This window comes from Triturus cristatus, chromosome 11 (assembly GCF_964204655.1).
Source record: "Triturus cristatus chromosome 11, aTriCri1.1, whole genome shotgun sequence".
In the NCBI taxonomy this organism is placed as follows: domain Eukaryota; kingdom Metazoa; phylum Chordata; class Amphibia; order Caudata; family Salamandridae; genus Triturus; species Triturus cristatus.
The window spans coordinates 583,633,669-583,705,757 of NC_140594.1; positions in this window are offsets into that span (position 1 = coordinate 583,633,669).

Consider the following 72,089-nt stretch of genomic DNA (forward strand, 5'->3'; position numbering starts at 1 on the left):
TTGAAAATAGACAGACTCTCTTTATACCCCTGTGGGACTTGGCACCATGCCAAAACACAGTTGCTGAACAGAAATACAAAGAGAAACTGACTGTTCTCATGCAACGGTATAAAAAAGTAGGCTTGGCAAAGGTCGATGACCGTGAACCACTCAGCCACACATGGACCCTGAAATAGAATAACAGCTGGATTTGGTCCCATGGGACAACATGGAATTACAATTGTGTTATTCTTTCGAAGATCTTGGACAATGTAATACTTACCGCTAGGCTTCTGTAAGCCCATAGTGAGTGAGTTACATAGACTCCGCATAATTGCCTTGTTGGATCATTGATTCAATCACTGGAGTAATCCCAGCAACAGTTTCAGGGGTCAGATTATATTGTGGGGTTCTTGGGTACTCAACATTGGGCTTTATTTGTATACGGGCAGGCTCAACCCCTTTGATGAGTCTAATGTCCTTTCCTGAAAAATCCCAGACTTCCGGGTTCACTGTGTCTCTGAGATCTGGGGGCAACCCTTTACTTGCCGTCATAGGAAACAGTACATTTGTTAAGTACTGATTGGCTAATTTAAAGGCAATGTCCTCATCATGAGTCTGGAACTACATACCCTTTGGTGGGCAATATATGGTGCAATTCATCTTGCACAACAAATTAGGTACCAACAGACTCACAGGACTTGAATCACATACCACAAACTGATAATTCTCATCAAATGACCCTATTTTTACAGGTATTTCCTTCATTATGAAGCTTATCATTTGTGTATTTGCGACTCCTGCAACTTGGATTATTTTTCCCAAGAGGGGTAGGTTTAGAACTTACACTGTTCTCACAGTAGAGCGGGTAGCACCAGTGTCGATCAAAGATGAGATGGGGTGGTCATTTACCTCACCATCTACAAATTGACCACTCTCGTCTACCTCCAAGACTGCTCCAAACACGCAATCTTCCTCCCACCGCAGGCACCATCAGGTGGACTTATCAGAGCCATAGTTCTCAACTGTATCAAAAAGGGGAAACTGTTGGAACAAATTGTTCTGAAATGCATTCTGATTCACATTTGGAATTTGGTTAGTAATGAATCTGTGAACATCCGCATTCTGTTGTGGCATCGGGGTTGTGGAATTTGCATCACTGGAGCTTGAGGCACACTAACATTCTGTGCCCTCTTTCTCTGCATGTTCTGTGACTGCAAAGGGTTGTTATTCTAGGGATGTGCAAACCCTGAGTTTTGAGCCTGATTTGTAGGATTAGGGTGACCTTCCCACTTCCAGTGCCCCAACTTATTGCAATAGTGACAAGGGTTAGTCTTCTTCAAAGTAGCTACATCAATTCCAGAACTCTGATCTATCGGAATACCGCAACCTCTACCTTGTGGTTGGAATCCACTTCCAACTTGTATCACATGAGCTCCCTGCTGATACACTCCTTTCATAGGGGCAACATTTCCCCTAAAAGACTGATTCTGACTTCCTCTATGATCAGCTTTCATTTACGCAACCATCAATTTCTCTTTCAATTTCTTCTGGTTCATTTCTATTTCATCATTACAATTCTTTGCATTTCTCAAGATCTCACCAACTGACATATTCTTACAACAAATCAAATGCGGCTGAATCATCATGCTAATTTCAGGTCTCAAACCTGTCACAAACCTAGACACAAAATTTCCCATATCTTTGGGCTCCAGAGTCTCCATTCCTTAGTACTGTTTAAATGCCTACAACAATATCTCATAGTAGGAATGAATCGACTCTTTATGTTATTGGGGTCATCCAATCAATCTTGAATCAATGAATATCTTAGGGTGATATCTTTGATTTCAATAATGTCATCACCTGCTGATACTTTTTCATTACTAAGGAGGACGGACCTTTGGTCGCCAATTTCTCATTGGCTCATTCTCTGGCCATTCTGTACCTATTGTACATTCTGCCCACAAATCACTTGGGACCACAAATGTGAACAAAGTATTCAGATCAACCAAAAAAACCTTTGAGATTTTCACAAATCGCTCAAACTACTTATACCACTCCACTGGCTTTTCTCTTTATTTTGATCAATAGTAAATGACTCAAGATCACTCCTACTCTAAGGCACATGGACGTAACCTTCACTGGGTACTTCCAAGGCGAAATATGAGGCACGCTCTCCCTCTCCTATTAGAGGAGGTGGTTCTCCCATAGGTCTCTCTGGGTCTTTCTTTTTCAAACATTTATCCTCCCATTTATCTAGCTCACTCCATCTTTGAATTTTCTGAATCAGTTCTCTAATCTGTATTTTCATTCCTGATATTCTCATGCACAGCTGCGTCCACTTCACCTTCAAGAGAATGACGTCCCACCATCACCAGCAACAGACCGCCCGCAGAAGCTGGAACAAGATCACAGCAGACCAGCTCGCCACCTCCCTGAGCCAGCACCCTCCTGCCAGCTCAGCGAACCCCAGCCAGGCCGCCGACAACCTCACGAAGTGGATCAGCAACTGCGCGGACGAACTCGCCCCGCTGAGGACCCCGCCTAGCAGACCCGGCAGCAAGAAGGCCCCATGGTTCACCGACGAACTCAAGAGCTCCAAGAAGAACTGCCGAGCCCTCGAGAAAGTCTGGAAAAGGGAACCGACACCGGACAACAGGACCTCCTACAAACTTGCCACCCGGAAACACCACCAGCTGATCCGCGCCGCCAAGAAAACAGCATTCAAGGACCGGTTGGACAACAACGCACACAACTGCAAGGAACTCTTCAACATCGTGAAAGAGCTTTCCAACCCCAGCGCAGGAAACAACGACATCACCCCATCGCAAGACCTCTGCAACTCCCTCGCCTCATACTTCCACAACAAGATCACGGACATACACAGCAGTTTCAACAACCAACCAACGCACACCATGACCGACCAACCACCCCCCCCCCACCACCACCCTCCACGCCTGGACCCCGATCAGCACCGAAGACACCATCCGCACGATGAACTCCATCCACTCCGGATCACCGACCGACCCCTGCCCTCACCACGTCTTCAACAGGGCCGACGCTGTCATCGCACCCCACCTGCAAGACATCATCAACACCTCCTTCGACACCGCCATCTTCCCTGAGAGCTGGAAACATGCCGAACTCAGCGCTCTACTCAAGAAACCAACAGCGGACCCCACCGACCTCAAGAATTACCGCCCCATCTCGCTTCTCCCGTTTCCAGCCAAAGTCATCGAGAAGACCGTCAACAAGCAGATGGCCGCCTTCCTCGAGACGAACGGATCCCTCGACCCCTCACAGTCCGGCTTCCGAGCCAAACACAGCACCGAGACCGCCCTCATCGCCGCCACCGATGACATCCGAGCCCTGATGGACAATGGAGAAACAGCGGCCCTCATCCTCCTAGACCTCTCCGCGGCTTTCGACACGGTCTGCCACCGCACCCTAGTACGGCGCCTCAGCAACATCGGAATCCAGGACAAGGCGCTGGAATGGATCATCTCCTTCCTCGACGGAAGAACACAGAGAGTCCGCCTACCACCGTACAAGTCAGAGGCCTCCGAAGTCATCTGCGGCGTCCCCCAAGGATCATCCCTGAGCCCCACCCTCTTCAACGTCTACATGAGCCCCCTCGCGGCCATCGTACGCAAACACCACCTCAGCATAATCTCCTACGCCGACGACACCCAGCTGATCCTCTCCCTGACCAACGACCCCACCGCCGCCAGAGCCAACCTGCACGAAGGGATGAAAGAGGTAGCTGAGTGGATGACGACCAGCCGCCTGAAACTGAACTCGGACAAGACGGAGGTCCTCATCCTGGGCTCCTCACCCTCCGCCTGGGACGACTCCTGGTGGCCTCCCGCCCTGGGCACCGCACCCAAACCGACAGACCATGCACGAAACCTGGGCTTCATCCTGGACTCCTCCCTCTCCATGACCAGGCAAGTCAACACCGTCTCCTCGGCGTGCTTCAACATCCTACGCATGCTACGGAAGATCTTCTAGTGGATCCCCACAGAGACCAGGAAGACCGTCACCCAGGCCCTCGTCACCAGCCGACTGGACTACGGTAACGCCCTCTACGCCGGTACCACCGCCAAGCTCCAGAAGAGACTCCAGCGGATCCAAAACGCCTCAGCCAGACTCATCCTCGACATCCCACGATCCAGCCACATCTCCGGACATCTGAGAGACCTTCACTGGCTCCCCGTCAACAAGAGAATCACCTTCCGCCTCCTCACCCACGCACACAAAGCCCTGCACGACCAAGGCCCGAGCTACCTCAACAGCCGAGTCAACTTCTACGCTCCCAGACGCCACCTCCGATCAGCCAACCACGCCCTCGCCGCCGTCCCCCGCATCCGAAGAGCGACTACAGGAGGAAGGTCCTTCTCCTACCTGGCCGCCAAGACCTGGAACTCCCTCCCGTCCGACCTGCGCCTGACCCAAGACCACCTCTCCTTCAGAAAGAAGCTGAAGACCTGGCTGTTCGAGCAGTAGCGGCACCCCCCCCCCCCCCAGCGCCTTGAGACCCTACGGGTATGTAGCGCGCTTTATAAGTGTCACTGATTGATTGATTGATTGATGCAGGTAATGTCCTCTTCGCCAAAACATACACAATAACTCTTCTGTAAGGCTTTGGTCCTATTCTACTGCATATTGCTGGGCTAATTAAGATAACCAGTCATAAACTTGCCCTGCATGTCTGGTAATATCCTTACACATAAACACAATTTCACACTAATCATTACGTCCAATTCTAACTTTAATTTAGCCACATTCGCCAAATGTACTCTCCCTGGTGAATAAATCTTTCCTTGACTCAATTCTGATCTTCCACGCTCACTTGAAGGGGCATTGTGATTCTTCACCCATTCCTCTATTTCCTGAGCACTGAGACTATGTCGCGCTATAGGGGCCTTAGATATTATCCCTTCTCAAGGGGTGCTACGATTAGCTCTTGGAGGTGGGTCCCAAACAAGGATTGACAGTAGCTGGAATGACCATTGGGACCAAATCCTGCCTGAATCATCATCGAATCCGCACTCACACCACAAGGGAAACTCACATTGGTTGGGATCAGAGGTAACAATCCTCCCATTTTCTGACTTGTACGAGTATTACCTGGAACACTTCCTTCAGTAGGATCAGTCAAATGATGTGTTGTGTTTCCTGTGGAACCAGGCTTATATATAGGAACTACAAGACCAATAGTAACTGGGACAGTAAGAGCATTCAGAGCATTAAGGACTGCACTGTTAACCAGAGCACAAATCCCTGAATTTCCTCCAATCAAATTCTGATTCACATTCACTAAGGTGGTTCCCATCAAATTAGAATTTATACTTACTGGGGCGGTAACCACTCCAAGTTTTCCACTAGCATCAGTGCCACATCCTCCCTTCACTCGGGTCTCAGTATATAGACATGGGCGTTCTGACAAAAATACATCCAGGAAACTTTTGTTAGAGTCACTATCAGTGACCTCACTCATATCGTCTGGTTCCTTCAAGTTTCCCTCTTTCCCTTTCCTTCTCTTCTCCTTCCCTTTTTCAAATTCTTCACTGGTTAATGCAAGGTATAGTTTGACTCCATCTATCATATCAGGTCCCCTCTTCTTCTTTTCTGCATCCCACCTAGCATCAGTGTAAGTACGCACTGCTTTTCAAACTCTTCCCTGATACTTCTCCTTTTCCCTAGCATGAGCCGCACGCTCCCAAGCATTGAGCACATCAAACTGTGTGGGTCTAGGAGGCGGTTTAATCTCATATATTATTCTCCTCAAATTTTCAGTAATTCTCAAATTAAATGTGCCATAGCATGGAAACGCCAGTGCCCCTTCTTTCTCAGTGATCTTGTGCCATTGGTTAAGCCAAATATATGTGTGAAGCCCTACATTTATCATCATATAATGACCTGGGGTATCTTTGGCTGGCGCTTCTTCTCCTACTCTCCTCTACACAACCTTTGTAAGATTTTAAAGCATTTCATTTTTTTTAAATAATGTCAATAATAGCAACCAGAATCTTATTTTCACACCAGAAAATAACTTTTTACCCACAATTCTCGTTCGGCATCAACAACTAAGACAACTAAGTAATACCAGCCCCGTGACATACACAATCAATAACAATGCGGCTCCACACCAACCGACCAATCTCAGCGTAGCACACTGTGACGTCAGTCTCACTCCTCGCAGCAGTTTACCCCCCTTTACAATTTTCCATGAAGGCTCTCTTCTCAGCATTAAGCATGCAAAAAAAATGTAAAAGCAATTTCAACAAACAACTTTGTCTGTTCCACTAAAGAATCAGTAGTATTCAATCACACAAAAACTAAAGGCGGGCAGAGAACTCTGCTCCACCAGCGGAGTGTGCAGAGTTTTGTCTACTCCGCGCTCCACTGAGAACGCGGAGTGTAGGCAAGACTCCGCAGCGGAGTGGAGTTAGCCAGCCCCTCCCCCCCCCCCCCCCCGACAAAAAAAGGTTTCCCAGGGGTGGAGGCGGGGAGCGGAGTTCCACTGAGTTGTTTCTCAACTCCACCCGGTTAACAAAAACAACACATCTAAATCACACTTCGAATGAAACCTCGGCCTGCGGGATTTCACCTGGATTTGTTTAGCTTCACCCCTGCGCAAAAGAGTCCACTATACCAAGCATACCTTACTCTCACACAAAGAAAGATGTTCCTATCTCAATTTTTCCGTAGACAACATCTCATGACGAGCATCTCAAAACTCAGCAGAGAATTACAGTATAGTGTCTTCTACACTTTTTAATATCGTCCTGAGATCTTAAGCCACGTGGGACCCAATAACAACTTCAACTTCTTCACATTAAGTGCCACATTTATACAATATTTAAAACATCTCTGCAAAACACCACACAATCTCATCTCCACAAAACACCACAAGCTAAGCATAAGCCATTACAATGCGTGACCCTAATATTACTCTCTCCCCGGCTGTTACAACTCTCTCGAGAACCGCTAGAACTCCGCCAATCCTCCAAACTGAACCATGTGCTTTAGGGGATAGGGCTGCGTCTGGATGAATCGAGAATAATGCATTCTAACTCCAACTTCTTCAGGATCTAACCATCCACCGCTGCTACCACCAGCTGGAGCACCTGGCCAGTCTTCCCACTTACCCTGCGATGAACCTTTCTAGATGCCTGAGAGGTAAAGAGGAGTTAACAGCGATTCAGCAAATTCAATTTACAGTGCAGCCCATTGGCCACACATTAATGACCAGGAAGAGGTCAAAAAGGTAAATAAGGTTTGTTACAAATTAAGAGCCAAATTTATGTAAGAAGAACTGCCACACCCTCGAGAAAGCCTGGCGCAAAGACCCGACTACAGACAACATGACTGCCCTCAAGCACGCCACCCGTAAACACCACCAGCTGATCCACACCACCAAGAAGACAGCATTCAAGGAACGACTAGACAACAACTCACACAACAGCAAGGAACTCTTCAGCATCGTCAAAGAGCTCTCCAACCCTAGCGCCGAAACCAACGCCATCACCCCCTCGCAAGAACTCTGCGACTCACTCGCCTCGTTCTTCCACAGCAAGATCGCCGACATACACAACAGCTTCGGCACACAGCCAACGCACCCAACCACCGAACCGACGCACCCCACCACCACCCTCCGCGCCTGGAACCTGGTCAGCACCGAAGACACCATCCACACAATGAACACCATCCACGCCGGATCACCAACCGACCCATGCCCCCACCACGTCTTCAACAAGGCCGCCTCCGTCATCTGCACCCCAACTCCAAGACATCATCAACTGCTCCTTCAACACCGCCACCTTCCCGGAGAGCTGGAAGCATGCAGAACTCAGCGCCCTGCTGAAGAAACCTTCAGCAGACCCCACCGACCTCAAGAACTACCGCCCCATCTCGCTCCTCCCTTTTCCTGCCAAAGTCATCGAGAAGACCGTCAACCGACAGCTTGCCGCCTTCCTCGAGACGAACGGAGCCCTCGACCCCTCGCAGTCCGGCTTCTGTGCCAATCACAGCACCGAGACCACCCTCATCGCAGCCACTGACGACATCCGAGCCCTGCTCGACAACGGGAAAACAGCGGCCCTCATCCTCCTGGATCTCTCCGCAGCGTTCGACACTGTCTGCCACCGCACCCTAGTACAACGCCTCAGCAACGTCGGAATCCAAGAGAAGGCTCTGGAGTGGATCATCTCATTCCTCGCCGGAAGAACCCAGAGAGTCCGCCTCCCCCCGTTCAGATCCAAGGCCACCAAAGTCATCTGCGGCGCACCACAAGGATCTTCACTCAGCCCCACCCTCTTCAACATCTACATGAGCCCCCTCGCGGCCATCGCACGCCAACACAACCTCAATATCATCTCCTACGCCGACGACACCCAGCTGATCCTCTCCCTCACCAACGACCCAGCCACCGCCAGAACTAACCTACACGAAGGGATGAAAGACGTAGCCGAGTGGATGCAGAACAGCCGTCTGAAGCTGAACTCAGACAAGACGGAAGTCCTCATCCTGGGACCATCTTCCTCCGCCTGGGATGACTCCTGGTGGCCCCCTGCCCTGGGCAGCGCACCCAAACCATCAGACCACGCACGCAACCTGGGCTTCATCCTGGACTCCTCCCTCTCGATGACCAGACAAGTCAATGCCATCTCATCTTCATGCTTCAACATCCTACGCATGCTCCGTAAGATCTTCCGATGGATCCCCAACGAAACCAGGAAGACGGTCATCCAGGCACTCGTCACCAGCCGACTGGACTACGGAAACACCCTCCACACCGGAACCACAGCCAAACTACAGAAGAGACTCCAACGCATCCAGAACGCCTCCGCACGACTCATGCTGGACATCCCCCGTCACAGCCACATCTCCGGACACCTGAGAGACCTGCACTGGCTCCCCGTCGACAAGAGAATCACGTTCCGACTCCTCACCCACGCACACAAGGCTCTCCACGACCTGGGCACCAGGTACCTCAACAACCGCCTGACCTTCTACACTCCCACCCGCCAGCTTCGATCGACCAGCCACGCCCTCGCCGCCGTTCCACGCATCCGAAGAACCACCATGGGAGGAAGATCCTTCTCCTACCTGGCAGCCAAGACATGGAACTCCATCCCCATCCACCTCCGCCAGACCCAAGACCACCTCTCCTTCAGGAAGCAACTCAAGACCTGGTTGTTCGAGCAGTAGCAGACCCCCCACCCAAGCGCCTTGAGACCCTCCGGGTGAGTAGCGCGCTATATAAATTTCCTGATTGATTGATTGATTGATGTATATAAATCTCAAGAACATATTGTAAAAATTTTAAATCACCATAGGATATACAAAGCGTTTAATGAAATTAAGTCTGTACAGCACAAGACATTTATGAAACTCAGTTGCAGCAATACATAGAATAAGGAACAAAATCTGGTGATCAGTGTATAGGTTTCGATCTTCCAGTCTATGTATGACTACATGTAAAATCACCTAAACTAATCCGAAGCTTAAAGTTGGAAACTTGGAGACCTAGTTAAATCAGAGAAAACAGGAAGGTGTCAGTACTTCAGTAGAAATTCTTCAAATCAGGAACATTGCATAGCATGAAGCCACACAATGAGAACATCGCAGAGAGGTCTGTACCCGTCAGAGTCTTTAAGGAATCTGGTATCTAAAACTAAAGTGTGAACACCAGTTAGATCTACAGAACATTTGAGAGTTCGACATGATCAAATCCAGTAATTTTCCACCTATAAATAGTAGGAACTGGCATCCTCACTCGATCCTCCTTGTCTCACTGTTCAAACATCAGGATGTACTTGAATGTCTTCCGTCTCCAGATAGGACATTAATAGGTGTCCTACCTTATGGTTCGTTTGCGCCTCTCGTCCTTGAGAAAAGTTCTCCTCCTGAGCCTCAGTATCTCTAATACACAGTATGCCTTTCACTAATTATATGATCATGTGGGGGGGCGGAGCTTGCCGGGGATCATGGCGGACGCGTGAGCGCGTAGCTCCTGGCATCAACCCTCAAACGATCCTCCATTTATCCTTCACTCTGCATAGCCCGAGCGCCTACACGCGGGGAAACCCTCCCGCACCAGACTGCCTCGCCTGGGAACCCCGGAATACCCCTACAGCGCAGCGGGGAGTCGGAGCGGAGAGCGGGACTCAGTCGGGCGGACTGGGCCGTCATCCCCGACCTGCCCCGGTGTGCGTCGCTCGACGTGCGGACACTGGCGAGGGGGAGGACCCGTACCCCCGGGGGCGCCGACCGCGGAGGAGCTGGAGACGCCAGGACGCGGACGACACCCGGTGGGGCCCAGGAGATACGAGCACCAGTGGAGGACGGGGGCTGAGAACCGCCGGATCTGCCTCCCCCCCCCCCCCTCCCGAGTCAGAATAGCACAGATCGAGGAGGCGCAGACGGAATGGGACTCAGACCGCAAACACTTTCGTAAACTGCTCCAGGTCATACAGGACAAGTCAGAGGACTTGGAGGCCCGCTCGCGGAGGTCAAACGTCCGCATCACTGGAGTTGCTGAGACGACGCAAACGGGGCGGATGGAGCCCTTCGTTGAAAAACTGCTTCGCACTCTGCTGGGTGAGGACGTGTTCTCGCCCATGTTCGTCGTGGAGAGGGCCCATCGCTCGCTGGGACCTCGCCCCAGGCCGGGCGCTCCTGCGAGACCTATCATAGCAAAGCTGCTGAACTATAGGGACAGGGACACTGCCCTGCGGATTGCGAGAGAAAAAGGGAAGCTGCAATTCGAGGGAATGGCCATCTCCATCTACCTGGACTTCACGGCTAAGGTGCAGGAGGAACGGAGACAGTTCGCCCCCTACAAGAAACAATTGCGCGACCTGGGGCTGGACTACGCGATGCTGTATCCAGCGAGGCTGCGGATCAACAGGCAGGGCCAGTCGCACTTTTTCACGGACCCGAAAGAACTGCAACGATCCTTGAAGGACTGGTCCAGGGGTCAACGCAGTGGCTCGCGGGAACGTGCGGGCGCCTGTGCCGGGGCCTCTGGCTTGGAGGAGCAGGACTAGCCGTCGGGAGCTGCCCCCCCGGTGGATGGCCGCCCGGCGCGGATCTGTGGCCCCCGCCTCCCGGGGGCGTCTGGGTCCCCCGAGAGTGGCCTGCCTACTGGACCTGTGTGCGGATGGTGGTGATGGTGACGGCCCTCGACGAGGTCGCTGCTGGGTGAGATCTTTCTAAATTGTGGAGGGCGCCTTCCTATTGTAACACTGGACCTGGGGGGGGGGGTTTCGCTAGCAGTTGCGGACTACCGCCAGCGCGGTGCTTTGGGGTCTCATAGTTGCGGGGTTCTCCATAGGGGTGGTTCTATCCGGATGCGGAGATGACCTATTTCTGCCCCGGCCAGTGGCTGAACTAGATGCCCATGCATAGGCTCCCTGGGACGGCCGGGTTCGGCCTGCTGGCGTGGGTATTGCGCCCCCGAGGGGTCAACTCAAGGGCCTACTAGAACTATTGACTGGGGAACATCACCAGCTCGAGCCCAGCAGACAAGTGAGGGTAATGGTGCGGGGGGTGCGTCTGCACAGCGGTGTCCTGCCGGGTAGGGACGTTCGACCCCCGGTGGCCGCTGCCCCAGCGCTGTTAAGCACGGGTGGCCCTCTTGAGGGCCGATTTGGGGAAGTTATCTCATGTTTGTTGCTAATGGAGGTTGGGGGGTGGGGATGGGGTCCTGTCCGGCCAGGTTGGGGGTGGTCGGCTGTGGGAGGGGGGGCTGGGCGGTTGGGGAGTTGTTTTGGGGTTGGGGACTGGGAAACGCACGGTAAGTCGAGAAAAGGATCTTCTGCTATGTTCTTGCGTGCTCGAGATGTGCTGTCAGGCGGTAATAGTGGGGGGGGGTCCTTCGCTGACTCTCCCCCTATGGAAGCTATGAAGTATGACTGCAGGAATGCCTGAAAGTGGAGAGCTGACGGGGGATGGACGTGAGGTGACCCTCCGAGCGCTCACATGGAATGTGCGGGGATTGAACGACTTTCGCAAATTGCGCAAAGTACTGAACTACTTCAATAGGCACAACATAGACTTGGCACTCATGCAGGAGTCTCACCTCCCACTCACTAGCAAATTACTCACCCACAGAGGTCTGTCTGGTTGCAGCTTGGCGGCAGGCTTTACTTCACACTCTAGAGGGGTGGTCACATGGGTGAACCCGCGATCCAAACTGTTGCTGCAGAAGCTGGCCGCTGACCCGGACGGACGCTACTTGATCGCTAGGTGTATCGGCAAAGGTCATGACCTTATTGTGGTCAATGTTTATGGTCCCAACTACGATACCCCGGAGTTCTACGCCGCACTCGCAGTGCAGTGCAGGAGTCACGCCCAGGCGCGCATGGTGTGGGGGGGCGATTTCAACTTCATATTTGACCCGGCCTTGGACCGCTCCACGGGGCGGGCCCGCCGACCGGCGGCGGCTGCGGTGTATATGCAGGCGGAATTGACCAAACTGGACATGGTGGATGTCTGGCGGCATAGAAGCCCCGAAAAGGCAGGTTACACACATTACTCGGCATACCACGATGTGCATACCAGAATTGACTACTGGCTGGCGTCCCGGACGCTCCTAGCGGCTGTCAAGCGATGCGAGGTTCTACCTCGTACTCTGTCAGACCATTCCCCCCTTCTCCTGGTATTTGCTGCCCCGGGCACACGATTGCCGCCGTTCACATGGCGGATGCCGCCCTACTCCCTGCTGGACGAGGCATATAGGGGGGAACTGGCGGACGAGATTGACGCTTTCTTCGCGGCTAATCTGGGAACCGTGCAGAGCTTCCAAACGGTATGGGACTCGTTTAAGGCCTACATTCGCGGCGTGGCCATGGCCAAGCACTCCGGTGTTCTCAAATCCATACGGCAGCGTATGAAGACATTGGAGACGCAACTGGCTCAGCTGGAGGAGCGACACAGGAGGTCCACGGACCCCGAGGTGGCCGCCCAGATTCAGACGTTGGTTTCAGACTTCAACGCCGAGGCGGACAGGGAAGTGCAGCACATGGGCAAATACGCTACGGCTCGCACCTATGGGGAGAGCGAGCGCCCGGGCTCCCTGTTAGCGGGGATACTCCGTAGTACCAGGCGGCCCTTAGTCGTGGACGAGCTGGTGACTGCATCTGGGTCGGTGATTACCGACGAAACGGAGATAGTGGAAGAATTTCGGGGCTACTACGCGGGGCTGTACACAGCAAAATCCTCCCAAATGGAGGAGGAGATAGACGACTACCTCAGTTATATAAAAATGCCCTTCCTGTCGAATTCGCAGAGGGAATTCCTGGCGCTGCCGGTGCAAAAAGACGAAATCCTGGAAGCACTGGGGGGCATGCGGGCGGGTTCTGCCCCGGGTGCGGATGGGCTAACGGTGGCGTTCTACAAGGCCTTTCAGGATAAACTTCTACCACACATCATGACCCTTTTTGATGATATCTGCCAGGAGGGTAGCATGCCGGACTCGATGCGGGAGGCACTGCTCGTCACCATTCTGAAACCGGGGCGGCCCCCGAACCTGTGCGGCTCGTACAGGCCGCTTTCCCTGATAAATGTTGACGCCAAGCTGTACGCAAAGGTCCTTGCTACGCGTCTGGCGTTGCTGGTGCCGGAGCTGGTGGCCCCGGAGCAGGCGGGGTTCATCCCGTCCAGGAACCTCACTTATAACATTCGCACAGTCCTTGGAGCCATGCAGCATGTGCACCCAGGAGGTAAAGCCTTGGCGATTTTCCTTGACATGGAGAAGGCATTTGACTCTGTCGAGTGGCCCTTCATGGTGAGAGTCCTGAGGAAACTAGGGCTGGGAGAACCGTTCATGCAGATGGTGGGTGCACTATATTTTAGACCCACGGCCAGACTGCGCATAGGGGACCGAGTCACGGACGCCTTCGCTGTCTCCAGGGGTACTCGGCAGGGGTGCCCCCTTTCTCCCCTCTTATACGCTCTAGTGGCGGAGCCGCTGGGGTGCGCTATGCGGGAGTATCATCAATTTGAAGGTATCAACTTCCCCTCCTATCGGATTTGCATCTCTACCTACGCGGATGATACGTTGCTCTATGTCCGCAACCCGGAGGAGAATCTCTCCTCCGTGCTGAGAGGGGTAGTTCGGTTTGGGGCCCTCTCGGGCCTCCAGGTGAACTGGAATAAGTCGCTGGCATTCCCACTGACTCCGCTCACAGTGCCGTTCCCCATGGAATATCCTCTCCAGTGGACAACGGACTCCGTCCGATACCTGGGGATCCAGCTGCACAAGGACCCGGAGGTCCTGCTCCGGGAAAACTACGGGGTAGCCTACTCCAAACTTGTCGACGACGTAGAGGTGTGGATCAAACTCCCTCTGTCGCTGATGGGCAGAGTGGCCATCATGAAAATGGTGGTTCTGCCGAGATTTCTGTTCCTCTTCGCGAACATCCCCGTTGTACTCTCTAAGGCTTTCTTTGCGCAGCTGACCCAGACTCTGGTGCGGCTGGCCTGGGGCGGTAAGCAGCCCAGGGTGCAGTGGAAGGTTCTGACGCTCCCCTACGAGATGGGGGGGCTTGGGGCCCCTGACCTGGAAAGGTACTATAGGATAGCGCAGGCGGCCCACCTACATACATGGATCCACGCCACCACGGATATACCCCACGTGCTGATGGAGCGGCTATTTGCGGAACCGCTTCCCCTCCCGGCTACTGTCTTCCAGTCGGTGGACCGCAGGGTGGGAACATTGGACTCCCTAAGGGCCACGAATCATGCATGGCATGCGATTCGGAGGACGCAGGACTGCGATCTACTGTATTCCCTGCTGATGAGAGTGGAGTGGGCGATCTGGCTCCCCCCACTGAGGGACGCGGGGGTGAGGCGAGCACTGGGCGCCTTGGGCGTCGCCAAACTGGCGGACCTGTTCCAGGATGGGGTGGTTAAAACATGGGAACAGATTTGCTCGGCCCGGCCTGGGGCTACCCAGCTCCAGCGCTTCCAATTCCATAGGATCCGTGGTGCGCTCTCGGCCCTGCTGGGGCCGGGCCTGGAGGAGCCGCCGGAGGTCCCGGAACTCACATATGTCATCAAAACGGTTGCCCCAGCCAAGCTCGTTTCGGCTCTCAAAAAACTGGGGGACCAGCACCGGGCGCCTGAGTGCTCGGCGGCGCGACGGGGGTGGCAGGCCGACCTACAAATGGAAATAACTGACGAGATGTGGGCCTACTGCTGCTCTAGCACTAAAAGGGTGTCGCTAAACGGTAGGCACCGACTGATACACTTTAAGTTCCTGCAGCGGGTCTATTACACCCCAGAGAGACTACACAGGTATGGGCTTCGCCCATCGGCGGAGTGCGAACGCTGCCATGTCCCGGTAGCGGACTTCATACACATGGCCTGGCACTGTCCGGGTATAGCCCGGTTCTGGACAGCGGTGTTCCTGGAACTGAGCCAGATACTAGAAAAGGATATACAGCCTAACCCGGCGCTGGCGTTGCTGGGTTTCTCCAGGCCGCTCCCGCGGGCGCTCAGGCGCCTGACGGACATAGCGCTTCTAATGGCTCGGCGAGTTGTGGCGTCGTGCTGGATGAGGGGGCCGCTCCCCACCAAAAAACGTTGGGTCAGAGATATGCTGTACTGCTGCACGCAAGCGGAGACATACGGTGAATTGTTGCCCCCGAAAAGCCGGCCCAAGAACTTTTGGGGACTGTACAGAACATATCTGACGGCTGGGAACACCGAGGGGGCGAGCCGGGGAGCGTCACAGGACAACGGACATGATACACACGGCGAGGCGGAGGCAGGTGTGATGCTGGAGAGCACGCTGGCGGACGCTTGACTGGATGGAGGGTTGGCGTGACGCCTAGGAGGCGAGCCTGTGGGCTGAGTGTGCTGCGGGGCATTACCCGGAGGGACGTGGCATGCTTTGAGTGGAATTGCGGGGGAGATGGAGTGTGGATGCGAAGTGGACGGCGAACTGAGAGTGGAGCGCTGCTCTGCCCGCTTAAAGCTGGCAGCAGGGACGGCGGATAGGACAATACGCAGATGCGAGTGTGATGAGACGACGTGCGCGGGGTTGGTGGGATGGGAGGAGGGGAGTTGGGTCTTGTTTAACAGAAACTCAGGGACTGACTCAGGTTAGCTGGTGAAGGAGGTTGCTGGTGGAACCGCCCCACATACATGACAGTTTGTAGCGGGGTCTGAGGGCAGGCGTTGCCGCTAATATCCGCAGTATAGGCAATGGGATACCTGGTGGGTAGATCTCCCTGAAACGCCGCCGGTCCTCCGGGATGTCGGCTAAATGGCCGTGTACTTGTATACTGCACCTCCCTCTTTCCCCCCCCCCATCTCCTGTGGATCAGGGGGGGTAACACATTGCTATGTGACTTCCTGCTGTGCTGACCTGTCTGCTTACTTTTTGTTAAATAAAGGTTTTTTGAAACTTTAAAAAAAAAAATAATAATAATTATATGATCATGTGAATGCACCTGCAAAAGAAAGAACATTGCAAGTCAAGCAAACTTTCTTGTTGAAGATTAATCAATGAAAATCAATCGCTTAGGACCTTTGGTTACACTAATTTTATAAAGTAGTCAATGTGCACTTTAAATGCATGAAAATAGTCAATGTGCACTTCAAATGCATGACTACGTGTGCATGTTCGATTACAATAGAATGCAAGACGTTAATTAATACATTATTACACTGTAAGTGTACTTTAGGTAGATACAATATAACTCAAAATACACAGATGTAAATATGCATGAGAACTACAATCCTTAGCATGTAAATGAAACATTACTCATGTGAAGGTCTAAGTTTGTACAATGAATACAATTCAATCATATTTTTTGTGCTTCACTCCACGTTAATTAAGATTAAGACACACAGTAAATACATTATGTTAATGCACATATATATTGCTCTTCTGTGACATATAGCGTTGGAGCTTAAATTGTGCGTCTCCACTCACCATCACTTCAATAGTGCTATTAGTGTGCTCTTTGCTATGAATGTGGAGAGAATTTTCCAGGTGGCCTACTTTTACTGTTTGTGTGGTACATACGACCCTGTTGTGCTGTGTAAGGGAACAGGCATGTTTCCAAAATGCTAGACGGTCGTGGACAGTTCTGAACAGTTTCCAGAAGTTTGCAGTCTTGGCTGGGGTGGTAATCGTCAAATTGTTTGGCTTTGTTGTGGCTGGTTAAGTGAGATTTTTTGCTAATGATGCAATAGTCCTAGCTGGGATTATCTTGCTAGTGATGTGATATTATTGGCTGGTAATCCAGCAGTATTGAAGTATTGATTAATGGTGTTATTGTCTTGGTTGGTTGATGTGATGGTCCTTGATGATAATCCTGCCAGGGATAATCTTGGCCAGTGATGTGATATTCGTAACTGGTAATCCAGCAGTATTGATTGGTGGTGGTATTGTCTTGGTTGGTGATGTGATGGCCCTTGATGATAATCCCACCAGGGATAATCTTGGCTAGTGATGTGATATTATTGGCTGGTAATCCAGCAGTATTGAAGTATTGATTAATGGTGTTATTGTATTGGTTGGTGATGTGATGGCCCTTGATGATAATCCCACCAGGGATAATCTTGGCTAGTGATGTGATATTCGTAACTGGTAATCCAGCAGTATTGATTAATGGTGTTATTGTCTTGGTTGGTGATGTGATGGCCCTTGATGATAATCCTGCCAGGGATAATCTTGGCCAGTGATGTGATATTCGTAACTGGTAATCCAGCAGTATTGATTGGTGGTGGTATTGTCTTGGTTGGTGATGTGATAGTCCTCGTGATGAGACGGTCCTGACTCAGTTGCTGGTGGTGTGATTGTCCAGGCTGATGCAATTCTCACCCAGGCAGCGTTGCTCCTACCTCCCGGAAACCGTGCTAGTTGTTGTTATTCTTTGGCACTTGTATTTGGCAAAACCCGCCCTTTGCGTGGCAGCAGAGCCCGCTCGATAGTCCCGGACATGGTTTCTTACTCTTTCCATTGCAGACCGGAGTTTTTTGATAATTGTTTTTTGGATGAGTGGGGTTAGTAGATGGGATTGCCAGTTTTCATGAAGTGTGAGGTTTTGCGATGTGATTGTGTCTAGCTTGCAGATGACAGGTTGGTCTTCGTGAGGCCTAACTCTACCTTTCATCAATCCCAGGTCGAGAGAGTATCATGCGATTAGACATTGAAAACATTTTCTATTAAGCACCGTTTTTCGTTGGATAAGAATTATATAGGGTTTACAAAGTGAGCTTAATAGCGCCTGGCAAACGTAGTGCAGCTTCCATTATCTGTTTTGCATCCGAGCATTGCGCAGTTTAGCGGCTCTGCTTCGTGCTGTGTCATTTGCGAAAATGTTGACTGTGGTTCGTTATTTGTGTGTTTTTAAGGCCGCGACTTGACCCGCAGGCTACGTTTTGCCTCATTGGTTCTAGGGCGCGCGGGACGGGTCGTTAGACAGAAGCTGACCTTTTATCAGTTGGGGGTGAGATGACAGACCCCCTCCCCCCCAGGAGTCCTGTGTTTTCCTTGCTCTGATCCTCTGAGGCTTTCTGTCATCTCCGATGGAAGGGCGCCCCCAGCCCCCGCGGACTAGGAGATGACAGTCTGTTACTAATAGGTAGGAGGGGGGAGTTACCAAACACATGGCACCCAGACATGGCACCTGGCAGTCCCCGCTGTACTGTGACGCTTTGTGTGCGGAGGACAAGAGTGAGGGGCACCCTCACATGGGTGTCAGCTGTGGGTCAGGGGTCTCCAACCTGGTTTCCATTTGTACTATCCCCTACCTCACTTTCACACCCTGCTTGCACCCCTACACTGTTCGGACAGTAATGTGTCAAGGTAGGTCTACATACCTGTACTGTGAAAGGAACGTCCCTCCCCTTACTCCGCTATCTCATACGCCATCTTAAGACCGTGGTCTGATAAGTCCGGGAATGGCGTGTGTATGAGTAATATGATACTATGGACCACGTATTACACAGCATGCACACGAATGAGATGATGATGCTTAAAACTCAGGTTGAACTGGCTACGCCAGAGCCCTGCTCATCTCTACAGCATGGGCTCAGACCACTGAGATGCCGCGAAGATCAGTCGCTGATGGGCCCCGGTGTCAGTGCACCTTCTGCACCAATTGAAGGTACACCCGTGCAGTTCAACTCCGCAGCAGGCGCTATGCCCACCGAGATGCCGCGAAGGAGTCGCTGCCGACGGGCCTGCCCGCGTGCGGGGGTTGTGTATTTTGTACCTGCGCTGAAGGCTTCTCGGCATTCCTTGCGCCCTCCTCCCCCGACCTTTGACCCTCAGCTGGCATTCTTAAACGTGGCTCTTAGATGGTGGGCATCGAGTGGACCCCCGTAATGTCCAGGTTTTTCATCCAGCAGCTGCACCTCAAGGCCGCGCCTGAGCACAAAGAAGGCACTCACCCGGCGGTGCCAGCACCCCCTACACCTGCAGGCGGCGCCGCGCGCCCTCGCCAGTCCCCATCCACCCTGATAAGCCTTCTCTACAAGGCACGTGACGTCCCGGCAATTCTTTCCGGCTGCCCGTACCCCTGCTCTTTCCAGCTCAAAGCACGCTTCATTTTCTTATTCATTCTCTGGAGTGGGATGAGGTGGGGGTAGGAGCACCTCCAAATAACGACCCCACCATGCGTCTGCCTCAACCTGTATTTTGCTTTGGTTTTCTTAGATTATTACTATTAATAACAATTACATCTTAATAATGTTATAAGCACTAGCCGTGCGTTGTTTTATATACTGATTCATCACACACCCCTGCTGGTTCTAAGCCCTGCAACAATAGAGGGAATATCACCCGATTTAATGATGGGGAGAGGATCTGGTCCGTCGGCTTAAACTGCCGACTTTGGTGCTGGAAACCAGAGTTCGAGCCTCGAGGTCGCGTCCACATCCTGTGATTCTGGGCAAATTACTTAATTTCCCAGTGCCTGAATGTGTAATGTTAATACGATGCTCATGTAAAGCGCTCCAATACCTTCGGGTCGAGTTCGCGCTATATAAATTTGCAAACAATAAATGTGTTACCTTGCCAGCTATACCCTGTCACTTCTCTTAGAGTTAGAGCGGTATTGAAACACGTTTGTAGACATTCCAAGCAGGCCTCATGGGCAGAGTCTGACATGTTTTTAGGTCTGGCCAGCGTGAACGCATGTGCGCTAGCACATTCACTCTAGGGGGCAGATTTATGAGCCCCTTGCGCCACTTTTGCGTCACTTTTCCCATGTTAAAAGTGACGCAAAAGTGGCGCAAGGGGCTCATAAATCTGCCCCTAGGTTGGTAGAGATATTGTGTTGAATAAGGGACTCGGGACCTGCCCATTGCTCACTATTGGTGGGGTTCTTTGTCACTCTCATTTGCTGCCTTCTGCGCGCTGTCTTCTCTTCCTCTTCTTTCAGCAGGAGCCCCACGGAACAAGCACTGATTGCTTCAGGTGTTCCTTCAGCTGCTGGCACTGTGATTTAGGTAGTATTTTTTTTTGTTCCTTGCTTCTATCCCTCCCAACCCCGTTGACAGGGTTAATTCTTTGCCTGTCTGTGTTGCTTTATCACCCCCTGCCCTATGTCTCTGTTTCTTCTTCAACTCCCACCGACCCGCGTTCCTGTTGCTTCTTATATCTGTGTGGCTTCTTACTCTCCCACCCTCCACATGAGTTGCTACTTATCCCACCTCCTGACCCCATCCCTGTTTCTTCTCCCCATCCGTGTTTCTTCTCTCCCTCCCACTCCCGCATATTTCATCTCCCTCTGTCCAACCGACAGAAGAAAAAAAAACGATGACTGGCCGCTTCATAGCGCTTTTTTTTACAATCCTGTCCTTCACCCCCTCCCAAACTTCTGCTCTCCATTCCCACCTGCCCTCCTGTCCTGCCACCCACATCATCCCATTGTCCACCCCCACCCACCCTCCCATTCTTCACCCCCACCACACTCCCATCCTCAACTGGTGTGTCCTGTGCACATCAAAGGACAGAGTGAGAGCGAAGGGGAGAGAGAGGAAGAGAGGGGGAGAGCGAGAGAGAGAAGAAGAGAGGGTGAGAGAGAGAAGAGAGGGGGAGAGAGAGAAGAAGAGAGAGAGAAGAAGAGAGGGGGAGAGAGAGAGAGAGAGAAGAGAGGGGGAGAGAGAGAGAGAGAGAAGAGAGAGGGAGAGAGAGACAGTGCCGCCCCTGCGCACCCAGGCCACACTGCTCACCTGCTGCCACCGGTGTGTCTCCAACCACGTGCAGGTATGTTTCGCAGTTCACCTGGTCACACATCCGAGTCACAGCCGCTAGCTGAAACAGAGTCCAGATACATGACTGGAACAGTACACACACCTGCACAAGACAACAGCGCCGGCCCGCCCATGCACACTCAGGCAGAGGCACCCCAACCCCTCCTGCCGCCCATCAGAGCATGCCTGCCCATGCACACCCAGGCCTCACTGCTCACCTTCTGCCACCGACGCGTAGATGGGAGGTCCGACCACGTGCCGCTGCAAGCCACAAGCCCAGGGCCCGCGGACATGGCACCCTCCACACCATGCAGCCACGCTCCAGAGGCTAACAGGTCTCACGTTTGGTGCTGGGTTTTGATTACTCCATGGCAGAGGACATACCAGTGCACTCGGCACCATCGCAGGCTGCACACCTGCTCAGCCCAATGGGTGCCACTAACTCTGGGATCCCGGAAGCGACAGCAAGTGGCGGTAGGCCAGGGCTGCCCGCTGGCTCTGGCCTACACTGCGGTCCAGCAGGGCACACAAAACCTGAGCTGTCCGGACCGCCAGGACGGGGCATCATCGCAGGCTGCACACCCGCTCAGCAGCTTAAGGTGCCACTGACTCAGTGCACCCAAAGTCACCGTCCCGTGGCGGGGTGCCTGTGCCGGACGCAATGCTCCGAGTTGCACTAACCCTGTGCAACCCCAGTCAGCGCCACGTGGTGGCAGGCCCATGCCGACCGCAAGGCCTCGGGTGCCACTAACTCTGTACAACCCCAGTCAGCGCCACGTGGCGGTAGGCCTGTGTCGTGTGCCAGGCCTCAGATGCCACCAACCCTGTGCACAACAACTCATGGGCCCTTTATGAATAAGAAGCGTGGAGCATCCGCCATTAAGTCACCACCGGAAGAGGGGAATGTGACGTCTTCGGCCCCTTATGTTGGTGGAGTCACATGGCCAGTGACGCCTGTGCCGGATGGGTGTGGTGTGTGTGCAAACCTGCGCTCAGGGAGTGGCTGTGACATGCTGATGACTAGACCAGTGACCTGCACACCACCAGCGAGTATGCCTGCGACGGGTAGCAATGATGACCCCCCTCCGTGCGTCATCGGAGTGGTCTGGTCTGCCGTACGACGGACGAGCGCAGGGCTTACCACAATGACTCGTGGGCTCGGGGTGTGGTCCAGTCCATGTCCGGACAAGGAAGTGACTGATGTGTGTGTCCCTGTTGTAGTGTTCATGGGACCAGGTATACAAAATGCAGTGTCGCACCCTCTGACTTGCATCCCACAGGATGAACATCAATTACGCAAGGGAAGGCACTGTCCCCACATTCATCCACACACCCATTCCTGAATGATGTAAGACATGACACAGCAGTGTGTCACTGGATGTTTATTTGCACATCCTGTGCAGTTCTGCAGCTGGAGCGGTACAGGGCAATGCAGAGCACACTACACAATATGGGCCAGTGGAGGGCCAGCCAGAGTCCATCCGGGGATGACATGTACTGCGGAAGAGGAAGGGTACAGTCCGCAGTCTGTTCGCCATGTCATTGGTCGTCGAACAGGATGTGGCAGTCCATGTCGCTGTCCAAGGTGAGTGCATCGGAGTGTATCGGGGATCAGTGGAAGGTCATGAGGCCATGTGCGGCACCAAGCAGAAGCAGGCCAGGTGGCGGAAATGAATGCTAGTGCATCCCAATCACAAACCCATCCACGTCCTTGTCCCCGGATGTGTGCCACGCCGCCCCTTGTGGGTGTTGCAGTCCTGGCTGCGGTACTGTGTGCCACTGACACATCAGGGGCCTGGGTGGATACGTCTACCGCACTGTGAGGCACTGACACACCAGGGGGCGGGCATGTGAATGGTGTGGTGGAAGCAGCATTCATCAGTTCCATGCCTTGTGGCGGCAATGCCATGATGGAGGGCTGCAGGGCGTGATAGATCCCAGCTACATTCCGATGATGTGCAGCGGTGACTGCCTTTCTTTGCGCCTCCATATGCACCATGTCCTCCATGAGCCTCCGCATGTGTGCCAGCTCACGGCTGGTATCGCTGGAGCCACTCTGAGCGGACAGCTGTTCTACTCTCTGTGTCATGACTCCAGCGATGTCAGTCAGGGCTCGTTTGAGACCATGGGGCGGACATAGACACCCAAGGATGGCGTCCAGTTTGGCAGCCATGAGTTCGAACCCCACCCCCACCTGCTCAGCCGTCTCCCGCTGGCCCTCCAGCACACGGCGTTGGAAGGCCATTTGTTGTTCCTGGGGGACTTGGGAGGCTGTGAGTGCCTCCTGATGGGTGGTTTGGGTGGTGGGTGGGGTCTCCTCGATGTAGCTGGGCTGCCCTGATTCTGGAGGTGAGTGGCGGATGAGGTCAATGATGTCTAGGAGGGCATGTGCGTCGATGCTGGTGTTGTCCTCCTCGTCATCAGTGAAGAGTGGCTGGGACTGCTCTGCAGAAGGTGTTGACGATGCCCCTGCAATGTGAAGGGGAGATGGTGTATTACAATGTGTCCACATGTATGTAGCCGCACGGTGCAGGTTTACATTCTGACAGCATGGCATTGTACATTGTGACAGTCTGTGGGTGTGTTCAAGGAGCCAGGGTCATTGTGGGTGTGTACTGTGCCCTGCTTGATTGTGCATGTGTGCCATCGTGGCCATCTCCACCCGTCCCCCCAGTACCTGGTGGTCACTCACCCTGTTGCGGTTGTGTTGTGTCCTGTCGAGCAGTGTTCAGTCACCCGACTCCGGCCACAGTATCCACACTGATGACTGTCGACACCAGCTCGTCCATGTCATCCAGCTCCAGCTGTGGCGCTGGGCCCCCACCTCCGGTCTGCATTGCTGCCTTCTGGTTGGCGGAGAGTTTCTCCTTGGTCTTCCGCTTGATGTCATTCCATCGCCTCTTGACCTCATCCATTGTCCACTTGTGCTCTCCGACGGCATTCACCTTGTCGACGATGTCCCGCCATATACCAGTTTTGGTGCCTAATGACACGTTGGAGGTGATGAAGAGTTGTTGATGGTGTTCCATCACCTCCGTGACTATGATTCTGTTCGCCTGCGGACTGAAGTTTGTCTTCTTTGTCTTCTTGTCCTTGCCCTTCCCAGTCCCCGATGTCCCGGGCTGGTCGTCCGGGGTGCTTGTGGGGTTGCGCTCGTCCTCTGCGCCTGCTCCGGCTTCCTTCATGGTGCTTGGGTGTAGGTCAGTTGGGGTGTGGGTGTTTTTTCTACTTTTATGGTGATTTTTTCGGCCTGCCAGGTGTGTGTTGCAGGCCTGGCGGTGCTTATCGCTGATTTCCTCATCGCGCTTTGGCCCATCGCGTGTTTTTTGGTGTTGTGGTTTGTATTTTTATGTCCGTCGTGGTGGTTGTATCGCGGACATTGTCCGCGGTGTCGGCAGACTATCGCATGGTACCGCCTTGTTGTGAATTCCATGTTGACACGGGGTTATTTTCTTGCGATGGGCTGCGATATTGGAAGTTGCGTTACGCTACTCTTGCGGTAGTTATCACACGTTCTTGTGAATATCCCCCAAAAAGTATTAAATGCAAGGCAGCTGAGTGGATGTATAAAATTTGCTTTTCTGGCCAAGTATTATCTTTCTTGCCTGAATCATGGTAACATCATTGGGGCACAGACGTGTTCTTGAATATCTCTATGATTATGGTTAGAAGCTAATTATTTTATTAAATGTCACTCAATGCAAGATGGAGTCTAATATATTTAAAATGAAATATACAGATATTGAATACATAACTTCTTTTAAAGTTGAAACTGTTTTAAGCATATTTTTACATAACATTTGTTGCATTATTTACATGCCAACTCTTGTGAATGGCTTGCTTTCAGAGACGTTTTAAGGTATGGGCAAAGTGGGCAATTGCCTAGGGCCCCTCACCCTCCAAGGCCTCCCCTGGGAAAGTGAACTTTTTCTTTTGCTCAATAATACATATTTCTGTCTCTCTGCCTTTTATTGTAAAATTCAATTTTTTTTGGTAACATAAGACTTGAATTAGCAGACAATGGGAAATAAAATTCAAAGTTATTTCAAACAGGGCCCCCCAAAATATTGCTTACTCGGGCCCCCATAATACTTAATTTGACGCTGTTTCTTGCTTGGTCTTAAAAGAAATTAGAAGAGCCTTGTGATTGTAAACAGAGATATAACATAGTTGAGGCCGTGGCACCCCATTAAAAAAAAGTCACTTATTCTTAACAGCATGTGGGAACAGGAAGACCAAGCAAAAAGCGATGAACCACTTATGATTCGGTGTTTAGAAATCCTCAAATAATAATCACAATCCTTGTCAAGACAAACCACAAAAGTCACCAAATAAACCTGTGCTTAACCCTCTGGTAGTATGACACAAAGCAGTCTGGCGTAACTGAGGGCAATGTGTGAAGTATTTATGCCGTACTAAAACAGTAATAAAGTCGAAATGCAAAACAATAAAAATCCCCAAATGAATTAGAAAAATAAAGTACGATTTAAGAAACAAAATGACACAAGAATTACAAAAATCCTCTAAGAAGAACCAGAGTTATGAATTTTTAAAAGAGCTATTTTGATATCCTGTCCTCACCTGTTTGAAATGTGGCTCATGTGTTATTCTGGAGTAGCGTGCTACTCTCCGAAAAAAGCGCTTCAACACCCCATCAGGGGTAACAAGCGCTATATAAATGCAAACCTGTTTCCCTCTTCTATCCCTCCGCTATCCTTCTGAATCCAAATAACTGATTAACCTATCCACCACTTAAATTACTTACATTTTTCACTATACGAATTTTACACTAATCCTTTATTGGCTCCGGAGTGGCGTGCTACTGGCCGAAAAAGCGCTTCGATGCCTCGTCAGGGGTATTAAGCTCTATATAAAAGCAACTGCAATATAATAATAATAATAATAATAATCCACATTTGTAAAGCGCGAACAATCACCCGTAAGGGCCTCTAGGCGCTGGGGGCCATCGGGAAGATTAAGCAAGCTATTGCCCAGAGTCACATGGTGCTGGGCTAACCTGTCGCCGGCACCGGGGATCGAACTGTGATTCCCAGATTCCGGAATCAGTCACCCTGGTCGGGGCACCACACCTCTTCCCTCACACAATATGTAAACCTCCAGCAGACTTTTCACTAAAATGTCAAAACGCAGCCCACTGTGATCAGAGCCAGACTGGCTAGCTGGACAGAAGAGTGGGAAGGCCTAGGTCTTAGCTGCATCTGCCTTTAACAGGAGAGGCCGCTTTTGAAATGGGGCCAGTCCTGGTGCACAGCCTGCAGTCCATCCTGTCAAGGGAAAGCCAGTATATGCCAACATACAAGCTCTTTGTCCTCTGTCTGGGTGAAATACACATACTACTCAATGTGACACTGTACATTGGCAGTAAAGCCTTTCAAGTTTAGGCAGGAAAATGACAACTTTGTAAAAGTGTCATTTCCACAATGGCAATATAAAATCCGACTTCACCATTAAGTTGGATTTTAAATTACAAGAAAAGTGAGCCTTTGAAATATTTCTTTAGCTGCTCTGAAACTGAATTTAGCCCTTATTAAAAGTAATGGGTTAAACCAGTGTTAATCTATAGGAGACCATACTGGCCACAATGTAAAACGACTTTGGAGATTTTTCACTGCCAGAACATGTAAATCATTAAATGTACATGTCCTGCTTTTAAATACCATGCAGACTGCCCCATGGGCTTTAAAGGCCTACCATAGGGGTGATGTATAAGAATTTAAAAGGAAGATGTAAGTCTGCCAAAAGGTATATTTTGCCAGGTTGCAATTGCAGTTTTAAACTGCATACTTAGGCTGCAATGATAGGCATGAGACATGTTTTACAGTGTTACTTTAGTGGGTGGCACGAGTTCAGCAGCCCACTAGTAGCATTTAATTTACAGGGCCCGGATACCTGTTGTACCATATTCTAGGAAATGTAAAAGTACATTAGAGGTGCCAATCACATGAATGTCAATTTTACCATGTTTGAAAGGGAGAGCACAAGCACTTTATCACTGGTTGGCAGGGCTAAAGCGAACAGAGTACTATGGCCAACAAAAAACAGGTTCAGCAACAGAGGGCAAAAATCTGGGGTGACATTGTAGAAAGGGCGAATTTCCAACATGAGCCCTCCCCCCACACGCACAAAAGCTAGGGTAGACTAATCAATACCCTGATGAGCTTCAATGCTCGAGTGATAGGACATAGACAATTTGCCTCTTCTGCAGTGGCACTTGTCAGTTCTATTCTCATCTGAGCCTAGCTTTACCGCTCTGTCACTACCTCCCAAGTCACTGCATTGGCCAAATGGGAACGCATCTTCTCATCTGGGGACTCCATCTTTGAGCCAGGCTCTGGGCTTTAGCTTGCTCACAGAGGCAACCCAGTAGTTAGGCAGTATCACCATGGCCAATAAGGTGATATAGCCTCCTCCGCCCCTTACATCAGACTTCTGTCCCTAACCCCAGGAAAACTCTATTAGTTACAGAGCACAACCACAAGTCAGTCAAATGACCTTGTTGTCAGTTTATTTCAATAAATATCGCGCCATGCCATAGTAAAGAGTATGCAAACATATAAATAAAACAAAGCTTTGAGACAAATGGTCTTAATTGCATTGACACAAAGTCTACAGGGTTTTTGAAGACAGCTGACAAGTGTTTTGTCGTGTAGACGACTTTTTCAAGGCCGAATAGTATTGCCAGTTATTTCGAAGATAAAATCTTAAAAGTTTACGATTCATTTATTCCCATGGAGGCTACTGAGAAAGCTGATATATCACTAGATAGAGTGGAGGGCTCGCCACTCACTAATTTCACCCAGATCTCTCACCATGAGGCGTTAGTTGAAATACAAAAATGTCAGTCAGGTGCTCCAGATGATCCTTGCCCTCCTAAATTATGGAAAATGTTGGCCGCGTCTCTGACGGATGGCCATCGCCATACTTGGAACACCTCTCTAGACACGGGCATTTTTCCAGACAAATGGAAATATGCGACTCTTCTCCCTTTGAGGAAGAAACCAAATGGTGATCCAGGTGACCTTAGTAACCTGAGACCCATCTCCCTGCTTCCCGCACCAGGAAAAATGTTAGAGAAGCTGGTTCAGCGCCAACTGACCACTTTTGTTGAGCAGAACGGCTCTTTACACAATACTCAATCTGGTTTTCGAGCTGGTTTTAGTACGGAGACCGCTATCCTCGAGGTGGCAGAGTCTGTAATATGGGCACTGGACTCAGGAGCATCGGCACTGCTGGTGCTCCTGGATTTGTCCGCTGCTTTCGATACTGTCGGCCATACCATCCTGGTCCAGAGATTACAAGGTGTGGGCCTTGGTGGGAAAGTGCTAACATGGTTGTCATCCTATCTGAGTGGACACATGCAGAGAGTTGCTCTACAATCATTTGTATCCAAACCAAAGCAGCTTAGTTGTGGCGTCCCCCAGGGCTCAGCCTTAAGTCCACTACTGTTTAACTTCTACTTAGCCCCACTATTCTCCCTTATTGCCAACTGGGGTGTGAAAGCGATTTCTTACACTGATGACACCCAGTTGGTTTTTCCATTTAAGGAGCGGATGGCAGTTGCTTTTATGACTTTTAAGGGCTGTTTGCGGGATATAGCACGGTGGATGAATTCTAACAAATAAAAGCTCAATGCTGGGAAAACTGAAGTTTTGTTGTTCGGTAAGGGCTCAGCGCCAGATCCAGAGTTGTGGTGGCCGCCAGAAATGGGGTCACCACCGCCTCCTGCCTCGCGTATCCGTAATTTAGGAGTAAAATGGGAGGCGGATCTCTCCTTTTCAGCTCAAATACAGCAGGTCTCATCAAACTGTTTTAGTACATTAAAAAACCTTTGGAAAGTCCTTCATTTCTTACCGGAGGATTACCGTAAACTAATAGTACATGCCACAGTCACATCCAGGCTTGACTATGCAAACAGCTTATACTTTGGTCTCCCCAAATATGCCATTGGTCGTCTCCAAATGATACAGAATGCGGCTGCGAGACTGGTTCTACGTATCCCCTTCCGACACCATGTTTCTCCGCACTTACAGAAGCTTCATTGGCTGAAAGTGGAGAAAAGAATTAAATTTAAGGCCTTGATTCTGGCTTTCCGAGCCCTTAAGGGAAAATGCCCTCGTTACCTGAGGGATAGGCTGAGTTTATATAAGCAAAATCGCGTGCTGCGATCAAATTCTCAGATCTTGCTGCAGACCCCCCGCTTTGCGAAGGCACATCTAGAAGAGAGAACCTTCACAGTTGGTGCAGCCGCACTGTGGAATGCCCTACCAGATGCCCTGCGGCAGGCTAACACTGAATCCTGTTTTAGGAAAGCTTTAAAAACTTGGCTCTTCTAGGGCAGTTTAACTTGAACTATTGGTCCATTATTCTCTGGCCGTAATTCACCTGCTGGTTTTTTAGCGCCGGGACACCCCTATTTGGGGTAGCTGTCGCGCTCTATAAGCTCTCGTATTATTATTATTATTATTATTATCTCTACTAGCATACTATCAAGCCTTGAAAAAGTAGTCATACACGCCGAAACTGTGTCGACTGTCTTCAACAACACTGCAGACTTCGTGTCAACGCAATTAAGACAATTTGTGTTGAAGCTTTGTTGTATTTATGTGGTTGCATTCTCTTTACTATGGCGCAATATTTATTGAAATAAACTGACAACAAGGTAATTTGAATGACTTGTGGTTGTGCTCTGTAACCAATATTGTATCTTAAATTATAGGGAGAGATTTATTTTTCCTCTATATATGTTAACACTGGGTAATGGCACAGTGTTTTACATTGAGCACGCCGGTACATTTTAAATGCAATACTGATTAAAAGATAATGCGGAGGTGCTGGCTTGTGCTATTTTGCCACTGCCATTTGTTCTGTAAATTGCCCAGGAAAACTCTGCCCATAGGGAAAACAGCCAACAGAGACCACTGACAGATGTCAGTGTCAAGAATCAGTCGCTTTGGCCTTCCACTGCCAGGGGAGGCTCCAACTTGGGGCCTTGGGCAGGCCTCCCTTTCAGCCTTGGGTCCAGCAAGGAGTTCTACACCTGCTTTTGAGGTATACGTGACCTCTTAGGTTTCTCAGAGTGGAGATCTGTAGGAAAGTGCCCTTTTTGTATGGCCACCCCCCACTTTTTGCCCCAATGCTGAAGGTTATGACTCTGATAGTGCACTGGAGCCTTCTACTCAGGCCCCAGTTTCAGTGCTGTCTCACTAAAACTGATATATGTGAATTGGCAACACCAATTGATAAGGACTTTAACCCTCTTATAAGACCTTAGTATATGGTACCAGTGGTACCCAGGGCATGGGTGTTAAAGGGGTCACCAGGAGCTGAAGCACTGTTTGTGACACTCTGAATGGCCCAAGTTAACTACTGACAGCAGTCCTGCCATTTCAGACTGCAGGAGCAGTGCAAACTGCTCAAACTTGACTTTGCTCTCACCAAGTGTGCCAAAGTCAATGCACTATTTTTAATATATGCCAGTCATCCTTAAGGAAGGGTTCCTGAGTGCAGGAGGCAGGGTGCATTATATTAAAGGTGCAGACATGTAAGTGCAAGCTTATGTGTCCCTATGGTGGCCTTTTCTGTTAAAGACTACTATAAGTGATCAGCGATCCATAGGATAACATGGGCTGGCACCTGGGCTAGCCTGAGGCCACCAGCTCCATTATGATACCTCCAAAATATGTCATGTTTGGTATCAAACAATGTGCATCATCACCTCTGACATGATTCTCATATCAAGGACGATGTGGCGTGCACCCAGGTGGCTACCTTAGAGGTTGCCCACCTGTGTGCCCCAGACCTTCCTATACTCTGGTTGCCACCCCGCAGCTGCTGCCACCAATACATGAATTTGACCCCCTGCCAGGAGGTGTGCAGTCTCCCAAGAGTCAGAAACAATGGCCTGGATGGGAAGGAGGTCACACCTTCCACCCTGACAGGGTAGCTAGAGAAGTGGCACATCAACCCGATGAGCTTCAAAGCCTTCACCGCCAGTGATATGCAACCAGGCTGCTCCCAAAGGACGAAACAGCCCTCCCCCTGCCCCCCCAGGCACATTTGCACCCAGCAGGCGGGATCATTAGGTATTCAGAAGGTGTACACCCCCAGAAGGCTAGATACACCTCTAGGGTGGGCTGCCAGGTCTATACAGCTAAGGAAGGTGTCTGCCATTTTTTAAAGTGGCAGAATAGTGGGTTCTTGGTAAAAAAGGTGACACACATCCCTAGATGTGGTCACTTCAGGGGCAGATTAGTTGCTGGGGTTAGTAGCCCATAGGCCAATTTCACCCACATCCCTAACATCCCTAAATAAAGGATTTAAGGACTACCTCCGACACCAGAACCTCAGTTCTGATCTGACTTGAAACAAAGGACAAAGGAGAGACCTGTGTCTGTGTCACCAGAATCTGAACAAAGCATGGGCATGACACTCTGCACCTGTGGCAACCTTCCTGGAACTGTATGACTGAGACTCGTCCTGTACCAAAGACCCGTTCCCCAGAAAGAGGGACCCCTTTTAGAGCCAAAGGCAACTCCAGACTCCCCTGGACTAGTGTCACTCGTCCCCTGCACACCACAGGTGAAACCAACGTACCAGAACCAGAGGAACGCAGGCCACGGGCCCTCCAAGGGATCACCTACATGTAGATGGCCCAGTACATTGTGGGAAGCATAGTCCTGATCTGCAGCATGTTTCAGGTGGCTAACATTTTTCCCCAGACCCTCAGAGGTCAAAATAATGTTCTGATGAGCTTACCACTGCCAAGGCGTGTTGATGGCCAGTCCGGTAACCACCACCTTTACTCAACGCTGCACCTCGAAGGAACACTGCATAACCTTCATCCGATGTCAGCAGTAGCTTTGTTGTTGACATTTTGCATCTGGTTCCCCACCAGCACTGTGTAAGCGGTAAAACCAGCTAATCAACGGCTCCTGCTTCAGCACCATGGACAGCCAGAACAACTCAGCGCCTGGGCTTATCAAGTCAGGTAAAATCGAACTGACTTTCATGGCTTTGTCCTGGGACCTGCATCAACTTTACTCTACTTGGGTTCCACGCAACTCGACCTGCAAGTGACCGACTGTCACCAGTGTTTTTTCCCATTGACCACAATGCAAAAGTTTTGCCGTATTGATTTGCAGTGATTTCTTATTGTTTCTAAAATCCATAACTCTGGTTGTACTTATCTGAATTACTTCATTTTGGTGACTACATTTATACAAAAATCTGCTCTATTTTTCTAAACTGATGTTGGATTTATTTTGAGTCGTGTCAATTACTTATCGTCCATGTTGGTACTCTGAAATGCTTAACACATTTTCCTCTAGTAAATCCTGACTCCTCTTTGCCACTCTACCAGGACGATAAGTGATTGACACGATTGAGCCACACAGACAGCTCCTGAGGCGGAAGCCGGGAGTCACGCTCGACAAACCGAAGCACTGTCATTTTAAAAACTGTGATCTTACCTGTGTTTTTTTCACTTTGCCTAGAGCACTCCCCCTCCTCTTAAATCGCCGACTTTCTACCGCGCAGCCGATATTAACGCTGCCGCGGGTCTTATCAAACCTTGTGCCGCCATTACCGAGGGAAGTGAGGCCACGCCCACTGTCCTGAGGCCACGCCCCCCCCCTTCCCACCTATAAAATGTGCCTGCACCGGACGCGCAGCGGACGCGCGCTGCGGGCTTGCCGCCAGTGTGCCGAAGGTGCGCCAAAGGTAAGCCCGTCTGGGCCCATCCGGGCCCAGCCGGCCCTAGGCCCAGAACCTATGCCCGATTCCACATCGGATCGATACAGCTATACTCAAAGAGACCTCATGTCACTCAGACCCTCTAAACATTCTAACTGTCACTATATTCATAAAGGGGAAAAGGTCTTCCTCAACTGCGACCTATGCAGTTCACCCCCTCCTACAGATAAGCACTACTCCTTTCAAATGGCCCTCCTGAACTGTAGATCCCTCCCGAAACACTCCCTAGAGATTAATCTACTAATCCAGGACCACAAGCTAGATATCCTGTTCCTTACGGAAACGTGGCTAACACTCAATTCTGAAGCCGATATCGTAAGTGCCCTCCCCCAAGGATTCCTTATCCACTTCCAGAACAGGCCCCTTGGTAGAGGAGGCGGTCTTGCTATATTATATAGGGATACATTTTTATGCAGGGCAAAAGATAGCGGCACAGAAGACTGCGAGAGCTGTCATTTTTCTATACAAATATCACCCACAGTCTCCCTCTCTGGCCTACTCGTATACCGCCCACCGGGATGCCCCAATCACTTCGTTAGTGCCCTGATAGAAACCATCACTGTACTAGCAGCCTCTACCCCCAACTTCACGATTCTGGGAGATCTCAATCTCCATTTCACTGACCCCCAGGACTCGGTGGCGACTGATCTCCACCTTGACCTCACCTCCTATGACTTGAGACTTGTCAATTCTGAGGCGACACACAACAAAGGTCATCTGCTTGACCCGATTTTCACCAACATCCACGCGCTTAAGGCCACACCTCCCCACCCTCTCCCATGGACTGACCACTTTTTGGTCCCCTTCTTCTGGCAAATTAGAGCCATGCCACCCCAACCCCCCAAGACGCGTGTTATAGACAGAGCCTGGTCCAAACTCTCTGTTGAAGACTGGACCTCCATACTAGAACAGTCCTACCCCCCCCCCCCACTGTTTTTGACCCTGTGACTGCAGACTCGAACCTTGCTAACTGGCTCACCAATTCACTCGACTCTATTGTTCCCAAGAGAAGCACCCAGAAAAAGGAGAAGAGAGCTGACTCTGCCCCTTGGTATACTCCGAGCTGAAATTACTAAGGAAAGGATGTAAAAAACTGGAGCGCTCCTGGAGGAAAGACTGGGCGAGATCCAGGAAAGATGAATATCGCACCACCATGAGAACATACAAGATGGCCCTGCGCAATACTAAGAGGCATTTCTTCAATGAAAGAATTAAAAACTCTTCCAACCCCTCTAGAGAAACTTTCCTCATCGTTAAGGAATTGCTCAAGGTGCCGGACCCCCCTTTGGCTCAAGACACCTCTGAGGCCAAATGCAACAAATTGGCAAACTACTTTGACGCTAAAATTCAGAATATCTTAACTACCCTGCCCCAAGTCAATCATGGAATAGACTTAAGCTGCCATCCAGCAAAACCAGCCATTCAGTGGACGAGGTACTCAAAACTTTGGCCATCAGCAAAAGTGGCTCTCCTAGCGACCCGGTACCCATACGGATCCTAAAAATGATTGCACCCACCATCGCCACACCAGTCACCGACCTAATTAACGCCTCGATTCTGCAAGGAGTAGTCCCTCCTGGCTGGAAGAGAGCCATTGTCAAAGCCCTTCTTAAAAAGCCGCTCCTAGATCCAGCGGATCTGGCCAATTATAGGCCAATCTCCCTACTCCCCGGATTTAGCAAAGTCACGGAAAGGATAGTCAATAAAAAACTCTCCCATTTCCTGGAGTCTAACGGCCTTCTCCGGAAATCGCAAACTGGCTTTCGCCCGGGACAGGGCACGGACACCGCCCTTCTGGCAGTCGTTGAGGAGGCCAGATGCATTTTGGATTCAGGAGGATCAGTGGCAGTGATCCTCCTGGATCTAAGCGCGGCCTTCGATACGGTTAACCACCAGGTCCTCATTCAGCGACTGACAGACATAGGGGTAACAGGGACAGCCTTGTCCTGGATCACGTCATTTTTGAGAAACCGCACCTTTCAGGTTTGGGAAAATAACTCACGATCAGCGGCAATCCCCCTCCAGTGTGGGGTACCACAAGGCTCCTCCTTAAGCCCCACATTATTTAATGTGTACATGGCCCCACTGGAAGAGGTAGTCGCCCTGTTTGGGGTTAAAATCGTGAGCTACGCTGACGACACCCAACTGGTCGTCTCTCTATCCCAGCCCGACCATGGACCGGGCTCCCTCCACACCTGCCTATCAAAAATATTTACCTGGATGTGTGAATCCTCCCTGAAACTGAACGGGTCTAAGACCGAGATTATGCTACTAGGGCATAAAGGATCCACCCTCCCTCCATACATCTGGCCCACCTGCTTGGAGGAGCCCCCCTCCCCAAAAAATGAGATCAAAAGTCTGGGGATCTGGATGGAACAGGACCTCTCATTTAAGACCCAAGCAAAAAAAATGGCGGGAACATGCTTCGGCCTCCTTCGATCGGCTCGGAAAGTCCTGCCTCTCCTCCCACAGCCCTCTCGGAAGCTGCTTATCCAAGGACTTATCCTGTCCAGATTGGATTACAGCAATGCCATCTTCTTTGGGGCACTGGAAACCACGTTTAACAAACTCCAACAGATCTAGAATGCTGCAGCACGGCTTCTCACGGGCACCCTAGCCAGAACATCAGCCAAACCAGCACTTAAACTTTTGCATTGGATCCCAATACGCGAAAGGGTAAAGTTTAAATCCCTATGTTTGGCACACAAATTGTTGCAGGATAAGGGCCCCCCATCCTAAAGAACATAGTCTGGCCCTACAAAGCCAACAGACCACTCCGCTCAGATCATGAACGCCTAGCCTCAGTGCAGAGTAAAAAAAAACACGTACAGGAGGACGGCGATTCTCGGTCAACACAGCCAAACTATGGAATTCCCTTCCCTTCAAACTCAGGATCGAACCCTGCCATCTGCGATTTCGGAAACTCCTAAAAACCTACCTTTTCCCTTGACCCCTTCCTTTTCCCTGATACCCCCTCTGGTTTCTCTGTTTCGGCTTAGCGCTGGGATGCTTTCGGGTAACTATGCGCTCTATAAATCCGCATTCATTCATTCATTCAAAAGAGATCTGACACCAACTTATTACCAACCAATTTATAACAATAAACCAAGGGTGACTACAACTGGAGTTATGTATTTTAATTCAAATTCTGTTTATTGAGTTTTTTTAAACTGAGACAAACACAGTAGTACACTTGCAACAGTCATCAAAATAGGCCAAGAGTTACAGAGATCACATGTAGGTTACAGCATATTCACGAGTTCTGTGGCATGGAAAAATTATCAATAGGTACAATCATATCCTGTTGCATTTAGTAATCAACTACCCTTCGTCAAACCACCCTCTAAGGAGAGGAATATTGAAAGGAAACAACATATCTAAAAGAAAACAATAAAAACCGTGATGTCATGGTGCAACTAATAATAAAATAAACATGAGGGATGGACGCCTGGACCTCCGATGAGGCAGCTTCTCAGCTAACAGCTGTCATTTGTACTCTATGGCATTAAATATGAAACAGGTTGAGAGCCCTTATCCGTGGAGCGCACCCCGTCAGCGGTAGTCCCTACGACAAGTAGCTCACCACTGGGGACTATATAAATTCGAAGCCTTTTCTGGCATCCTCCACTATGTCAGCCATGTGTTCCAGAGCTAGTGCCCTCCACAGCCTCGCGTGCCATTGGGATAAAGATGGAGCCTCTTGTTTTTTCCATGCGGCAGCTACAGCCATTTTCGCTGCCCCCAAGCAAACCCACATGATGGACCTGTCGCTCTGCATCTGGTGTTTCAGGGTTGGATCTCTCACCCCAGCAAGGTGTGTTCCAGGGACTGTGGAATTGGGTAGCCCAGTATAAGTTTGATTTGGGACAGGATCTCTTTCCAAAAAGGCTGTATGGTGGGGCAGTCACACCAAATATGATGGAAGTCTCCCAATAGGCCACACCCCCTCCAACACCTATCCGAAGTGTTAGGAAATAACTTGTGTAGTTTCTGGGGGTACAAGTACCAATGGTACATGATTTTATAATGCGCCTCCCGCAGATACATTGAGGGCTGGATTTTGCTATGTCTTTGCTATAATCCCACCCGCAGCCTTCGGTCCTCCTTGACTAATCTGGTGAATATACCCAAGATTAAGAAAGTTAAATCTGGCGGAAGAGCCTTTAGTTATGCGGCAGCATGCCTTTGGAATAGTCTGCCAGTTGAGCTAAGACAGATGCAGGATCTGATGAAGTTCAGGGGAAAAATTAAAACTTGGCTTTTCCCTAGAGTACAGGCTTAGCCTAGCAACCAGCTAGCCAGGAAGTATGGTGGCAGAGTATTTGTACCACAGCGCCAGGATCCCCGTAGGGTTGCAAAGCACCTTAATAAGTCTGAAATACATACATACATACATACATACATACATACATACATACATACATAAATGTTTCCACTGTTTATTTGCTAGAGGCGTAGCCAGGAGTGTATCCCAGAAGCGTTTTGTGTTGTGGGGTCGATCGGGGTTTCAGTGCTTGTAGGAGAGCATACAAGAAGGAAATGCATCCCTTGGAGGAGGACCCAGGTAAGACACATTTCTCTATGGGAAGCAATTCCCTGGTAGGGGCCAGCCGCACCAGGGGTTGCTGTACCCAATGTTTAAGCTGCAAATAGTGGAATTCCTCCTTGGCAGGTATTATAAATTGCTTCTTGCATTCGTGAAAGGTGAGAAGCACTCCATTATGGTAGAGGTGGGAAATTATGAGACAGCCTCCCTCCCGCCAAGCCTCAAAGGGGCCCTCTTGGAGCGCAGGGGGAAAGGCAGCGTTGAAGTGTATGGTGTACGGTGATGTAAAGGTAGTCAGCTGCAGCCTCCTGGTAAGTGCATCCCAAACCCGTAGCATGGTGGATGTGGGTGTACTGATGTAGGCGTTGGGTGATCTGTCCTGCTTAGGCTTCCATAATAAATTCCATATGGTTTGGCCTGTTATCTGTCTGTCCATATGAAGCCAGTGCTTCTCAGAGGCATGCAATGACCATTCTGTGATTACGTACGGCTGAGCCTCCCTGTAGTAGCCCTGGAAATCCGGCAGCGCAAGACCCGCTTCCCTACGTGGGTGCATGAGCAGGTGGAGGGGCAATCAGGCTCTCTTTCCCAGCCAAATAAATTTAGTGATCATTTGGCGAAGCTCTCTAAAGAGACTATCCTCCACTGGAATTGGTAGCCCTGGAAGAGGTAAGGCAATTGAGGGAGCGCGTTCATCTTGATGGCATTAATTCTACCCAGCCAAGAGACGTATACAGCACGCCATTTACCTAGGTCAATTTTTAATTGGCGTAGGAGGGGAGGGAAATTGGCCTTGTAAAGATCTGAAATTCGGGAGGTGAGCTTGATGCCTAGATAGGTAATCTCTTTCACTGTACAGCTAAAGGGTGACTCGCTCTCCACTCATCGCCACACCGCTTCAGGTAGGGTCAGATTAAGTAGAAAGGACTTGGCCAGATTGATCTTAAATCCCGCCGCCTGCGCAAACAATTTAAGCTCCTCCTGGATCGCCAGTAGAGAGGTGACTGGCTCAGTAACCGGTAGAAGCACGTCATCGTCAAAGAGCGAAATCTTATGATCGTCTGTGCCAAATCTTATCCCCCGTATGTCTGGGTTGGCTCTAATTTTTTGTGCCTGGGGTTCTTTGCTCAAGGCGAAAAGGAGGAGGGACAGCGGGCATCCCTGCCTCTTCCCACGCGCCAAGTTAAAAGAGGGGGAAGCAACACCATTTACCAGGACTCGGGAGTTTGGAGAGTGATAATTGGCATGGATCATCCCTATAAAGGTCTCATTAAATCCAAAGTGCCAAGCACTAGAAACAAAAAAGACCATTCCACGCAGTCAAAAGCTTTCTCAGTGTCTAGGCCGAGGACAGCCGTTGGGATATTTTTCTTCCGAGCCTTCTCTATTATATGGATGAAGCGCCTTAAATTATCATGGGTCTCCCAGCCCTTAATAATGCCAGATTGGTCTGGGTCAATAAGGCCCGGGAGCACAGATTCAATGCGAGTAGCCAAGATTTTGGAGTAAATCTTGGCGTCCAGATTCAGAAGGGTGATCAGGCGGTAAGAGGAACAAGCAGTAGGATCCTTTCCCGGTTTAGAAATTACCGCCACAATCGCCTCTCTCATGGAGGGGGTGACCTGCTGCGTAGAGGTGATGACGTTAAATAAGACAGTTAAAAAAGGGGCTAATTCCGGAGCGAAAGTACGGTAAAAGTGTGCCGCAAACCCGTCCGGTCCCGACGCCTTCTGCAATTTAAGTGCGTCAATCGCCTGTTGCACTTCCTCTTGGGTAATGGGTTTGACCAAGTCCTCATTTTGTTAGCCAGGACCTGTGGGAGGCCCAAGGGGTCCTTATAACCCGCTTGGTCCTGAGCCCTTGGCTGTTCAGAAGTGTAGAGAGTACGATAAACTGTTCAAAGGCCTACGTCTTCCCTTTCTCTGTCTTAAGTGAGACGCCCGCGTCATTTACTATAAGTCTTATGTACTCCTTTTCCTGTTTGGCCCTTAATTGGCATGTGAGTAGGTAACCCACTTTGTTTCCTTCCTCATAACCCCTTTCCTGTAGGCGTAAGTTAGTTTCTTCCTCCCTACCAGTGTATATGGCCTGGAGCTTCCCTTTGAGGGCAGTTACCTTCTTCAGCTCCGGAGCCGAGGGGCTGGTCTGCAACTTCCTTTCCAGCATGAGACACTCGTCTTGCTACTGTGTTTTCAGGTTAGTGGCCAACTCGAAGCATTTGCCCCGGACCACCGCTTTTAGTGCGTCCCAAGTGGTGGCATGAGAGGTAAGCTCGGGGTCATTCTGCTCAAAATATTCTTTGATAGTTTGCCTAATTTCTTTGCGCGTAAGTCGATCCCGGCAAAGAATGTTGGGGAAGTACCATCGTATATGTTTTGGATGTGGGTTCGGCCAATTGAGGGTCAGTTCAAGAGGAGCGTGGTGAGATAGGCAGATCGGGTGAAAGTGCACCTGTAGCACCGAGGGGAGCAGGGACTGGCTCGCAAATATGTGGTCGATGCGGGAGTACATCTTGTGGGAATGTGAGAAGAAAGAATAGTCACAAATGGTGGGATTACTATTCCTCCATATTTCCACCAGGGCCATTCATTGGAGTTGCGACCTGATAGCTTTGCCAAACATCCCCCCTCCCGCCCTCTGTGGATGATTTGTATCCAGCCCCTGATCCCAGATAAGGTTGAAATCCACCAATAGGAGTAGGTCCCCTTGTACAAAATTCTCTAAGGCCATGAGGAAGGAGAGTATAACGTCTTGTTGCCCCGTTTTGGGTGCATATATAGCTGCAATCGTTCACTGTCAGCCCCTTAGGTTCCCTTTGACCATAATGTACCTCCCTGGTCTGTCAGCTTTGGAATCTTGGGCTTGAAATGGGATCCCTGCATGAAAAAGCAATGCCACCCCACTCTGCTTAGAGGTTTGAGAGGATCGAAATATAAGAGGATAAGCTTTATGATTCAAGCGGTGTTCCTCTGATTTTTTAAGGTGTGTTTCTTGAAGGGCCGCCACTTGGATATTATGGTCGAGTAAGTATTTCCAGAGGCGTTGTCGCTTACTAGGGGAGTGTCAATATAGACAATGCATATGGTGTCCAGCAGCCCTCGTAACACTTTGTGCATAAAAAATTGGAACGCTGCAGGGGCGTTACACAAACCGAAAGGCATCACCTGGTACTCATACTACCCGAATTTAGTTCTGAAGGCGGTCTTCCACTCGTCGCCAGTCTTGACCTGTACCAGGTGGTAAGCGCCTCGGAAGTCCAATTTGGTAAAGATTCGCGCTCCTTTCAATTGGTCCAGCAACACTGGCATCAAAGGTAATGGGTATCGATTCTTCATGGTAACCTTATTGATTGCTCTATAGTCTATGCACGTCCTAAGCTCCTCACAATCTTTCTTAGAGGTAAAAAAAAGCGGAGAGGATGCTGGGGAGGTAGAGTGTCTGATAAAACCAGTGGTAAGGTTCTCCTCCAGATACGTTTTGAGATACTGTGTCTCTGGTTCCGTGAGGGCATACACCCGGCTACAAGGGATGTCGGCTCCCGGGATGAGGTCAATTCGGCAATCGTAGGGTCTATGGGGTGGCAACTGGGTGGCTTTTTGTTTGTCAAAAGCCTCCTGATAGTCCTCATACTCATCGGGTAGTAGTGTCGAGCAGCAGTATGCCGTTTCTTCACATCCTGTGGCTAGTAGCTCAGCCTGGGTTCTGATGGCGTCTTCCTGAACAGGGGCTGCCTGAAGCAATGTTCTTTACAAAATGGGGAGGTCAATGAAATGGTGCGATCCGTCCATCGGATGACAGGGTCATGCAAAGCAAACCAGGGCATCCCGAGGATAAGGCGAAAATGGGGAGCGTCTATCAAGTCAAATTGTATGACTTCGTAATGATCCTTACCTACTTGCAAGACCAAAGGAGTGGTGTGAAATTAAACAGGACTGGAAGTCAGCGATTTACCGTCCACTGCTTTCACGATTTCAGGGGTGTCCTTGCGTTCACATGGCACTCCGATGTTCCGGGCGTACTGTTGATCAATGAAATTCCCTGTGGCTCCGGAGTCCAATAAGGCGGATACACAGAGGGGCTTGGTTGAGGTGACCCATAAGGTAACATTCACATTGATGTGAGCCACTGAGGGCTGAATGGTGTTGGCTAGAACTGAAGGGATCGTGCGTGATTCCGAACCCAAGGTGGAGATCCCGTCCCTACTTGGGTTTTTTAGTTTTCCTTCCCCGGATGGGCTGTTGTCTGTGTTTTGGCAGCTGCTCCTCGGTCCAGACCCCTAGCCCGGGCTCGGCAGTCCCTGATAAAATGCCCGCTTTAACCACAATACAGACAGAGCTTCTGTTGTCGCCTTTTCTCTCTCTCACCAAGGGTAAGTGGGCCTCTGATCCCCCCGATTTGCTTGGGCTCTGGTCCGTCCGATATTTTGAGGTGATCATCTAGGGTTGAACGGGACCTGGGGACAATGAAACGTGGTTCTTCTCGACTTCTATCTCCCTTTCTCTCTTGCATCCGATGGTCAAGTTGTACAGCGAGTTCTATCAACTCTTCACAGGAATGTGGCAGTCGTACCTCTTGAGAGAGGACATCCTTCAATTCACTACATAGTCCTTGATAGAAGAGAGTTGTCCGTTTTTCATGTGGCCAGTCGATTTCCACTACGAGATGGTTGAAGGTTGTGATATACGTTAGTAGGTCTTGTGACCCCTGCCGAAGGGTAATCAGTTCTCTGTCTAAAGCCATCATATGCGTCTTCCTGTCGAAGAGTTTGCGCATCTCTACACAGAAATCCTGAAAGTTGTGTAGAACGGGATCATTCCGCTCCATTAGTGGAATAGTCCAGCTTGCTGCATTGCCCCCCATGTATGACATCATGAAGGATGTCTTTGACGCGTCGTCTTAAAAGATGGCTGGTTTACATAAAAAATGGAGTCTGCTTTGGTTGAGGAAAATCTCAATTTTTTTCGGGTCCCCATAGAAACGCTCTGGAGGTGCCAAAGGAACACCAGGGTTCTGTAAGATGTGGACTGTGGGGGTGGTTCCTTGGGAAGGTGGTTGTGTTGCGGGAGTAGAGAAGAAACTAGTACCCTGTGACCCTACCCCGGTAGATGAGGCAAGAGGGGGAAGAGTCCATTCTTTAATATACGAGCCCTTTCCGGACGCATAAGTTTTGCCAGTCCTGGAGATGCCTGCTACCTCTCTAAGCAGGGTTCCCACCTCGCTTTTTAATACTTGGGTTTCTAGTCGTGAGGTATGTAATTCCTGCTGAAGAGCGGTAAGGCTCTCCAACAGTGAGGCTAAAACCACATTTGTATCCATTGCTCAGGCTGACAATAGTCGTGGGCTTTGCAATCTGTCGGGATTCAGCAGCTCGGCATAAAACGAAGGCCACTAACCTCGGAAGATCGTCAGCGGGAACAATGACGTGAAGACAGGCCTCTCTATTCCCCTGCGACTATTTCCACCTTTGACACATTTGAACAGAATAAAAAGATAAACAAAATCCAAAGGGACATCCGCAACTACAATAATGAACAGACTTACCCATATTTGAAGGACGATTTCTATGACACACCATACCAACCGCCTAGACAGCAAAGAAATTAGGGTAGATTCCGTAATCATCTACAGGTATCATTTTCTGATTCCTCCAATACCTCAACTGAGGAATCCAGCCCAGGAGAAGGACCTAGTACCTCACGACCCCAAAGAATTCAACCGCCCAGACCACAACCTTTACTACCAGCAGGTTTTTTAGAGTCAAACCGAGGCAGAGGACGCCCGAGAGGCAATTACCAGTACCAATACTCCGGAGAACGTCAAACCAGACGGAAATTTTACCAATGGGGCCCGAACTAAACTCAACTAACAACACTAATAACACAGACCCTTCGACGACACTCCCTATTTTCAATCTTTCACAACATGACCTTACCCCCTATGAGATCAGCCTTCTCAGCAAAGGACTTTGCTTCGTCCCCACGGATAGAAGCAATTTCTTTGAGATTCAGGAGAACCTACTACAATTCTTTAGAAGAATGAGATTCAGACAATTTTTTTCAGAGAGACCCTCACGTGAACAGAACACCCATTCTCCATTCCATTTACCGTCTACCTTCAATCCTCCGTCAGTACTGATGCCCTCCGAAGTTCTCACATTCGAGAGAAGAGTCCTACTTGAATTGAAAGACATTCAACAACAACATGAATTTGTGCCCTACAACTTATCTATGTCTGAAAAACAGGCTCTACAACATCTGAGTAAGAACAAGGACATAATCATTTAACCCGCCGACAAAGGGGGTGGTATTGTCATACAAGACCAAATCAAATATGATATGGAAATACTCCGACAACTCAACAATGCAGAACATTACCTTGCCCTTACATGTGACCCACTACCGGGAATAAGATCTAAAATACAAATTCTCACTGACCAGGCCAAAGTGGACGATATCATATCGAATAAGGAGGCTATATTTCTCAACAATAGTAACCCTCGTACTCATGTACTCTACGTCTTGCCCAAGATACATAAAAACCAACAAAATCCTCCTGGTAGACCTATTGCATCAGGATGTGGCTCCATCTTGGAGCCCATCGGCAAATACATCGACAATATCCTTAAAGAATTTGTGGCCCTTACTGACACTTTTGTCCGGGATAGCATGGATCTGATTAACCTTATCGAGGATACCCCTTTCACACCAGTGACAGACCTGATGGTCGGTATGGACATCAAGTCCCTCTACACCAATATACCCCATAGAGAAGGCCTTGAAGTTATAAGGACTATCCTTAATACTCGTCCATCTCCTACTAGGATACCTACTGACTTTGTGATGTCTCTCCTAGAAATTGCTCTAGAGAACAACTATTTCCTGTATAAGGATACTTACTATTTGCAAATTAAAGGAGTTTCTATGGGCGCGTGCTTTGCCCCGAATTTTGCGATTCTTTATGTCCATCATCTCGAAACCCCATTAATTCTTACCAACCTTAATCCCTTTAGGAACAACATCACATTTTGGCGTCGATATATAGACGATATCTTGCTCATCTGGACAGGCGACAAGGTCACTCTATCACAATTTGTCGATTGGTTACACAATTGCCAACAACATTTGAAATTTACCATCGACCCCAAGGAAGAAGACCTTCCATTTCTAGACCTCACTCTACGGGTTGAAGACCAAAAGATTGGAACTACACTCTACAGAAAACCCACGGAACGTAACACTCTACTCCTCTATTCTAGCTACCATCCACGAGGTCTTCGTGATGGTCTTCCGTTTGGCCAATTTTTACGGATTCAACGCAATTGTAAATGGCGTAGGGACTTCTTCAGGGAGGCCGCAATATTAACCTCTGAACTCATCGCCCGAGGTTACCACAGGAAATTGGTCACAAGGGCACGAAAACGAGCTTGGTATAACCACCGTGAGACCTTACTCACCCCAAAGGAAAGAAGATCTAATACTCGTATACCTTTTGTCTCTACTTTCTCTCCCTCCAGTAACAAACTATCCAGGATTATCAAATCACATTGGAACATCCTGGCCCCTCTTGCCATCTTCAATGAACCCCCTTTATTTTCTTATCGCAGAGGAAAGAACATAGCTGACCACTTGGTACACGCCATCACTTGGCCTCAAACCACCGCTGTGGTTGGATCAGTCCGGAGCTCTTGGAAGTTACCACCGCTGCAGGGTCATTACAAATGCCAGAGATGCTTGGCATGCTCCTCTACTACAAACACCAAAACCTTTGAACATAATGGACTTAAATTTGATCTACATTCTTTCACCAATTGCAGGTCTCGGAATGTTATTTACTCGATAAAGTGCCCATGTGATAAACTTTACATAGGACAAACCACCCAAATGGCCAAGGATCGCATCCTACAACATCGAAGTCGCATCAGATGTGGGGTCCTGACAGCACCCTTGGTCTCCCATTTCAAGGAAAAGAACCACAATGAATCTGATTTCACCTGGATGGTGATTGACCAACCTTCCATACCTATAAGAGGGGGTAATATCCAAAGACTTTTGAACAGATGTGAATGTCGTTGGATAGCCCGCTTTAATACCATTGAACAAGGTCTGAATTCTCTCGATGAATGGAATTCCACACTATCATAGTATCTATGCCAACTATTGTTGCCTACCCTGTCTATCTTAAACTGTATCCTGTTTTGTTGCTTTTTTAATCTTGGTTGTCACCCACATGTAATTACTAAGTGCCCTTATTCAGTTCTTCCCCCCCTTTCTTTTTCGCAGCCCTTTTGTCCTTTTTAATTGTTGATATATTCTTGCTTCTGACCCAGCCTTATGTACATTCATTCGTAAAATACTATTTCTCTCCTATCGCAATTATGTAAACTGTTGTTCACATTTATTCTTGTTATTATATTATTTAAAGCTCTTTTATTATATACCTGTTTTCCTTCCCACCTTCTTTCCCCCCTCCGTCCTCCCCCCCCCTTCTTCCTCCCCCCCTTTTTTTTAAGTACCCCTTACTTGTGAACTTAGCACTATTAGCTATCCCATCCCCGCACCAAGACGACGGTCCTAACCCCCCTCTCTTTTTTCCATTTCCCCTAGAGTACCCATTTACTGGGTTCCAAGCCGCCTTCCGTTTACAGTAAGTTCCGTTTTCACTACTGTGACTTCTGATCTCTCCCCTTCCTCCCTCACCTCCCTCCTGTTTTCCTTTTCAGTTTCCCGACTGAGCACACGTAACTCGCCATACTTGTGGATGCTGTGTCCATCTGGTTGTCACACAACCACAGTGTGACTAAAAGTAAGTCCTGCTCTCTACCCTCCGACTTCTCCCACTCCCGCTGCGCCCCCCTTGTCACCCTTCTACGCCTTCACTCTCCCTTGTCCCGTAGCCCCCCTTTTCACCCCCACATGCTACACTGCCCAACCAGCCCGTGCGGTCCGTTCGCCCTTTGGCACTTATGTATTCATCTTAGCTACCAACCAGCCTCTATCCATTTCCACCTCACTAGACGTCACCCAACCCATCCGTGTGATCCGTTCTCCCTTCGGTGCTTCTGTATCCATTTGAGCCACAAACTATTTTCCCCATTCTTCCCACTTCCTTGCCCGCTTGCTTTTACCCTTACGCATGTTGTTAAATTATTAGACGGCTCCCCTACCATTTTCGTTTTCCTCACTCCCGTTTTCCTTCCCACCCTTCTCTCACATACTACCCACTATTATCCGGGTATCTTGCCACTGGTCGCTCTATTTTCACTCACTGCCTTCCGTTTTTAACCTCCTCTAGCGACCGCGACTATAAGCATCTTCTTGTCTATCTGTCCTTTTTCTATGGTCCACAATCTCCTGAGGTACGTTTCTCTCTTATTCTTAGCACTGCCGTAAAATTGTATGTAACCAGTTCTGATGATGGCCTAGATTTCTACAGGCCGAAACGCCGTCGACTCCAACAGCGTTAATTTTGGCGCTCTTATGCTATGGACATCCAATCTATTGCTCTTCATAATTTTTCACCATTGATTGTTTGGATGCCCTAATTTTACAAAACTTATTGTATCACTTTATTCCCTGTTGCGCCCTGTATTACCGCTGTATATACCACTGCACGTGTCACTTGCGGAGTCCCAACTTTCACAAGCACTTGTGCACAGTATTCTATCGTTACATTACCAGTAATGTAATGCAGTGCTTCCTATCCATGTGGCTTGTACATATGATGTGTAATATGTCAAACATGCTTTAAGTACTTCAAAATACAAAAAACTTTAACGTAATTTTGTCTCCCTGTGCCTTTCCCTACGTTGATTTACTCCTTAACAAACTTTATTTTTGCTTACTATATTTATTCCTTAAAATGAAACCCACATTGAGACATTGTTCCTTGATATAATATATTGCCCCAGTCTCACTGTGGTTTACGGGCTACCTCCTGTGGTCTGATATTGTTCTCTATTCCCCTGAGCGCTGGTCCGAATAGAGTGAATAGAACACTGCTATGCGCAAATGCACCCTGGGGAAAGGGGAAGTGGAAAAAATAATAAACACAGCTGCCAAGCTGGGTCCTTCTAGTACTACTTCATGTGTTCGCCCTCTAGCGTGTCGTAGGACGTGAAGGGGTCTCTCGAGGATGACTGAATGCACAAAAATGAGAGAAGAATCAAGGGATTAGGATGAGACAGAACAGTAATCACTTCCTATCTGATTGTTCTAAAAGTAAACACGCTCTCTACTTACAACTGGTACCCTCGCAGGCTCTCTGTTATGTCACAGCGAGCCCTCAAGACTTTAAAGAGTTTCTGCGGTTACCTCACAACAGCAGAGTCAGGGCACAACACCAAAATCAGCAGCAGCAGTGTAAAGCAAACAAAAGCATGAACAGACCAAAGGAAATGTCAAGGAAAGCGCACCTGCGCAATTGTATCTTTTGGTCCCACCTAAATACCTGTTGTCCAAAGCGCAGTGGTAATGTTGAGAGCTGGAGCATCAGATTAAGGCCACAGGGGAGCGGCTCACGGGGCCTCGGCAGTCCGGCTTGGAATACCTTCCGCTCTGCCTAGCTCCGTGAAATGCGGAAGAGGATCCAACGGTATCAGCAAGGATAGCGGGAGAAGCGCCCCTGCGCTGTTCTCCCGTTCGCTTCATGTAGGCGGAATTACCGAGGGAAGGTAGAAGGCCTCTAACCCTCCCAGTCCGCACAACAGATAGCCGATGATGGAAGAGGTATCCGACGGCCTACGGCTTTGTGTAAAGAAAAGTTCCTCTCCTGGGGCTACGAGGAAACACCAGTAGATTCTCGGCGGCGGACTTCTCGGCAACTGGGAAAGAACCGGCGGCAGGAACGTTCCGCTCACTTGGAACGCGGGAAGCTACGAGATTGCAAAGCCCCGAGCCGTGGCAGAGACGGGGCTTTGTAGCGTCGGCAAGGGACGTGAGGCCTGAGTCTGTTTCCGGTGCGCCAGAAATAGGGCCGCTGGGAGCTGTAGTTCCCTGCGCGTCGTGTGCCCCGTAGTGGTCGCGCACCGTCTGCACTGTTACCCCTAGGCTCTTGCTTGGCAGCCGTATAAGGGAAATGCGTGTTTCGCATACCCTGCCCTCTCACGCAGCCCATGATCGCTACAGGCTCATGGCTAGCAGGCATACTTCTGGTCATCTTGGCATCTCACACAAAACATATTGCATGTAATTCACCATACATTTATGTACCCCGAGAGGCTTTGACCCCACACAATTCCTAATCAAGGTCTTGGGTGAGTTAGGACGCAGCTGCCCTAGTTCTGTAGGGAGCTTGGGGATCAGTTTCTATAGTTCTTGAATGGGAGGGATGCAGGTTGCGCCAGGAGGCCGGGTTTGTCCTGGTTGCCAAGTCACAACTCTCCAAAGGGCGGGAGGGTGTCCTACAGAGGATGCCTCTGACTTGGTTCTTGTGGGCCTGCATCTCAATGCCACACCTAAATCTTTAAGGCGAAGTTCAAATTCAAGACTTTGAGTGGGGGGCTCCCATTTGCGTTTTGGTTCTAGTGATGTCAGGAGGATTGAGGGGAGTACGACCATGAGGTTTAAAACTGGAAATGAAGGATGGTCAGGAAGTCTATGCCTAGCTGAGTCTCTTTAGGGATCAAAAACTCTTGCAAATTCCTGTAGCATGGTGACTGTCAATAGATGTATTTTTTATCATAAAGATATGTGTCATTGACTTGTATCTTTGTTTGACAATGTTTCCTCAATAAACACAGTCTGGAAATGTTTTTCTCAAACCTCAAAGAATGACCTTATCCTAGGCTGGTTTGTCATTTCTATTTGCCCTTGGTCACCTTGGAAGCTCAACAGGCCCCCTCTCTAGGGGGCAGGGGCTATTACACCCTCTTGTACAGAGGCCCTTAACTCTTCAGATCTGCTTCGACAAACATTGAGGCCAGTCAAGCTCAACCTGAATCCAGTTATCAATATGGAGAGTGAGTAAAAGGGCAAGGAGTCCTAAAGGAGTTTTATACTCTGTTATCGTCTGCCAAAGCCTCTAAAAGTCCTTTTTTAGGTCTCGGCCTGATGTAGGCAGCGCATGCGCTGCCTCGTCATATGAGGTTTTTGGGAATCGAGAGGATTCCAGAAGCCTCGTCCCAGCTCCGCCTTCAACTTTGATTTGTGCGCGTCGTTTGCCGTCACGAATTATGCCAAAGGCAGTGCAATGATTGCACTGAAGGCATGCCACTCGCTGATTGTTGCCAGCCTGTCTCCTTTTAACCACGCCCTGCGGGATTGGATCTTTTACCCGCGGCGTTAGACAGTAGGTTTATTTTTTGCTTCTTGCACTTTTTTTTTTAAATGACTTTGTAACTGTAACTGTATGCTTAATGCTGTCTTTTGTTTCTTTTATTTCTAGGTTTGTTGTGCCTTGTTGCCCTACATGGAGGTAAAAGTCTGTTATATTTTATAATCTGGGGGCGTGGTCTCGCGCCGCGAGGAAGATGGCGGCTCGTCGTTGAGCTCCGCTTTAACACGGAGCCGGTTCGAGAATTTCGGCCGGATTTCTGCCTTCCGCGAGGCATTCAAGGCAGAATGCCAGCAGATGAAGGGCCGGAGCGGTGATTGAGACCGCTCTGACCGTGTTTCCTGCATTCTTTGTTCCAGCGGACGTGGCGGTGTTTTTTCCTCAGAAGAAATGCGAGAGGCAGCGGCCATCTTGCATCGGCTGCCAGCTTCTCACCTCAATAAGGTAAACCGGCGTTTCTTTCATTGAAATGCGCGGCACCGGTGTTTTCTTCATCTTCTCTTCCTGGAATATTGCTTAATGACTTTCTTCTTTATTTAAAAAAAAAAAATGAAGCTCTATTAATGGCTGACTACATTTTGCCTTTTTTCTATCCTGCATCAGTTAATACCAACATGCATATCTCCTTCTTTATTTAAAATGCATGGATATTTCCCAGAATGATGCTGCTCTCTACCTTTTTGAGCTTCTAACCTTTTTGCTTCGCAAGGGACTATCTTAATTTTATTTTTATTTTTTGCTACAGTCTAGCAGTACCTCCTAGCCTCTTGTTAACTGGACATCTGACCTTCCATAATATGTAATACATGTCGTTTTTTATGTTAAGCGAGTGCTGACGGAGAGTGTTGTAATTTTTTTTTTATGTACCTCACTAATTAATGATGTGTCCTCATAAAGCATATGGGCAGATTGAAATCTTTATTGAAAACCACTTCTCGCCCTCCACATCATTTCAAAATGGCTAATGAAGCTCCAATCTCGGTTAAAGCCTCGTCTTCAGGTACCAAACCCAAGAGAGCCAAAAATTACCCCCCCTCACCCATCTTATCCTCTCAAAACCCTGTTCTTGACAGCATTCTAGATGAGGTGAGGGGACTTAAATCTTTTATGTCCACGACTAACGAGAAACTTCAGCAAATAGAAGAAAGATGTATCACTATGGAAGCCAAGGTGTTAGATATGGAACATCGTATCAGTGACCTTCATGATGTCTCTACCAAAATTCAGTTTTTGGAACAGGAAATTCATCGTCTCAAGCTCCACACTGAGGACCTTGAAAATCGTAATAGACGCAACAACCTATGTCTTTACGGCCTGCCAGAAAATGTTGAAGGTCCGGATTTGCTTCTCTTCCTAAAGAAATTCTTGTTAGAACTTTTAGACCTTCCACCGGAACCTTCATTAAATATTCAACAAGCACATCGACTTGGACGACTTCAACCTCATGCTTCCAAACCTAGAGGAATTATTATGTTGTTTCTGGAATTTACTGATTTAATGTGAGTTCTTGCTGCTGCCAGAGCGAAATGTCATCTCAAATGGTCTGGTCACAACATCTTCTTATCACAGGATCTCTCTAACGCTACTAATGCACGAAGGAAAGAATTTTTTGCTCTTCGTCCTCAAATGAGACAATTGAACATTCAATATTGTATTCTTCATCCGTGTTTATGTAAAATTACTCACGATGGTTCCACACGCTCTTTTGATGATCCTCTTAAATTGTGGTCTTTTCTCCAGACCCTTTCTACAAATTCTGTAACTGATTCTCCTTATCGTCCTTGAGTCCTTGCCTCTTTTATATATTATACTTATTCGGCTGTTTCATAATACTATTCTTTTTACCTTTTTCTCCGTCGTTTCTTCTCTCGTCGGTACTGTTGCGCCCCATGCATCAGTTACTGTTGTTGTCGCTTAGATCTGGATGTCTTTCCTTGATCTAACTTTTCTTTCTTTTTTACCTATCTCCTTTTTCTATTGTCTCTTCTTTCTTTTTTCTGTTCATCTGTTCTTTCTATTCGATGTTGTTCAATTTATTGCATGTGTCCATTAGTGCTGACTGTTGTTCTATAATGTATTTCTTTTATGTATTTCATCCGTGGTATTTTTTTCATTCTAGCTGTTTCCCTGAGGTGTATCAACGATTTACTTGTATTACCCCCCTAATCCCTCATCATGTGTAATATTGTTACGTGGAATGTTCGTGGACTTGGAAATCCTGTCAAACATCAAAAGGTACTTTCTCACTTATCTAAACTTAACTCTCAGGTATATTTTATTCAAGAAACGCATTGTAATGAAGCGGAATCGCTTAAGTTAAAACGACAGTGGGTGGGTCAAGTTGTTTTCTCTCCTGCCTTAAGTAAGAAGGGGGGTGTTGCTATATTGTTTCATAAGTCATTGTCTGTACACATTTTATCTACGCAAAATGATGCTGATGGATGATGGGTAATGGCCAGGGTTGTTTTACAAAACAAAGAACTGGTTTTATTGAATATTTATGGCCCGGTCAGACCAGATCCTGATTTTTTGAATGACATTAAGATTTTACTTTCCTCCATTGAATGTCCTAATATTATTATTGCTGGTGATTTTAACCAATGGTTGGACCCCTTTTCTGACAGACAACCTAAGTGTAAGTTTAACCCTGATAAATCCCAAAAGGCATTCCAATCGGCCATTGCCTCTCGTTCATTATATGATGTTTGGAAGACTTGTAATCCTGACTCTCTTGAGTTTACTTTTTTTTCTAATGTTCATCAAACACGTTCCAGGATTGATTATATTTTGGTTAGTAAATTACTACTCCCCTCCATTCAATCATCGGAGATTGGATCTATTTTTATCTCCGACCATGCACCAGTTCTTACTGTTTTGGACTTTTCCTTAAGCTCCTCAAATTTCAACCGCTGGAAGCTTAATAATTCTTTATTATCAGATAATGTGTTTATTACAGAAGCCACTGCTTTTATTAATGAATTTTTTCAGTTCAATATTCCCTCTGACACCTCCATTTCCAATAACTGGGATGCCTTCAAGGCTTCTTTTCGTGCCTTCATTATTTCGTATGTTGCAAAGAAAAAGAAAATTACCCAAAATAAATACGCAGCTCTATTACAACAGCTTAAATTATTGGAGCATAATTACTTCACTACTAAATCATCTTTGGCTCTTCATGAGCTGATTAGGGCCAAGTCTGAACTTAACAAACTTGCTACAGTCGAAGCATGCAATATCCTCCTTAAGATTAAATCTAAGTACCATGGAGGACAAAATAAAGCTGGTAAGTTGTTAGCCAATTACTTGAAAATCAAATCTGAATGTAAAAATATTGGACCCATCTTAAATGAGTCCACTAAAAGTTTAGCGTCCTCAGATGAAGATATTGCTAATATCTTTCATGAATATTATCAAACACTCTATTCTGATGATACAAATCCCTCTAATCAAAATCTAGATATTTCCTTCACTGGTGTTCCCACCCCTCCTTCCATGCCAGTTGAATTTGAATCATTAGAGGGAGAGGTTACTGTTCAAGAAATAAATAATGCCATTAAATCTTTAAAAAAATTAAAAGCACCAGGACTAGATGGCCTATCTGTTGAATTTTATTCTACTTTTTCCTCCATTTTTGTTCCCAAACTTTTGGATCTTTTTAATTCCTTTATTGATGAAGCTAAAGCTTCTGGTTACTTTATGGACGCATTAATAATTCTTATTCCTAAACCTGATAAAGATCACTCCCTGTGTAAAAACTACCGCCCTATCTCATTAATTAACTATGACTGTAAAATTTTTGCTAAAATTCTTGCTGCTCGACTTGAAAGTATTATTCAATTTTTGGTTAAGTCTGATCAAGTTGGATTTGTTAAAGGCAGGTTGGCTGCAGATAATGCTCGAATGTTTGCAAATGTTATTTCTTGTGGTAAAAAGTCTAAGTCTCCTCTTGCAGCGCTGTCTCTGAATGCAGAAAAGGCTTTTGATCGTATTAATTGGCAGTATATGTTTAGAACTCTCCAATGGTTTGGTTTTGGCCCCACTTTCATTTCCTATATTAAATTATTACATTCCAGCCCCGTGCTAGTATTTTTGTAAATAATCATTTCTCCAGATTTTTTTTCCTTATCTAGAGGTACTCGTCAAGGTTGTCCCCTTTCCCCCCTGTTATTTGTTTTATGCCTTGAACCCTTCCTTGAACGCATCCGTGTTAATTCACATATTTCTGGCTTCACGCTCAACTCCATCGAAACCAAAATATCAGCATATGCAGATGATATATTAATATATATGTCCAATCCTCACACTTCACTCCCTCCATTTTTGGACGAGGTTCGTTTATATTCCAGTATTTCTGGTTATAAGTTAAATCTCTCCAAAACAGAAGTTCTACCTCTGAACTCTTTATGCTATTAATATATGTTTAATGACACTAATTTTGCATGGTGCCCCACAAAAATTAAATACCTTGGTATTTGGTTCCCCGCTTCTCTGTCTACCACAATTAGATACACGTTTAATGCACTAATTACTAAAATCCAATCACTCCTTCTTACCTGGACTCCCCTCTATCTTTCCTGGTGGGGTAGGTTAGATACTATCAAAATGATGATTGTACCCCACATCCTCTATACATTATCTTTAATTGAAATAAGCTTTATTTCGATAAAACATATCTTAAAAGCACATACATAACAAACATGTGAGATCGAGAGGCGAGCCTTAAGACTGTAACATCGTCAAATTTCCAAAGCAGACGAGATAAAAATACATATAGACAGAATAAATAAGACAATTTTAAAAAAGAGATTATGTGCCAATCATAAAAGGGACTGCTTATGTGTGAGCTACAAGGACTTTACATCTTATGAGCCAGGACCACCTCAAGAATTTCGATAGGGCGCACACATACAGGGATCGTGTGTCTGATTTTAAAATGCGCAAAGCCGTAAGATAGTCTCGCGTACCCAAATCTCTGCACAAAGGTTTTAGCCAATAAGACCTTGGAATTTTGTATTTGGGACATGCAAATAAGACATGTGCAATTGACTCAACATGGGTTTCACAAAAAGGGCAAAATGGTTGGGTCTGGGAAGGTGGCTTCCAGCGCGCGGTCAACTCTCGGACCGGGAGAGTGCCAACTCTGAATTTAAAATAAAGGGCTCGGTCAAAGGGCTTCTGAATGGTATCGAGATAGGGCTCATAGCGCACTTCGCCTTTAAGCCTTAAAAACTCAATGGTGCATCTGCCACCATAAGAACTAGAGTTCCTTTTTGCAATAACCCAATTCCAGTAAAGTTTCTTCAATACAGCTTTCGGGGGCGAGGTTCTGTTCTCCCAGGCGTCTTTGAGGCCAAGGTCACAGAGCAGGGTCTTTACATCTTTCAGCCATTTGACTTTGTGCCAGCAAGGCATAGACAGTTTTTCAGATAGTCCCTCAGCATACTTAGCTAACTCAGGGGTTCGCCAGAGCCGAGCCCATAGAAGCAAGGGGCGTACTTTTTGCAAATCTTTCATCGCATGGCACCCCAGATCCATTAGTAAAGGTATTACTGGAGTGCTCTGGGGAAGTGCCATCAGTTCCCTATAGAAACTGGAATCGGATTTAGTGAGCTCGTCCATGTTATTCAGGCCCCAAAGTTCAGCACCATAAAGTGCGGAGCTCACACCTTTCGCTTTATATATCTCGAGGGCTGGGGCTATTGGTCTGGTCGCAGAGGAGCGATGCTCTCTGAGGAGGGCACCGGAGACCCTCTTATGAGTTAAAAGCATCTTTTGTATGTGGGGTGACCAGCGCATGGTGTCTGAAATGCGAATACCCAGGTAATCGAATTCTTTAACCCTTTCAAGGATAGCTGCATTCAGAACTGGGGGCCGCCCTAGTTTTTTGGGTGGGTTCAATATTAGATATTTTGTTTTGGCTGAGTTTATTATTAGGCCTCTGCTGTTGCAAAAGACTTGAAAGCTTTCTAGAAGGGTTTGTAGACCCATGGGTGATTTAGACAACAAAAGAGTATCATCAGCGAACAGGAGAGTTGGAATACGCTCGCCCGCCAGGGATGGTGCATCAGAGGGAACTTTCATCAGGTGATCCACTACACCATTCACATAGAGTGAGAAGAGCGTAGGGGCAAGGACACATCCCTGGCGGACACCCCTGTTCACTGGAATTCTCTCTGTTTTCTGGCCCTGCGAACCCCACCGTACTTTAATTTCCCTCATGAAGTTTTACTAGTAAGGCCAATAAGTAAGGGGGAATATTCATATTGGCCAAGACGCCCCACAGAGTGTCACGGGGCACAAGGTCAAACGCTGTTTTAAGGTCTATAAAAGCAAGGTAAAGGCTGCCCTTTCCAAGAAGGACGACCTTTCAATATATGAGGAGTAGTCTGAAGACCTGTTCTATGGTGCCTGTCCCGGCCCTGAAACCTGCCTGGTAGTCTGAAAGGATGTTGTTTTCATTCACCCAAGATAGGATTCTCTCCAAGATTACCTTCCCAACCACCTTCTGGGTTGAATCGATCAGACTAATTGGGCGGTAGTTGGCTGGGTCCTCTCTACCACCCTTCTTAAAAATTGGGACAACCTCAGCCCCCTTCCAAGATTCAGGGACCGGAGCACCATTAGTTATGGCATTAATTAAGGTGGAAAGAAGCTTCCCCCAACTGGGTGGATCTAGTCTGAGAACATCACCAGGGATACCGTCCGGACCAGCTGCCTTCTGAGGGACAATGGACTTAATAGCATAGAGTACTTCCCCTTCAGAAAAGGGGTTAGCGCTCAATGCGTCCGTGGAGGAAAAAGCCATTTCGGGAGAAAACTCCCTCGCTACCTCTGGGCCGGAAGAGTAAAGTTTGGAGAAGTGTTCAAACCAGACCTCACTAGTGATGTTGCATGTCAAAAGTTCATGGGCTGGTCCCCACCCCCCAGAGCATTTACCCAAACCAGGAATGGTGGACACGCTGACTGCAGCAATGCATAATCTGGCATGTGACCATTTATGGTGGGAAAGACATCCGGTGAGGAGGGAGTATTCCGGTTATTCGACCACCCATGGAACATATAGCCAGCTTGACCGAGCCCTGGGTACAACGAATGTAAGGGGAGACATACAGATGGCCACCTAGCTAGGCAAGCTTTTATCATGCCTCTCCCATCTACTGCTGGAGTGGAGTGGCTCACAGATTCGGGATGCACAGAGATACTGATGCATGCAAACGGACACTCTTTTGGATGCATTGTTTTAGCAGGACTAACGTGAAAAGACCACAGAATACTTGGAGGGAAACTGGGGTTTGACGAATAGTAGGGGTACTGAATGGCAAGCGCTAAAGGCAGTCGCCTCAGGGTAATGCCTTGGGAAGGTATGCGGTCTGCATAGACAGTTAGAAAGGGAGCTTGAGGACCTAGAGAACAAATTGATGGAGGCCCAAAAACGTGACACGGGGCCCAGAAGAGGGAGAGGTTGGTTGCTGCGCTCAAAGGGTGCATAGTAGATAAGTGGGATATGTTGGACAAATTTATGTGCCGGAATATAGACTATGGCTGCAACTATGGCTGCACCTGGAGGGGGACAAGCATAGTATATTGCTAACCTGGCTGCTTAAGCGAGAGATGGAAAGAACCCCAATAGTGGTGCTCCGTCGTCGAGATGGGACGATGGCCACCTCCCAACGGACCATTACTGATACCCTGAGGAACAGTTATGTGGTCTCTATGGAGGGGGAGGCAGCCAACGATGAGCTGGTGGCCAGGTATCTGGGGGGTGTTGTCCTGCTGGTGCTGCCGTCCATGTTGCAAGAAGAACTGGAGGTGGACATCTCTCTGGAAGAGATAAGGGAATTGATGGGCAAAATGAATGGGGGAAAACACCGGGGTGTGACGGCCTCCCAGTCTAGTTTAACCAGGTATACACGGCACAGATGGTGGAGCCATTGCTTGAGGTATATCGTGAGGTGTGGAAGAGAGGAATGCTGCCTCCGACCCTTAGGGAGGGTGTGGTATGTATAGTCCCCAAACCTGGGGTAGATGCAGCAAACCTGTCCTCTTACAGACCTTTCACCATTCTCAATGTAGACACTAAGGTATTGTGTAATGTCCTGGTGGTAAGGTTGAAGGGTGTAGTAGGAACGCTGGTGCATGAAGACCAGTGCAGTTTTATATCTGGACAAAGCACAGCTCTTAATTTGTGGAGACTTGCACATGTGATGCACGCCGTACAGGGAAGTGATAGGGAACTGGCCCTGGGTTCAGTAGACGACACTAAGGCATTTGGCACAGTGGAGGGGCACTATTTGCAGCCCTTACTCTGGAAGATGGGATTTGGTCCCGTTTTCTGTACTTGCGTGAGGATACTTTACAAGGTGCCTAACGCTAGATTGTGAAGTGGAGGAATGGTATCTGATGGATGGTGTGTGTGGCGGGGCACACAAGAGGGCTGCCCACTTTCACCACTCCTCTTCGACCTGGCGATGGAGTCTGTTAGACTTGGCATCTTTTGGCATGTTTCCCCTGAGTATTTTGCATTCTTACCTCCCGGTTCTGACTCTGTTTGTGCTGGCTTAGTGTTTCTGCACACTTTTCTCACTGCTAATCAGTGGTAAAGTGCAAGTGCTCCTGTGGTAAAATGTGTTATGGATTTGTGTTTCCATGATTGGCCTGTTTGATTTATGTGTCAGTCCCTAGTAGAGTGCACTGCGTGTGCCAGGGCCTGGGAATCAAATGCCGTTGGTGGGCTGCAGCACGGGATTGTGCCACCCACACGAACGGCCCGTAAAAGGTAACTCAGACCCGCCATTGCGGAGTCTGCACGCAGTTTGTAACTGCCATGTCGATTTGGCCAGTGCACACACTTGCCAGTCCCTCACCTTCCCTTTTCTTACATGCCACCCCCAAGGTAGGCCCACGGTACCCCTGTGGGCTGGGTGCAGTGTATGTGAAAGATAGGACATGCCTGGTGTGTGTGGCATGTTCTGATAGTGAACTACGGCCAATTTTGTTTTTCGCTATTGCAAGGCTACCTGTTCCCCATATGACAGAATGGGGAGTTTGTTTATTACATCTTATAAACATAACTGGCCCAGGGAATTAGGTAGGAAAAGAAAGTTTAGTATGCCTGAACTCAGAATCTAAAGATGCATCTTTTAGTGAAGGTGTTTCTTACAGTCTGTGTTTGAAAATACCACTTTTAGAAAGTAGGTATTTTCTTGCTCAGTCATCCCGTGTGCCTCTGCTGGAATGTGGATTGCCTGTCTGGGTTTTGGATGACAGAAGGCTGGGGAGCAGGTGGGTCAAGAAAGGGTGGAATAGACCTGGGCTGCAATTGGGGACGGGGGAGGAGATTTTCTTGCACCTCAAGGGGCCAGGTCTGTCTCTGGCCATGCCGTCTCCACCTCCTGCCAGGAAGTCACACCCGAAAAGGCAGAACGGGTTCCGGCTGGGCACATACACTCACTGCCTAAGAGATCAAAGGATTTTGGGATATAAATATTGGGGCCCAGACCCCTGACTTTTAGAACTCTTTTGGACCAAGAAGACTGCCAAGAAGAAGAGCTGGAAAAGCTGTGAGGAGGAACTACCACTTTGCTGTGTGCTTTGCTGTGTTGCCTGCAGTAGCTGTTTCTGTCTTGGGCAGTTAAAGGACTGCACTGAACATTTTGTAATCTACTTATGTGAGTTTCTCCAAGGGCTTGAGGTAGAGCTTGCCCCCTGTTCAAGGAGTCTCAGGAACAGCAAAGACTTCAAGCTCTTCTGCCCTCAGCACTGGGGACTGTGTGTTTTGTGCTGAAACAGAGAAAACAGCAACCTGACGCAGTCTATGACGCCTCTACTGACTCCGTGTCCTGAAGGCACTGCAGAGGGCACCACCGCAATGCCGCAACGCGACCCTGGTCTCACTGACAACGCCTGCTTACGCCACCACCGAGCTGCTCCCCGCACTGCAACCTGTGGGCACCGCACTCCGCACTGCCTCGCTTCACGATGACGCCTTGGTATCCCCGATGATGAAGCTCCACACCGAAATCTACGCACTGTGGTTCAAGTGCACAGCTCATAAAGTTACACAACGCACCGCTCTCATCCTGCACCGCAGCTTTGGCCTACCGACGCCTACCGACGCTGGCACCATCGACTCCAGTTCGTCGGCCAACGACAGCGCTTCAGCCACGAAGCAGCCGCTGCTTGCACCGTGACCTGCCAGCACCGCAACGAGCGCCGTCTTCACCTCGCACCACAAGCCTGGTCTCACCGGCGACGCCATCTGACACCGCCACCGAGCCACTACTCGCACCCCGACCTGTGAGCACTGCACGCCGCACCACTGCACGTCGCACCCGACGCCTACCGACGCCAGCGCTCCTGACTTCAACAGAGGGGAGTTCGACCAGCAACATGTGTGACTTCAAGGGCCCGACGACTCCTGCACCGACCTCCGGAACCGATGCCTGCGGACGCCGTGCTTTCGAAAGCTCAACGAGAGGTCACCGACGCCCTGCATTTCTAAAAGGTACTGTTTGCTAGTCTTCCCGACACCGTAGCTGGCCTGCCACACCGGGGTTAGCCAGAACTGTTTGGTTTTGTTTGCTCACTACGCCGTGATAGCCCTGGACGGAGCTATCGACATCAAGGAACTATATTTCAAGCATATTTTGATAAAAGTACTGTATTGTGGATTTGTATAGTTTTTGGTCTTGTCTTAAATATATAAAAATATTGGATATTGTTCCAAACTGGTGTGGTGTCCTTTGTAGTGCTTACACTGTATTACTGTTGGTTATGTGCAAATGCTTTACACACTGCCTTTAAGATAAGCCTGACTGCTCATGCCAAGCTACCAAGGGGGTAAACAGGGGTTATTTTAGGAGTGTAACTCCCTTATCCTGACTAGAGTGGTGGTTTCTGCCCGACTTTGGCACATGCCCTAGCCGACCAAAAATCCAATTTCTAACAGAGTTATTGAGGGCAAAGCTTCGGAATGACATGGGGGACTTCGGCATTGGGGACACCAATGTTGTTGTTTTACTTGCGGCTCCTAGCGGAGTCGGTACTGCTGCTTTTGACTCACTTGGAGGCCTTTGAGGAGACAGAGGACCTACACATTAATAACAACAAAATCACTGTTGTTTCCCCTGAGAGATCTGGAGAAGGTACTTGAAGTGAGCCTGGCTCCGGTTGGGCTGAGATGGGAGACTATCTCCTTACAACATCTTGGTATGGTAGTGGGGAACACAATGGATATCCAGTGACAGCACTGCATAGAACCATTGTTGAGTGAACTGACAAAGTCTGTTCGCTTTTGGAACACATTCCACTGTATGGCAGGAAGGGTCACAGTGGCGAAGATGGTGTTCCTTGTCAGTTGTCTATACATAATTAAAAGCGCTCTTTATACACTGCTGTGTAGTTTATTCAAGACGTTGGACAGTTTGAGGGAGTTCACTGGTTTGGGCTGGGAAAAGGAGCTGGGTGTCGCTCTCGCAACTAAAGCTCAACATTTTGGAGGGGGTTATGGGTCTCCCAGACCTAGAACTTTGCCACTATGGATTTAAGTTACAGCATGCCACCAGGTGGGTGGCTAGGGATGACAACTGGTAGACAAGACTGCTATGCAGCACTTATGGTGCACACTCCTTGATGGAACTCTTCTTGCACAGCTCATAGGCACTGCCTAACACCCCTTAGTTGAGCCGACAGGTGACAGAGGTGTGGGAATGCGTGGTAACCAAGGTATTTAAGTGGCCGCCCTTCGCCAAGGAGCTATACGTATGGACGCTACTCCCATTTAGTCGTATTGGGGTCCCCCCAACATGTCAGTGGCAACATGGAGGGAGTGGGGGTGCGAGACGCTGGGAATTTGTACCCAGGAGAGGCATTCCTCACCTTCGCAGAAGTGCAGGAGGCGTTTGGGTGGGGGAGGCAATTCCTGCAATACACTAAGCTGGCGAATACGGCACGGGAAATCTGGACGGAGTATCCGGACACACCCAAACAGATAAAAACCCTGAAAATGCTGCTGACAGCGGGGCCAGCAAGACACATAGTGACACAAGTATATAAGACAATCAAGGAGGATAGGGTTGGGACTGAACCTGTGGCTCAGCAGGCATGGGAGGAGGAATTGGAGGCACCCCTGACTGTCTCAGATTGGAGTGCAACCTGCGAATTGGTACGGAAACTGCTAGACTTAGACTGGCTCATTTCAGTTACCTGCTCCTTATGTACTTAACACCAATCAAACTTCACAGGATGTATGCAGTCAGGGGGGCAGATTGGCCCAGGTGTGGGGGAGAAGGAGCTTTATTCTTGCATATGGCATGGGAGTGCCCGAGCGTGCATGCATACTGAGCAATATTTCACCTCAAAGTTAGAGCGTGGTTCCCCTCACATTCCAGAACATTAAATCCCTTTTCGTATGGCCTTGCATCCTCCTAGGACTGTACTATTGTTTCACTAGAGACTGAAATCCAGCCCCGCCTCCCCACACACACAAAATCAGAGTCCTCTCCCCTTCGATGCTGTAGGCTCTGATTCTCATTCCATTGAATGCCTATACCAGGGACAGCTCCTTCATTGGAGCAGAGGACCATCGCCTCACTTTAGTTAACCCCCAAAGATGAAAAATAAAATGGTAATACATTACCATTTAATTTTTAAGTCGAGCCTGGGCAGCACAAGCGCTGCGCTGCGAGGCATGCTGTATTCAGGTATGGCCTTGAAGCTCCCCCCATCTCGTCCCGTATTTTTCATTGGCTTGTGTCATTGTCCATTGTAAACTGTGACTTCTCATTGGTCAGTAGGCTTAGTAGTCCCTCCTTAGTACCACCTTGTTTCATGTTGTAACCTCCCACAAGGACACCACACCCTGTTAACTGTGTTCTTGCTTGGTAGTCTTTAATTACAGCCTCCGAGCACTATTTTCGGAAATAACAAGAGGAGGACGCACACTGACTTGGACCCAGCCCTACCGGCCTTTACCCACCTCAAACTTGCTCCAGCGAAATCCCGGTGTGTCCTGCAGCCTGCAACTTTGAGAAACCCGGAGGGCCTGCCTGCCTTCCATCCCAAAGACTCTGTCTCCCGTGAACACCGGATTTGTTCATCAACAGACTCCAGCTCCGCAATGATCCGCGTGTCTGCACTGCTCTGAGCCCGGTGCCCACAGCGAGAGTCCGAGTGGCCCAACACCAGGAGGAGGTCTCTCCTGCGATCCTGACCCTAGATCCCCTGACCTGCCTCAAGCCTCCAGCCGACGCCTGCAGCCTCAAACCAGAAGTTCCCCCCAACCGCAACCAGGAGCTGGAAGGAAGATCCAACCCTAAAAGGCACCCCTGCACCTGACGTCCCATGGCCTTAGGTGGCCAAACCGACGGTGCCTAACCAACCCCCAGCATCCAAACTTAGCTCTCTAAGTGGTGGTCGCACCCACAAGACCTTTGTCCCCGAGCCTGCAGTGCGTTTGCAAACCGGAGACTCCCCATTGAAAGCTACAGGGCATCCAATGCCAAAACAGCATTCTGCACCCGGCCGCCCCAGTGCCGCTGAGGGTGCACCTTTTATGCTGGCTTGAACCCCCATTTGCCCTGGGCTTAAGTCCAGGAGCTTTGCTCCCACAACCTAGTGGCCTGTTCATCAGCAGCCACCAACTGGAGGCCCCCTATCCCCCTTTGGATAACATTGGGCCTCAGCACTTTGCACCCAGCTACCCTAGTGCCACTGAGGGTGTAACAAGAGTGCATCCTTGACCCTGGGGGACCCCTGAGTCTAACCCCAGAATACCAACTCCCACAACAAAGTACTTACCTGCTAACCGATAACACTATTTTTCAACATATGATGACATGTTTTTCAATGAAACGTTTCTAAGTGGGGAGTTGGAAAACCTAAGAAATCCTTTTAAAATTGTACTAAGTAACAAAATCGCTTCAACTCACCTATTTACAGGGAATATCCCAGTGCAGTATCCAGGTATACTGTACTGTGTACGAAAAGTATTCTGCAAAGTAATCTACTGGTCATTTTTTTAAAAAGGCTATACAAAGTATATGTGCTGTATTTCTAAAGCATTGCATTTTCAGTAACAATACTGTAATCAAAACAAAGTGCATATACAGTTGCAAACTGTGTTAGAACTGCATTACTACTGTAAAGTATTTATTGCTTACCTGTGCCAGGATTGTTTGGTTCAAGTAAGTAAAATAACTAAAAAAATATTTTTATACAAAACAATTGGTCTGAAGTTCAGTCTTTGAGTGTGTGAATTCATTTGCTGACTGAGTGTGTACAACAAATACTTATCACTGTCCTCTGATACAGCCTTACTGCTCGACCACACTACCACAAATAGAGAGTAAGGTGCTATTTACTTTTACCTCTGCCTACCTTTGGGGTTCCACTGGACTCTGTGCACACTATACCTCACTTTGGTATAGTATATACAGAGCCAGCTTCCTACATTGCTGGATCAGCGGTGGGATATAAAACTTTGCATTTGTTGGACTAACTTGGTCACCACCTGATCACATGGCAGAACTCTTAAATTGTCTTTAGAATTCAGATTTTTTCAAATTGCCATTTTTGCAAAATTACTAAAAGTCTTGTTAGGTCCTTGGTAAAGTCCCTTTAGAATTTTAGAAAAATAAAAAGTCACTTTAGCTAGTGTTATGAGGGGTTAGAAGTTTTTTAACTATGTCTCTTAACAAGAACCCAACTGTTAGTGAAAATAACCATATTGTCATAGAGGACCTTCACTTGTCTTTCAAGGAGGTAAGGTCCCGATGCAAAATTAAAAACATAACCATGGGGTCCCATCCCAACAAACAAAAGCTCCAGGAGCTGTTGGCTGGGTATGCTAAGGACCATCCCTCTGAGAACGGTGAAGACCTCTCAGATGTGGAAGAAGATGGAGGGGATGAGGAGGTAGACCAACACCTGGGATTAAACTAGAGAGGTGGCCCCACTGTCCAAGGGAACAGGGCTCTGTAAAATAGTAGAGAAATAAAGCTTCCCATGGATAGAAAAATAGCACCAACACTTCCACTTACTTTCACACCATGTACACCATACCTAAACCATTAAATTCAATCCAAGGAAGAGGACTTGATACTAAATGTATACCCCACATCGAGATATGACGCTCAAAGGTATTTTATTTTTAGTAAAAAGACTCTGTATACCAGAGTGTTCATAAAATACAAAACAATTCCAAGAATCACTAAAAATCATACATCGCATGCAATTTAAAAACTGATACGATACATACTAGTGTTAAAATCCAGCGAAAACACTGCAATAAATCAAACCCACAAATAATAAAATTAACAAAGGGGACCCTTTTTGCACAGTTCTACATGAGCTGTTACATGAACTGATCCAACATTGTACATCGGTTTTATAAACTGGTAGGATAACTATTTATTCCTTCCCAGCATTCCTTGTGGTTGGATTCAAGGGATCTGGTGTCAACGCGTTTCGGTGGTATGAAGTTCAATTTAAAAACTACCTTCTTTAGTACACAAAAAAATCAGGGATTTTTTCCTCCTCAGAATGTTAACGGAGTTATTTATCTATACAGAAAAGGGAAACATGTAAACACAAGGGTTTTTTAATTTCTCATATCTTTACACCCCTTAGCCTACTCGGCCCCCTCTTCAAACGTCACTATTTCTCACAATCTGCAATTGTTAACATCGATACCATTGCTATTGTTTTTGACCTTAAACACTTGGCGCTACATCTCTATTTATTTTGAATCAGTGAGACCTCAATTATTTTATGCTAAAAGAAAAGGGAGAATAAATACCCACAATCCCATACACACAACATTCACACTCTGCTTCAATTTATGCAAAATTAACACTCACCACTCCTGGTGTAGTGTGCCAAAAACTCCAAAGAGCGTGATTAAGTGGCCTTTATATCCTTGGCACCACTGCTCTTCAATAACCATAGTCGTTTATGGAAAAATTAGAATTTTTTTCCGTGGATAAAGAAGACAATGGATTGTTCCAATTTAATTTTTTTAGTTAGTTTTCCCAGGAGCCTACTTAAAGTGGGGGTGAAAAAATCTTACCACCCATTACGAAACACATGTGTACTTTAGGTCGTCCTTGCTTTAAACAGTGATTTTATCTTTTACTGATGCTGCCTGCCATCAGATAAGGCGCAGTCTCTTATTTGCCACAATTCGCCCTGGAGGTCAAATAGCGATATTTAATGATCGTTTCCTAGAAGGAAACCAAAATCCTTATTTGCACCATCTGTAGACAATGTGGACAAAGATAAATGTCTAATAACTGGTATGTCGTAAGGTACTAGCTACTTCTTAATGGCTCTTAAGTTTATATGTGGCCATCACACAGCTTTGTGACGTCAATAACACTCGCATTTTATAGCGTACCGCATATCACTGTAACTACTGTGACTCCCAAAAGAAAGGGGATATTTCAGCAGGAACTTGACTACCACTTAAACGGAATACCTCTTGGTTGATAAGAATAGTTGTATAATGTTCCAAACCTGCCCTATTTTTTTTCTCTTGCTTTAGGGCCAATAGTCAAACCATGCCCTATTCTTCCCTCCAAAACTTGACAGAGAGAGAATCTGCACAACAGAGCTGTCTGGTTATATTCTATAAATAAGCCGTAGCAGCCCAATTTTGGATAAATAGCTCGTACCGCCCTCCCAATATCAGGGGTGACAATAAAGGGAGATAATAAGTACTAACTTCTACTGTTGGGGCCTGGTCCCCTAAGTTTCACAAACTGCATAGAACATGGTGGCTCCAATTCTCACACTCACTGTAAGTTCGGCGTATTCACGCCTGTTAAGCTTCGGCTACCTCACAATCTCCTCACTCAGTTTTTAAAGTTTAGGCCAACCGGAAACCGCGTTAGAACGCGTCTTCCCAGCGTGCCATTCACCATCCTAACTGCGCATGTCCAGCGGCCGTCTCTTCGTTCCTAGACGTAATAATATACTCAGAGGCAGCCATATTTAAATGTCAAAATTTGCATCTGACAAAACCTTATATTTAGGGCAAACATGCCCCGTTTCCGAAGAACACCTCCATAGATCTTCCATTTATAAAAGTCATCATATTTTTCCAAATAGTATGTCAGGTGATGTTCTTCCCTGGCTGTGCGCGTTTTACCCTTGTTTCTGCATAGAACTGTGAGTCCTCTACATGTCTTACTCCAAAATGTAGTCCTACTGTCTCAGAGCCTAATTTAAAATTCGGGACTGTTGTTCCTTATCAAAGAATACCAACTTTCTCAATATCTGTTCCTACCACTGTTAATAGATTGCATATAACTCGTCAAACATATTCAGAATACTAACTAGGATTAGGTAATTTAATCTACATATTGCATTCCCACCTATGGGGTGCAGAATGTATTCCCTCATCCTACTATTATCTTCTCCCAGTCCTCTCTATTGTTAAGGCCATTCTTGATGGTGTCAAATTTAATGATATACCACTGCTCTTGCAGTTTACGCCTATTAACTCTGTTTCCACCTCTTCTTTGGTCTCTTATTTTTGGAATTGGAATACATAGGGGAAACTGGCAGGGAAGTCAGACAAAGACTGTGCGAACACAGGTCCGCCATAAACACCAAGAAAGAAAACGCGCCCCTAGTAAGTGTTTTTTAAATTGAACTTCATACCACCGAAACGCATCGACGCCAGCTCACTTGAATCCAACTACAAGGAATCCTGGGAAGGAATAAATAGTTATCCTACCAGTTTATAAAACCGATGTACAATGTAGGATCAGCTCATGTAACAGCTCAAGTAGAACTGTGCAAAAAGGGTCCCCTGTGTTTATTTTATTGTTTGTGAGTTTGATTTATTGCAGTGTTTTCGCCGGATTTTAACTCTAGTAAGTATTGTATCAGTTTTTAAATTGCATGCGATGTATGGTTTTTAGTGATTCTTGGAATTGTTTTGTATTTTTATGAACACTCTGGTATACAGAGTCTTTTTACTAAAAATAAAATAATTTTGAGCGCTACATCTCGATTTGGGGTATATATTTAGTATCAAGTCCTCTTTCTTGGATTGAACTTAATGGTTTAAGCATGGTGTACATGGTGTGAAAGTAAGTGGAAGTGTTGGTGCTATTTTTCTATCCAGGGGAAGCTTTATTTCTCTACTGGTAGAAAAGGGGCCCCAGTGGCCCTGACTCCACGAATCAACCTCTCAGTACCTAGATCCCACACAGGTGGGTCAGGTACTACTGAGGACATCGAGGACAGCCTCAATGAGGAGGACAACCTGCTAGCAAAGTTGACCAAAAGATTGTACCTAGCGACCAGACTCCTGGCTCTAGAGAGAGAGAGCAGAGATGGGCCTAGCATCCATCAAAGGTGGCAGCAATTTACCTAATAAGGATAAAGAGCAATCCTATGATCCTAAAATCCCTAAAGGGATTGTCCCTAATTATGAAGAGAGTGATATCACAAAATGGTTCACAGCCTTTGAGAGGGCCTGTGAAATTAGAAAAGTGAAGAAGTCACACGGGGTGCACTCCTTTGGGAACTGTTTTCTGGTAACTGCAGAGACAGACTCCTGACCCTTTCTGGGGCAGATGCTGGGTCTTATGACCTCATGAAGAGAACTCTGATTGAGGGATTTGGACTCAAAACTGAGGAATATAGAATTACATTCAGGCGGGTTCACAAAACCTAAAGCCAATCCTGGATTGACTTTGTGGACTACTCAGTTAAAACACTGGATGGTCGGTTAACTGGACACAATGTGCATGATTTCAATGGACTTTACAATTTGTTTATGAAAGAACATATTTTAAGTAATTGCACTAATGAAAAGTTACATTAGCATTTGGTAGACCTAGGTCTAATTTCTCCCGAAGAATTGGCAAAGAAGGCAGACCATTGGGTCAAGACAAGGGTAACAAAAACAACCACTGGGGGTGACCAAAAGAAAGGGGTTACTAAACCTACCCAGGTGAAAGGTGGTGACAATTCGCAAGATAAAAAGCCAGAGTCTTCCAAAGGGCCCCAAAAACCTGCACGGAGGGGTGGGTCCCAAAACTCTTCCCAATCTACTACTAAGTACAGGGGAATGAACTTTGATCCTACAAAGGCCTGGTGTAACAACTGTAGAAAGTTGGGACACTTAACCGGAGATGCTACTTGTCCTAACAAAAAGCCCCCTAGTCCTAGTACAGCTACTCCTGGTGTAGCCAGTCTCCAGATGGGATCAGCAGTGTGCCAAGAGCAAATTGGGTTGCACACTGAAGCAGTTCTAGTTTCAGAAGGGGAAGTTGAGTTTGCCCCAGTAGCTATGTGGCCACCCAACTTAAAGAAATATTTGCAATATCCTTGGATTCATGGAACTAGGATAGAAGCTCTGAGGGATACAGGTGCCAGTGTCACTATGGTGAGAGATACACTGTTTTCCCCTGAGCAATACTTGTTTGGGAGAACTTACCCAGGCACCAATGCTGACAGTGTTACCACAAGCCATGCAATGGTTATGGTGACATTAGACTGGGGTTGGGTTACTGGCCTAAAACAGGTAGTGGTCGCTCCAAAGCTTTCATCTGCATGTCTTCTTGGCAATGACCTGGAAACCTCAGCACGGGCTGAGGTAGATTTGAAAACCCATGCAGTAATGCTGGATTACCCTGAGATGGTGTGTTTTAAAACAAGAGCACAGAGCAGAAAACAGTGTAAAAAAGAAGTGTTGGAGCCCAAAAGTATGGCACAACCTTCCAAGAGGAAAGGTAATAAGACTGGGAAACCAGCTTCTGTACAGCAAACAGATCAGGACCCCTCTCCTCAGGGAGAAGACTTGGACACCCCAGAGGGAACTGAGCCCATGGAGCTTCACCCTTACCAGGTTGAACTATTAGGCCCAGGGGGACCCTCTAGGGAAGAGCTGTGCCTTGGACAGCAGGACTGTCCAACACTTGAAATCCTGAGTCAGCAAGCTGCTGCACAGGAAAAGGGAGATGTCATTGGTACCCACAGAGTTTATTGGGAAGAGGGACTACTGTACAATGAGGCCAGAGACCCCAACCCTGGAGCCACTAGGAGAGTGGTAGTGCCTCAGAAGTTCAGGGAGTTCCTCCTAACTTTAACTCATTTTATTCCCCTAGCTGGAGATCTGGCCCAAACCTAAACCTGGGAAAGGCTACTAAGCCACTTTTACTGGCCCCAGATGTCTCAGAAAGTAAAGGAGTTTGTCAGCTCCTGTGTCACCTGTCAAGCCAGTGGCAAAACAGGTGGACACCCAAAGGCCCCTTGATTCCACTATAAGTGGTTGGGGTTCCCTTTGAAAGGGTTGGTGTGGACATAGTGGGTCCACTTGAACTCGCACAGTATCAGGAAACAAATTCATAGTAGTGGTAGTGGCTCATGTCACTAGGTATCCTGAGGCAATTCCCCTTAGGACTACTACAGCTCCTGCAGTAGCTAAGGCCCTCATTGGTGTCTTCACTGGGGTAGGGTTTCCTAAGGAGGTGATTTTAGACAGAGGTTCCAACTTCATGTCTGCTTACCTCAAACACATGTGGAAAGAGTGTGGAGTGCAGTACAAGTTTACTACACCCTATCACCCACAAACCAATGGCCTTGTTGAGAGATTCAACAAGACATTGAAAGGCATGATTATGGGGCTCCCTGAAAAACTCAAAAGGAAATGGGATGTCCTTTTACCATGCTTGCTTTTCCCACACAGAAATGTGCCTCAGAAGGCAGTAGGGTTTTCCCCCTTTGAACTTCTGTTTAGCGAGCCTGTGAGGGGACCACTCTGTCTTGTAAAAGAGGGTTTGAAGCCTCTTCAAGAACCCAAACAAAATACTATGGACTATGTGCTAGGTCCAGAATGGCTGAGTACATGGAAAAAGCATCCAAGAATCTGGAGGAAGCCAGGAGCTTCGGAAGCACTGGTATGACCAAAACGCTGCACTGGTAGAATTTCAACCAGGGCAAAAGACCAATGATGGAGGCAAAGACCAACCTGTTGCTTTTATAAGCAAAAGGCTTCTCCCCAGGGAGCAGCATTGGAGTGCCATTGAGAGGGAGGCCAAGGCTGTGGCTTTATCCCTGAAGAAGCTGAGACCATACTTATTTGGTACTCACTTCCTAGTTCAAACTGATCACAGGCCTCTCAGACGGCCAATGTAGAAGAAAGGTGAAAATCCAAAACTGTTGAGGTGGTCCATCTCCCTACAGGGAATGGACCTTGTAGTGGAACACAGACTGGGACTGCCCATGCCAATGCAGATGGACTTTCCAGGTTCTTTCACTTAGAAAATGAGGACTCTAGGGAAAGGTTAGTCTCATCCTTTATTGTTTGGGGGGGAGGTGCGTGAGAAAGTGCCCTATTTCTGCATGGTAGCCCCCACTTTTTGCTGAACTGCTGATGTGCTTTGACTGAGTGTGCCCTGGGCTCCTGCCAATCAGGTACCCAGGGCCTATGTTCTTTCCCTAAAACTGCATTGAAAACAAAACGTAACTAGCATCTCTGGCCACGGGTCATCCCCATGTAAATGGTACCATAGGTACCCAGGGAACTGTGACCAGGGAAAGCCTCTAAGGGCTGCAGCACTTATTGTGCCACCCTTAGAGGTCCTGTACGTTTACACTCACACACTGCCTTGGCAGGCTGCTTGTCTTGGGGCAGAACAAAGTGAAGAGTCGACATGGCACACATCCCTATGTGCCATGCCTACAACCCACTGCCCTGGCATAGAGCAGTCACCCCTCTAGCTGGGTCCCCTATACCAGTGGTGAGGGTACAGGTGGATGAGCCCTGTACCCCTACAGTGTCGAAGTCCATTCTTAGGCATTGTAAGTGCAGTGTTGCCATTAAGAGTATATGGTGCTGGGAGTTTGTCATTACGAACTCCACAGCACCATTATGGCTACACTGAAATCTGAGAAGTTTTGTTTCAAACTTCTTAGCACATTAAACCCACACTGGTGCCAGTGTGGGATTTAATGAAAAATACACACAGAGGGCATTTTAGACATGCCCCCTAAAAAACGACCTACCACTAGTGTCCAGGCTGACACCACTAGACATGTTTCTGGACCCCTGGGTCGAGAGCCTGCTGCTCTCGGGGGCCTGACACAATGCACATCCTGGGATGAGGTGCCAAGCCTCCTCCCCCAAGATGGGCAGGGTCCACGAAGTGGAAGCTTCAAAGGCTTGCCGCCTTTGTGAGTTTCCCCAGGCCACTTGCTGCTTTCAGCAACTGGTCCCCACTAGTTCTGACCCCTACTTTGGGTGGGATAACCAGTGGGGAAAACAAGTGAGGAAGAGAGG